A 60,948-nucleotide genomic window follows, 5' to 3' on the forward strand; every position below is an offset into this window, starting at 1 on the left:
CAGCTGCAAACGGCACGGCTGACAGAGGGCTGGCATCGGAAACACGCAAAGAGCCCTTCGAACCCAGCAACGAGAAAATGAACAACCCAGAGTTAAAAATGGCCAAAATACCTGAGCAGACACCTCGCCAAAGAATATATGCAGATAACAAATAAGCCTTTGAAAAGACATAAGCATCAGACGTCATCAGGGAAATGCAAATTAAGGCAATCGTGAGATACCACTGCCCACCTGTTAGAATGGCCAAAACCCAGAACACGGACAGCGCACAATGCTAGTGAGAATGTGGAGCAACAGGAACTTTTATTCATCAGTGGTGGGAATGCAAAATGGCACGCTTTAGAAGACAGTTTGGCAGTTTCCTATAAAACTAAACATACTCTTACCATATGATCCAGCTATCACACTGCTTGGTACTTATCCAAAGGAGTTGAAAACTTATGTCCACACAAAAACCTGCACATGGATGTTTATAGCAGCTTTATTCCTAATTGCCAAAACTGGGAAGCAGTGAGAGTGCCTTTCAGTAGGTGGATGGATAAATAAACTCGGAACATCCAGACAATGGAATATTATTCAGCTCTAAAAAGAAGTGCATTACTAAGGTACAAAAAGACATGGAGGAACCTTAAACGCATGTTACTGAGAAAAAGAAGCCAATCTGAAAAGGCCACATTCTACATTCTGCATGATTCCAATTACAACATTCTGGAGAAAGGCAAAAACTCTGCAGACAGTAAAAGGATCAGTGGTTGCCAAGGTTAGAGGGAGGCAAGGAGGAAGGGGCGACTGGGTGGAGGAGAGAGGATTTTTAGGGGAGTAAAGCTGCTCTGTCTGATACCAGAGAGACGGTTCTATGTGAGTATACATTTGTCCAAACCCAAGGAACATGCAACAGCAAGAGTGAACCCACATGTCAAGTATGGGCCCTAAGTGATGGTGACGTGTCAACGTAGGTCCATCAAAGTAACAAACGTACATTCTGGTGGGGGTGTTGATGGTGAGGGCATTAGCCAGGGTTCTCCAGAGAAGCATGACCAATAGAGATTTATTATAAAGATTTGGTTCACGTAATTATGAAGGCTGTCAAATCCCAGGTCTGCAGTCAGCACTGAGACCCGGAGAGCAGAGGCTATAGTTCCAGGCTAAAGACCAGCGACTTTACACCAGGAAAAGCCAACATTCCTGCTAAAAAGCGATCAGAGAGGAGGGATTCTCTTAAATGGAGAAGGATCAGCCTGTGTCCTACTCAGACCGTCAGCGGATTGGGTGAGCCCCACCCACATTGGGGAGCGCAAACCGCTTTACTCCGATTCTATCAACTCAGATATGAATCCCATTGAAAACACCCTCACAGACATACTCAGAATAATGTTGGATCGAATATCTGGGTGTCTGTGGCCCAGTCAGTGACACCTGAAATGAGCCCTCACAGCAGTGGGGGGGGTCTGTGTGTGTGCCGGGGCAGGGGGCAGGTGGGGACTCTCTGGACCTCTGCTCAACTCTTTGGTGAATCTGAAAGTGCTCTAAAGAATAAAATCTACCTTTAAAAAAAAAGACTAACAGCTCAGAATGCATAGCACACTTCTTGAAGACGTGAACTCCAAGCGTAAGTCCACGGAAGACGAGCGAGCCTCACAGAACGAGGCTGCAGGCGAGTGGAGTGGGCTAGCTGGGACTGCCAAGCAGGTCGCACCTCACACCCTTACTGCATGATCATAAGCACAAATTGACGATTTAAATGTGTATAATGATCCATTCTGTTGGTATTACGGAAGAGATTTCTGGGTGTAGATTAAAGTAGACAGAGAAATCTTCAGTCAAGAGAATTCTGCCACCTTCAGTTTAGACAATGGGGGTGGGCGTGGTCTGAGTGGCCATTCAGCATAGAGTCCACTGGCTGGGGGCACAGGAGGACCCTGAATGCTTCAGTAACAAGGAGAGAAAGTATGTTTTCGTGACTATTACACCAAGCTTGATATTAAATCACAGGTCAATAAAATTAGAGGTTGGAAAACTGTTGCCTAAGACTCTAATATGTCCACCTCATGTTTCCCGAATAAAGTTTTATTGGAACCCAGCTCTGCACACTTGTTTACCCACTCTCTGCGGCTGCTTTTGCATCCCACTGGCAAATGCAACACAAAGCATGTGGATACAAAGGCTAAAATATTTATTATCTGATCCTTTGTAGAGTAACTCTGCCAACTCCTGATAAAGTTCACCAATTGTTATTTTCTAAGGGGGAATTTTTGCTCATTTAATTTTATGAGGGGAAAAAAAAAAAAACCACAGCCTCTTCTAAATGCAATATGGCAGCCTGAATTGGATCCTGGAAGAGAAAAGAACTTCAGTTGAAAAATGGGGACAATGGGTACAGCACAGTGGTAGGACACATGCTTAGCATGCACAGGGTCCTGGGTGCAATCCCCAGCACCTCCTTTAAAAATAATAAGTAAAATGCTTTTTAAAAATCTAAAAAACTTTTAAATGGTGAAATCTGAATAAAGCCTATAGTTAAAAGTGATACAGCAATGTGAATTTCAGAGTCTGACCAAATGCACCGCGGTTACGAAAGATGCTAACATTAGGTAACTTCTCTGTACTGTTCATGCAACTCTTCTGAAAGTCTAAAATTATCCAAGATTTTTTAAAAAGTGTATTTCAAGAAAAATTCTCAGCAAACAAGATCTTTGAAGCAAGCTTTCAGGATGTGCATTAGGTCTGTCTCCAAATGCCATGGTGATGTGTCTGTGGGAGTCATTCATTCGTTTATTCAATAAACATGTGAGAACTAGCAACAACAGGCAAAGAAAATCTCTTTTACAAAAGTGTGGATAAACATTAGCCTGCCTCCCTCGTTTTGGTAATTTCATCCAAGCTAAATGTTAAAACGTGTAAAAATATTCCTGACCCTGAAGACAAGTGTGCGGTGAGCAGGTAGACGGAGGTCTGGATGCAGGGAGCGATTCAGAAGCTGAGCAATAATAAGGTCTTTCACTTTTAACCTTCCTGGAGGAAGGTTAAAAAAAAAAGTATGAAATGAATACTTCCTTAAAGTATTTATGAGAGGAGGAGGTAAAAAAATCTTTGAACATCTGCCCTTTGCACTGGCTTGCACAGGAAGTCTTCCAGATCGGAGCACCATGGAAGCATTAACCTAGAGCAAACCCAGATGACCGAGGCTCGGGCACCAGGCCGGGGCTACGCAGCTCTGTGACAGCAGGTCTGAGGGAAGCTGTTTACACCCCGACAGGCAGATCATGCCACGTCCAGACCGTGTCCTGGGTGACTGGAAGCCAGACACTTCAAAAGGCAAAAGTGAGGACAAAATCACGCACAGGGGCTGACCTAGCAGTGGCGCTCCAGCCGCCTTCGCGCGGGTCAGCCAGCGCCAGGGAGAGGCGCAAGACGGCAAGCGGTTCTCGCACATGGAGATTCTGCGACGGCTGCTGGGTTTATTTTTTATTCTATCAATTGCACAAAGAAGGAAGATTCCTCCACCCTTCTCTCCCCAGTGAAGTCCACCCTGACGGCTCAGGGCGAGGGCATGTCGGGTCAAGAGCCAGGTCAGCTGCCCAGAGGGTAAGGAGGCAGCAGGTGAAATGAACGGTCGTTCAGAAGAGCCTGTTCCCACGCCCTGTTCTTCCGAGGTTCAGGCAGACTGTAGCTCAGGCCGGCAGGCGTGCTGGGAGGGAGCCCTCGGCCTTCTGGGCCTTGGCTCCGTCCCCTGCAAATTGAAGGGATTCAAACAGTAACACTGCTCGCGCCCTTCACTTCTGACACTGACGACACGGTGGCGGGACCACGCGTCCGGCATTCAGGTGCTGCCTGCGACCACCGGGAATGTGCAGAGAAGGTGACGGAGTAGGGAGCTGCAGCCCCTGCTGGGGTCATTCAGGTGAGACAACCCTGATGTTGAAAAGCACACAGCACGCGTCCTGGAGGGCGCAGGCGCTATGAAGGGGCCAGCCTCCAGGCAGCACTGCTGTAAGAGCCCGCTGAGACTCAGCGAAGCCCACCATGGCGATCTCAAGGAGGAAACTGGAGTCTGGGGGGGATAGAATCATATTGTTTGGATTGTATTTCCTGTCATAAAGTTAGAGTCATGGTTTTCGCTCCCAAGCCGGAAACGAATTGTTTCCTTATTGCCAAAGGCCTGAGATAGGGGTTAAAGGTCCCAGCACTGGAAGTAATTCAGTGGCAAGCTGTGTCCGCCAGAACTCGCAGACTGAGTGCCCAACACGTGACAAGCACGGGGCTGAAGCTTGGCATGGATTCCCTGACTGGACTCCCCCATCAGCTCTACAGAGAAGACAGGGTTGTGATTCCAGCGGAAGGAAACTGACTCTCAGGCTCCGTAACCTGCCCAAAGTCAGACAACTAAGGAAGGCCTCAAACTCGGCCAAGTCACAGCCATCAACACCCCACCAGGAGCCCAAAGACTCGGACCGAGTGTGCAGAGTTAGTGTCAGAAAGGGACCCGCCCAGCACAGTGACAGTGCTACCTTCCTTCAGAGAAATAAAATGTGGACTATGGTGGGTCTAAGGGTGATTCACCACATCCTAGACGGCTGAGATCTAGGGTCCCTCTGTCCTGGGAGACCCTGCTGTGTGTCCTGCAGCCGCTGACCCGTCTCCAAGCAACCAGCTCTGAGCTCCCAGGTAACCTGATGTGACCCACTGACTATCTGAAAGCCGGGGTTAAAAATGCAACACAGCTTCCCAGTTACAAGAAAAGCATGAGAGCTGGTAATGGGACAGCATTTACAGTCAAAAGGAATCACCTTCACCTAAGAAAGGCAAAACTACCATTTTTTCCAGAAAATTCTAGTTCTACGCCTCTGCTTTTTCTGTGGTTCTCACGGAATCTATCTCTCTGGGTCCCTGATGACAATATTATATGTAACTTACAAACGCACTTTTCCTGTTCAGGGGTAGACTTTGCCTCGTATGACCACATTGTGGTATTTTATTAATATCTTAAGAATCTGATAAAATTAAATATACTGCTGTTTCACTCAGTGTGACTACCGGCTCACATCAGACCCACACTTGTGTATATTCTATTGAAGCACACGCTTGCTTTGCCATGCGCGATGGCTTGCCGTTAAACGTTGGCTGTCTTTGTTTAGAAAGTTTGGGTGTTTATATATTCTTGCTTTTGAGAATGCCCATAGTTTAATTCACTTGATAGATTTTGAAGTTTTGTGCTTTGTCTTAATCTCAAAAGTCAGCCTCTCCTTATACCTGAAATTCCCAACCAAGCAAGCTTATCTCTAACGATAAGATAGAAAATTGACAACAGGCAGTCACTTGCCCCACAACAGTGGTCACTGCGTGCAGTTTACCAGACACATCTGCGTGAACAAAAGCAGCAAACTTGGCAAACGTTATCTTGAAGCTGCTGAATGCGGAGAGGACTGGAGTTCCACTGTGTGCGTTCACGCCGACGGACTCTCCTACGTGCACCCGCAGATACAAAGATGTACGTTCTGTCAGACTGCCCAGCGTGCTCTCAGCACGAGGAGTTAAAACCGCAGTTCAGTTGTGTGCTCGGTAGGAATTCTGTCGGTCTAAGGAAGCGACCGGGTGACGGCAGTGTTGTAATTCAGTCTGTGGTGAGTTCACTTAAGACACAGTGTTCTGTTCTTGTCAGTTCCTGCTTGTCTGAAAGGAGCTTTTGCGACGAGGGAGCGAATGAAGGCAGAGATCTAAGAAGACAATTTGAAAGAAAAACCAAAGAAGTAAACAATAAGGCTTACAAAGCTTGAGGAAGAAAAATAACGGGCCTTCTTCAAGATGTGTGACCAGATGTTAGAGGGCCCGCGTGTGCGTGAGTGAGTGTGAGCAGGTGTGAACGGGCATGTGTGGAGGTGAGTGTGTGTGCCTGTGTGTGAGTGTGAGGTGGGGTGGCAGTGCGTGTGTGTGTTTCCACGTTCACAGAAGATGAGCCAGACGGTGCCACCAATTCCAGCTGAACTGGCTTGAACTTGGACGCCCTGGAATTGCATCAAAGGCCTCCCCAGAGATTTTGGAGAGGAAATGAACCAAAACCTGTGTTTCCAGTTAGGGTGGAATGAAGTCTATGATTGAGCCTGGCAGAATGACTCTGCAAGCTAGGGATTTTGATGGATGGTGTTTTGTGAGCTCGGCCAGGCTGAAGTTTCAACATGAATAACGCGCTTGCTCCCAGCTGCAGGGGAAGAGTTAAATTCTAAACCAGGGATGTCTTCATTTCCCCTTTTTTTCCTTCTCTTCCTCTTGAATGTAGAAATCACATGCAGTCAAATGACAAGTGAGGGATTTCTCAATGAATCCACCCAAAATAGCGGTGGATACCAGAGCAAACCACGAATCAGTAGACAGGGTGGGGACCAGTCCTGGAGCAGAGCTGCGGTGGGCGACCTGAGGCACCCCCCGTCCCAGGCCCACGGGCTGTCTGCACAGCATCCCTTCTGGCCGCAGCCTAGACGCCCTGGGACGCTGGACCCCCTCGAGGCGCCGTGGCTGAAGGGCTGTCCCGCTTGGGTGGTTATGGCCTCTGAGAGGCGCCCGGGGAATCAGGCCTGTTTTGGGGAACTGACTCCTCACAGCAGGTCGGAAGACCTGTGCACGGGAAACATTCAGGTTAAGATGAAGAGGTCTGGAGTTCAGCGTCTTGGTTGGAATCTTGGCTTTTGACCTGTTCAGGACGTTCCTCTTTATAACAGGGGCACACTCAGAGCAGCTTTTGTGAAAAAAGATACGAATGAATTGAATGACAAGCCTGGCCCTTACGAATAACGAATGGCTTTATATGGACCATGTCACCCACCTGAACCGCTCAGAAAGCATCCAGGACCCAGAAGTCCCATCGGCCGAGGCCTTGTGGGGAGAGGAGCGAGCCGGCCAGCGCCGGACAGAAGAGTTCTGGGGGAAGAGGGCGGGGGGAGGCGCAAAGCCAGGAAGCAAGGAGCAGGGTGACCGGGGTGCCTCCGCCGTCACCTGGGGGGGCCCACGGGGCTTCTCCAAAATCCCGAAGAGGAGAAGTGAGATGGCTGCTTCCCACATGCTCAGATTTCTCATCTGCATTTTCTGTTAAACACTGGGGCCAAAGGGCGTCTGGAGAGGCTTCTGCTAAACCAGACACAGGACGAGAGGTCGGTCAGTCCAGCGGTGACGTGCACAGTGGTAAACCTCCCTTGGCCAGGTGTCCGTCTGCGCTAGTTTTGATCTGAAAAGCCTGCCCCCGTCTCAGCCACAGTGAGGAGGGGCTCCCAGCCTGGACGGTGTCTCTGTGAGATGCGCTGCCACACCCTTGAGGCGCCCCTCCCCCGTCGCCGCTGTGCATGGCCCCTTCGCTCTCCCTCCCGCTACCGCATCTGGTGAGAAACACGTACAAGAGAAAACGACTCTCCGATTTTGCTGGTGACAACCAGAATGAATGAACAAACGCAGCACTTGTCACCAAGTGTGTCCTCGGATGGCTGTGGGGTCCACCGTCTGAGGCTTGGGCCAGTCTCGGGACCATAGCCCAGGCCACACAGTCAGAACCCACACGCTGCCCCTTTGCAGGGCCCTGCATCTCAGGTTTGCAAGGCAGAGCTTTGGCTTGTATTTAAAAAAGAACCAAGCCCTCTGAAAGCGTTTCTGTTCAAGATGCAATGTTTTCATGGGACAGAGGAGAGAGTCTCGGGAGGGTCCAAGAGGAGCGGGCAGAACTTGGCATGTTTTCTTCATTCTCTCTTATCTTAAACCTTGTATCCAAGAGGGGAAACAAAAGCTTTTCATATTCTATTTCTGTGCACTTGTCTAAGTTAGCAATATCAATGTGCTTCGCACGTAATGGTGGATATTTGCTTACCGGGATAGACTGGATTAAAAACTGTTCATCTTTCTGGATGGGTTCTTGCAAGCAACAAATTCAGAAATCCTAAAAGCAAATCTTAGCAGAGCAAACACATTTCCTCTCTACAAGGGCTGGCACGGAAGGGAATGCAGCTCTCTGGGCCTGGTGCCCACACACTCCAGCTATAATTTTAGAACATCACTTTAAAACAAATATGTATGTATAATCTCCAAACTCACTCGCACCAGCTCAGTTTTGCTTTCGGTCATGCCTCGCCAGCAGTAGGAAAATAATTACATGTGTGTCTGGGATTTGTCCCTGATGGACAGCGATGCAGATAAACACATCTGCCTTCGATGACTTGCTCTGGCCAGTTCTCGTCACTGCTTTAAGACAGCGGCGGCGACAGCTCAGGGCCACCCCTCCTGCGTCCTAGGAGAGCCACCACCGAAGCACACTGAGTACCTAATCTTTGCAGCTGGGCATATTCAAAAGATTCAAATTCCAGAGAAGATGGAGGGAAATCTAACAAACAGACGTAACTTTTTTAAGATGATCGGTCCATTTTAGCTGTCAGATAACTTTATTTGTCCCAAAATGGGCAGCACAATTCAGGCTTACTGGCCGCGGTTGTAGTCTGCACGGTATTCAGTGGGTCAGGCAGAGGAGCTGCCCCAGAATTCATCCAGCTCAAGTATGTGATCAAGGTAACTGACGCAAGCGCTGGAAGTGTGCGCAGAGCTGTGTGTTTGCCGTGGCGCTGCGTGCCCGTAACCGGCGGTAGTTCACGGTGCCAGGCCCCTGGGCAGGGCTAACCCGGAGCTTTTCAAAATACAGTCACTGAGTGAGTTAGCAGATTTGTATCACATGTCACAAACACGAAAGTCGAGAGTTACCCAAAGACGTAAAAGGGAGGTCTTACAGAGTTAATTAAAATAGTCTGATACAGTCACGGGAAATTGCTTAAACAAATGAGGGTGTGTTCTGCCGCTGACTGTTACTGAGCCACCAAAACAGCAGAGTTGCTGGATGGCAGAAAAGATGTTCCCCAGCGGTGTGACGTAGGGGGAGAAAATCAGGCCAAGGATGACTGTCTGTTTGTAAAAATCAGCAAAATGTAAACACAGGTTCTGCAATAAAAGCAGCTTTGACTGTGACTGTCTCGGGCAGGGAGTTAGGGGCCTCTCCCTCCTTTTCGGTTGTCTGCAGTGTGTGCTTTGTCTGCACGGACTCTAAGTGGGTCCTTTCCCATGAGAAGAGTGGTCTGGAGTTTTGGAGCCTGGATCCCAGTGCCTTCGGGATGAAAACAGGGCAGAAGACGGCTCGCTCGGGCACCGAGGCTTCAGATTCCCCAGGGGGCCTCTGGAGGCCGGTGGAAGTTGCCAAAGTTAAAGATGTTAAAAACAGGAAAAGCTTTCTCTTCTGAAAGGGTTTCTCGGAAAAGACGCACCGGCACAGAACGGTTTCCCCCCTCCAGGTGGAGCCCCGGCCGCAGACGAGGCTCCCCAACCCCGCCGTCCACGCGTGGGGCAGTGGGGGGGTCCCTGGCGCGCCTGCCCCTCAGGCGGACCGCCGCAGCCCCGGGCAGCCTCCCTTCCCGCTGCCTTTTCAGTGTCAGGAAAGAAAGAAATACTCATCCTAAAACTACCGAGGCCCTACGAGAGTCGTTTGTACCCCAGAGAGTCCTTCAGAATCCATCCAGCTTGTCTCTTTTTCCCATACAGTTTTCTTCTTTTTAAATTAAAAAAAAAAAGAACTTTTAACACCTGTATGATGGTATGATTCCTGTACAGCACACTGCACATACTTCAGACGTAGAAATGGAGCATTTGATATGCATCTTAGAGAAAAATACCTTTCAACAGCCGAAGTGTGTGGGGGGGTGTCAGAGATCAGGGGCAGGGGCATTTGGGACACAGAAGCGTTATGAACGGGGCCCAGAACCGTGAGGCAGCCCACGTGGTTGGCGGACTGCGAGGATATTGCAGCGGAGGGCGGGGGGAGGGCCAGCCGGGAACCGCGCTGGACAGGCCAGATCAGGGAGGAAGAGTCAGCGCCAAACTAAGGAGCTTGGTCTTCATTCTGTAGCCGGTGGGGACCCCCGTCCCCTTAACTTACCAAGGTGATGTATGGGGACAGTTGTTGTCAGAGATCAGAAGGGAAAAGTTCTAGTAAAACTGCTGGAAGTCAGAGAAACTATCAGATCATCTCAATGACTTACGTCAAAGGGACCCGATTTTTACGCATTACCCGTTTCTTTGAAGGATTATCTCTGTCTAAGAGAAACGTACCCGTTCTGCCAGCCTGGCGTGCGTGATGGAAAGTCAACAAATCTTATTGCAAAATTTCCCTTGGGAGGCCCTGGGCAAGGCACTGGATACACAGCTACAAGCAAGAGGGCCCGGCCTTTGCCTCCATGGGGCGGACATCCAGTGAAATCTAGGTTGGAAATCACACACAGCTGGGTGTCAGAAAAGCCGATCCCAGCCTGTCAGCATAGATGGAATTGTGTGGGCACATGTCGGCCAGCTCTGTCCACTGACACCAGCACCTACTCCAGACTCCACGGGCGCATCCCACTGTCCCCTCAGAGGACCCGTGTTCCCCAGAGTCCAGGGCACGGAAGGACCAGGGTGAGCCTACAACCCGCCTTCATGCCAAGACTTATTTAAAGACAGATGGCACGCAGGCCAGCTCGAAGGGGCTCCTGACTCGGATTCTCCCAAACCTGGGCACATTTGCGCATCAGGATAAATGGCGGTAACAACAGACTATAATCCGCTGATGGAAGTGGAAACCGAGAGTTCACACCGATAGAGGCAAAGACAGAAGTGACTCAGTTAAATGCTGGATGAGGAGAAAGTTATGCACATAGTGTTTTGGGGGTTTTGTTTTTAACTTTTTATTGAAGTATAGCTGATTTACAATGTTAGCTGCAGGTGTACAGCGAAGTGATTCAGTTATACATGTACATACATACATATTTTCTTCTTTTCAGTTTCTTTTCTATTATATGTTATTACAAGAAATTGAATTTAGTCCCCTGTGCTCTACGGTAGGTCCTCGTATGCACACAGTTTTGAGGTGGTTGCCTCCTGGTAAGTACCAGCCACAGAGGAGAAGAGGAGTGAAGGTGACACAGACACCACCCCATCAAGGGGCCAGTGAGGGTCCTCACCCCTCCTGAGTCCTTCCAGCCAGACGTGTGGCGGAACCTAGTCGTGAGGAGACGGTCAGGGAGACCCAGATTCTCCAGGACGCCTGTAATTGGCAAGGTCAAGAGAGTCAAAGAAAGATCCAGGAGCTTCTCCGCGGTGGGAAAAAGCCAAGAAACGTGAGGATGACATGCAACACGGGATTCTGAAGTGGATCCTTTTGTTTTAAAGCACTTTAAAAGAAATGTTTTATTGAAGTATAGAGTTGATTCAATATTTGATAATAGCCATAATGATAAAGAATATGAAGCACTTTGTTTTCTTTTTTATTGACGTGTCATCATTTTACCATGTTGTTTTAATCTCTGGGATGCAGCACAGTGTTTCAGTGATACACACACGCCTGTTTCTTTTCTGATTCTTTTTCATAGGCTATTACAAGATACTGAATATGGTTCTCTGTGCTGTGCAGAAAGACCTTGCTCTTTATCTATCTCAGGGCAAATGTGAGTGTGGTCTGAGGGCCCCGGGGTGTTGATGTGACCTCTGAGCCTGGTTTTGCCGGCTCAGTTGCGGTCACATGGCAGCATGTTCACATGTGAAGAGGACACACACTAAAAAGTTCAGGATTCATGGGACGTCACATAGGCAGCTTATCCTCAAAAAGATCAGGAAAAAAGTTATTTGTGCTGTACTTTCAGCTTTTCTGTAAGGGGTTTGTGCTTGTTCTAAAAGGCAGACTGTCTGTGGGGGGTTCTTTGATGCATGGAGGGAGCGCAGGCACTTTGGATAAAAGTAAGGCCCCAGGCCCCTGGCAGCCTGTGCGACCTGGGGTCCTCCCACCCCGCCCCTGGATGACCTGGAGGGCTCCCAGAGCCCATGAGCGTGATCCGTGATGACACAGACGTGCTCCAAGAGGCCAGCACGGCTCACGGTGATGAAACCCTCTGCAGTGTGCCAGCCCTAAATAAAGGACAGCGAGACCCACAGATAGCACCCTGGGCTGCCAACCCAGGAGGGAGGGAGGAGGCTGACTGCCCAGGCGGGTCAGGGGAGTTCTGCTTTTGGAGTCCAGTCAAATGAACGTCCAAGGAGAAGAGATCAGGGAATCTCAGGACCGGGGATAATGGCACCGCTAAAAATAGCCAGGGCTGCCGTTTCTGCTGCGTCCTCCGCTCCACTCTCTCATGTGACCATCCCCACGTCCTGCGGAGTGAGCATGATCAGTGCCCCCGCGGGAGGAGGAACCTGGGGCCCGGCAGGTCACACAGCGCAGCACAGGTGACACGTTTCTGGTGGGGTCACTTTCCAACCCACGCAAATGTGGCATCTTTACGCTGCACACCTGAAGCTAAGAGAATGTTATCTCTGGACTCTATCTCAGCAAAAATTTAAATGTAAACAGACAGACAGCATGGCCACCATCGGTGGGTCACTGTGTTATTTATTTGATCATCACTGGAATCCTACGAAGGGGCCGAGTCCTCTGTGGCTTTCACAGATGGGGACCTGAGGCCGGGATGCCAGGGGCTCGCCCAGGGTTGCAGCCTGTCATCAGGCGTGGGGTGGGGGGCTGGATGTGCCCACTTTCTCACGCAGGACCTGCTCCCCGAGCCCCTCTTCCCAGATTCCCGGGCCGTGTTAGGGGTTGTGTTCCTGACACAGACTCGGTCAGGGCAGGACCGAGCAAAGTCCACCCCAGGCCGAGGGGGCGGGCAGCCTTGCTGGGTCATCATTCACGGCCCCCGCCTTCTGTCCCGTTCTCTCCACTCCTCCGGGAAGCAGACAGGCTCCCCTTCCCTCTGCATCCGCAGCTTCCTTGCAATTCTAGAACAACCCTCAAAATGACCAGGAAGTGGACTGTCTACACAGCACTGAGCCTCGTGGACACGTGATCCTGAGGACCACAGAGCTTGTCAAAGACTGAGCACTTCGGGCTTCTTCAAAGGACGGACTTTTTAAAAAATTCCTTCTTGCTTTGTTTGTTTTCTTTTTTTGAAGAGGGAGATATTAGGTTTATTTGCTTATTCATCCATCTGTCTACCTAACGGAGGCACTGGGGACTGAACCCAGGACCTCGTGCACGCCACGCACGCGCTCTACCACGGAGCTATCCCCTCCCCTTCAAAGGACAAACTTTTGACTTTTCCCAGCTCAGTCAGTTATGGGTGTCTCTGAAAAGACATCACACAGGCCGTTCCATCTCTTGGCCTCATTCCCTGGTGTCGGTCCCTGCCCATCTCAGCCTGGTTGTGAATGCGTCCTGAATAAATGTCACTAAACTTGAATGCAGCCTCACTCTCTCCTCTCCGTCCCTTCTCATAACGCATCTGACTTTAAAAGGGGACTGCAGCTCTCTCATCAGCTCAGGACAAAATTCACTCCCTTGTGATTCTTTTTTTTTTTTAAGTCCCAGAGCAGATAACAGTTTCCAATCAAGGTCTTCAGGGCAAGGTGTCTGGCCAGCGTGGCTCTTACTCTCTGAATTCCGGGACCTCCGTCTCCCCAGCCTGTTTCAAACGCACATCTCTCCCTGCTGTGTGTGCTCAGACTCTGGTGGGAGGCTTGGCACTGACGACCGCTTTGGATTCTCTGTTCTCCAGCGCACGGCAGCCCAAACAGGACCCTCCCGGCGGCTGGAGGCTGTGCGCGGCCTCTGGGCTCCTGTGGGCTCAGCATTGTTCCCGGCTCGGCCGGGCACTTCCGCCGCCGCATCCATTTGGCTCTATTTAGGAACTAAGTACAGGAAGGTAGTCATTGTACGAGATTAGTTTCCTGTCAGCCATAAATTGGCAGTAGCAGAAAAATACAGGATGGATTTATTAGAGCGCAGGGTCAGCTGAAAGGAAGACGAGGCTGGCAAGGGAGCCGGTTTCTTTCCTTAACCCACCTCCCGAGCCCAGCCAGGCTGAAAAAGACCCTTTAACTACTTAATTACTTCTTAATAGTTTTAAACAAATTCAAAAGACTTTGCCGTTGCCAAGTGCCTGGAGATCAGAGCTGCCTGGACTTTGTCAGGAATTCCTGTTTGGACTGGAGTTTCTGAAACCTGATTAGAACCCCCTGCAACCATGGCCTTCGTGGGGGTCGGAGGGGGGCTGTTTTTGTTGGGTTGGGGGTTTTTTGGCCTTAGTTGGTGTTGATTCACTGGGTATTTACTTTTTTTTGAATAAAGATAGATTTATTCAGAGAGAGACACACTCCACAGTGTAAGCTGTTTTAGAGGCAAGAGAAAGGCCAAGAGGCATGGGGGTAGGTGCACACCCCGCAGACCGAGCGCAGGAGGCCTCACTCAGAAGGGAGAGCGGCCTGCGTGTTTACTTTGAACGTAGAATTTTATATTTGGGGGTTTAAAAGCCACTTCTAACAGTCAAAAAAATCAGTCAAGTCAAAATAGAATTGCTTCCAATCTGAGGTCTAAGAACGTGATAAATGCCACTGGAGATACTTGCTTTTGAAAGAACAGGGGCAAGTCGCCTCTTTCCTTCAGTGAACACACAGTTGCAGGGGGGTCGGAAAGGTGGGCTCGCCCCTTACAGAGACACGTCCGCGTCCAGGAGGGCCTTGGCCCCCCTCCCCGAGCCCTCCCCGTGCTGGAAATCTAATCCTTTTTCCCTTTTGATATTTTTCCAAATGGCTTAAAGCTGTCAGGTAAAATGAGGCCCCACCGGCAGGAGATGAAGAACCTGGAGCCGTTCTCAGTGCTTCTGCATGAAAGGGTGTAATTCACACGTGAATTGTGCCGGCGGCCTGCGGTGAGCTACCGACACCCCTCCTCCTCCCCCGCTGAGCCCCGGCCCCACCCCGTCTGCGCCTTCACCCTCCCCCGTGTGCTTCCAGGTGGGCAGCAGGGGTGGAGGAATGAAGGCAGAATGGGGCACTCTGGTCCCCCGTCCTGGCAGACCCCAGCCCTGTAGAATTCCTCTTTCTTAGGGACCTGTGGCACTGTCTGTAACTGAAAGGCAGAGTGACCAACTTGTCTTGCAAAGAAAGGGGCCAATAAACACTTCCTGAATGAGCCTATCGCCTTCCCTGGGGTTTGCTGCCAGCGGTTCCCTGGGGCAGACTCTGCTTGTGGCCCCGCAGCCTCGGGATTTGCTGTCTCAGGCCCTCGGATGGAGAGGGCAGTCCAGAGCTGCATCCAGCTCCACAGCACCCGGGCTGCTGTTCCTGACCGCCCCAGGAAGGTCGGTGCTCTCCGGTGTCCACGTGTCCAGGCCACGCTGCCTTTATTAAAACCTTTGAGAAAATGCCTCCAACCGTCAGGTCCCAAACAGCCGTTCTAGACGTGCTCAGCAGCCCCCTCCCCAGAGCCCAGGTGAGGGGCCACAGAGCAGGAGGGCCAAGCTCGGCTTCAGGGCCACCTGCTCGGCCTGGTGGAGGGGCGGATACTTGGCACTAGTCCTGCCTCTGATGATTCGTGGAAGGTTTGGAGGATAGCAGCTCGGTTATTTTTCCGGAGGAGACAAGGGCCTGGGATGCGTACAAGCCCCAGCTGTACCCGTCCGGCATCAGCTGGATCTGGGGCTCAAGCCAGACTCAACCTCTTGTGACCTTCCCCGAGCCAGTTATCACAAAATACACAACCGAGACTATGAAAGCGAATATATGTATGTATATACATGACTGAGACATTGTGCTGTACACTGGAACGCGACACAGTGTAACTGAGGGTACTTCAATTAAAGAAGAAAAACCATCCCGAAATTGAGGGGGACGTGGACATCCTCAACTGTACCAGCGGGAGCCTTTGCAAGGCCACCCGGGGCCAAACACTGGCTGGCAGCTTCCTTCCTGACTCCTGGGCGAGTCTCCATGCAGCCAAGATCCACAGTCCCCAAAACAAGGACAGATTTCCCTCCCTGGGTTGTTTTGAAGGCGGCTTCAGCCAACCTTGCAAACCTCGATCCCACAAATATTGAGACCCCATAACAACCCCAGGCCCAGCTGTCTTGTCTGTTCCCCACTCCTACAGACAGTGGCGAGAAGACAAGCCCACACCGGGGCACCTGGATTTCTTTGTTCAGGCCTCTTCAGAGATGTGCTTAGTTACTAATTCGGTTTCTATACAAAACGAGAAATAGGGAAACAGCATAGCTGTGACAGGAGGGGAAGTTCCGACCAGAGCCAGAAGCCTTCGTGGTGTAGGCTGGTGCAGGGCCGGCGGGCTGGGCGAAGGATGGCAGGGAAGAAAAGGCGCGAGCCTGCGGTGGGGCGCGCGCCCGCCCTCCCCCAGCTCCGGGCTGCGCCCGTGAGGCCCGCGGAGCATCGCGCCGGGGTGGAGGGCGGAGGGATGTCTGCTCCTCTGTAAACCCACGCAGGACCCTCACTTCGGTCTGCAGTGACACTTCCTCCGACTGGTGGTGACGTGACCTACAGAACCAGCTGGAGCGCACGCTGTGGCTCTGGCTGGACTCTGTCTTCTTAACCAACACGACCCCTCCCCCAGCTCCACGTGTCTTACCAGCCCCGCTGCCCACTGCTCTGTTGCATCCATTCGGTCCCGTCACATCCCCAGTCACATCCAGGCAAGAGCCCCTCCACCTTACCCTGTTTATTCAAGGTGTGACCCCACCAGGTACTCAGCCTCAGATCGTCGCATGACTGTGAATTTGTGAGGCTTGGAGATGGAAGCAGAAGTTTTAGGACCACCACGTGCCTTTGGAGACTGCTCCACGGCTTAAAAGATGATCGGAAACAAAAGACTGATTCTTTTCACCCACCCACCCCACCCCACCCCCACCCCACCCCGTGGCTGGCTCTCCGCTTTCTGCAAAGTGTGTGCTGCCTGCATCCTGAAGCTGGAAAATGCTGTTCTCCCTGGTGAGTCCAGAAGACCCTGTGCTTCCCCAGTGCAGAGAGTGCATCACAGGGAAAACCTGAAAACAGCAACTACAGGGCGTGATAAGAGCCACTGTCAAGCCTGCAGAACAGCCAGGACGCGGGCAGGATGAGCACACAGCAAAGTAACGCCCCTGGGTAAGTGAGCAAATTGCCAAAGCGACACAAGAGCCTTGTGGGGGCGGGGGGGGGGCACGAAGACCTGGGCGTTACTGCGTTAGGATCAACACGTTCGGAAGAAACGCCACATTGCATTGGTAATTCAAAATACAATCTCCTTATTAAGAAAACCAAGGAACAAAACGTGGTCTATTGTACAATGGAGTATTACCCAGTCGTAAAGAATGAGGCACCGATCCACACGGGTAAACCTCTGAACACGATTCTAAGCGAAAGGAGGCAGACACAAAAGACCACGTGGTGTAGGACTCCATTTGTTGGAAATACCCAGAATGTCCAATTTGGTAGAGACAGGAAGTAGACCGGGGGTTGCCAGGAGCTGGGGGTACCGAGGGGCAGGGAGTGTCTGCAGACGGGTCAGGGCTTCTCTGGGGGTTGATGTAAATATTCTCAAATGAGACAGTGGTGATGGTTGCATGACTTTGTGACTATGCTAAAGACAGTTGACTTGTACACTCTAAAAGGGTGGATGTTATATCTGAATCAAATCTCAAATGAAATAAATGAGGGACGATGGCAGATGGGAACAGAAACGACTTCCCTTATCCGTGCCGCCTTCGCACAGGCCTGAACGTTGCTCCACATTTGTGCAATCGTCTCTTTGGAGGCGAAGGTCACTGGGCCTTGGACAGGTACCCAATGTTACAATCAAACTTTCTAGAGGCCCTGGTTTTACTCGGTTTCCTGGCAAGTGCACGTGTCCCTTTTGAGTTTGAGCTGCAGGAGAGCTACCAGGCACCCAGGAGGAGCCCCCAGCTCAGCCAAGACCTTAGGTGTTTGAATAACTTGGGCCTGGAAGCCACCACATTCGTCTGTTTCATAGCAAGTTCCCCAGTTCAGTGGACCGCGTTGCAGCTAGGTCCCATCGGGGACTCGCACTGCGCCGTCTGTAGGAGGGGGCGGCATGGCCAGTGCGAGCTGGGTTCGCAGGCAGGCCGATTTCTCAGCCTGGGCGTGCAAGCTCTGTGTCCCATCGCACACGTTTCCCCTGCCTGATGGCTCAGAGCCCCGGTTTCCACACCAGTAAGTGTTGAGTAAGAATTTTATTTCTTAATCGCTTTGACACCAAGGACAGACAGACAGGAGAAATGGCATGGCGTCCCTGTCACCACGGACCTTGAAGACATAAGTGGACCTAAAGGAACAAGAATATGAGTTGACAAGACAGACCTCCATTCTGTCTGTCCTCAGGCACCCCAATGGCTCGCCCTTTCTCAGGAACCCCACTCTACTGTGGCAGAAAAAGAGGAAAAAGCACAGATCCGAGGGCCACAGCTCTGTTAGGACCACCAGTCCCCAGTCTTCACTGCTGTCCCCACGGATATCTGCCCCGTCTCGCCCTCCAGCTCCATCCACAGGCTCCTCGGTGCTTCGTGACCCCTTCCCCCGCCTTCTCTGACAGCAGCTCACCCCAAGCGTCATCTCCTCGACTCTTAGCTTGCTCTTGGAGAGGCTGCTCCTCAACGCTCCCAGCACCAAAGGAAATAAAATGAATCCTTTCCACATCCTGCCTACATGGGGGAGGCTCCGCAGCTGACAGCACCGGGGCGGAGCTGCCGGGGAGGGCCGCCGGGAAGCTCTGCTTGTCCCTTGGTCGGTTGGTTGGTCTCTGTCTCAGCAGTCTCTCGCTGGTCCATCCCTCCCCTAGATTCCAAGACCTAGAGAAAAAACGCCCGCCACACAGTAAGAATGTCACATACGTGGGCTGAACAAACGAATGAGGGTTAACAGCATTTGGTAGCTCAAATCTGAGACTTACACACAATGAAGTTGTAGATCCCAGAGCTCCTTAAATGCTAAGAATTATAGTTTCTGATCCCAATCCTTGCACCAGACTGGGGTGCCCAGGGCCGGGAGTCGGGGGCCCAGGGCTTGAATCCAGGCTGCCACTGATGGTCTGCTGGCCTCAGCAGGGATGTGACCTGTGCAAAGCTGAGGTGCCAGTCTCTGAGGCACGGGGCAGGAGGGAGGTGGTGGCCACAGGAGGCGGAGGCAGAGAGCCCTGGGATTCCAGTGCGCAAAGGTGACATGCAGACGAAAGGACAGCGGGGTGACAGGGGAGCTGATGTGAAGGTGAGACTGACGTGTTCTGAGTGGTTCACGTCAAAGGTAAAAGCAGGTGCTCAGGTCAAGGGGGCTGCCTTGCAGTGGACAGGGAGGGGCTGGCGTTCCACAGTCAGAGGGACTGGACCACAAATGTGGGCATCATTTGCCTAGAAATGAAGGCTGAGCCCCTTAGGAAGGGGTGTGATGTCTCTGGGAGGGACCAGACTGAGAGACAGGATCAAGGAAGGACCCCAGGAGAACCATCACATCTCGGGGGCTGGGGGAGGTGGAGTCGGGGCGAGGAGATGGTCAGGAACAGGCCGTGGGTCTGTGGTTCCTGAACTACAGTGCTTCTCAAGTGTGGCCAGCAGACCAGCCGCAGCAGCAGGACCCGGCAGCCTGCGGGAAACGCAGAGTACCAGGCCCCGCCCCGGACCCGCTGCGGCTGGTGACTTGCGTGCAAGTGTCTGTGTGTGATGTGCATGTATATGAGCGTGTGTGGCTGCATCTGGGCGGGGGCGCGATGCGTATGCCCGTGTGGTGTGTGTGCGAGTGAGTGTGAGACAGGGTGGGAGAGGGGCGTCTTTCTGTCGGAAAACATTCTTTGCGGAAACACAAAACGAAGAGCTACCGTGAAGTCAGTAATGCCCGAACAAGGTCTGAGTAAGTCTGTTGGTCATGACAGCGCCTACAGGTATTTGTACAAGGGTGCATTTGTGTCCTGTACAGAGCAGCGCAAACAAAGTCGCAGAAATCTGAACACTGCTGGCGGGTCGAGCCGACGCCCGCCTCCGGGCTGTGACGCTGCTCTACGGGTTTGCAACGCGCGCCCTTGGAGAAACCTCGGCAAAGGATACACAGGGCTTTCTCTGTGTTGTTTCTTACAATCGCATTGAGTCTACAATTATCTGAATAAAACCTTCAATGAAAAACAGTGATCTTGGGGCATGGTTTTGCAAATTTTTTAATTTAATTGTCTTGAAAACCAACTTTTTATCCTTTGAACTGCAGAGCGGCGGTGGCACACGCTCCACGGAGCACAAATGCTGTTTCCTACGACTCCTGCCACCGCGCAGACGGAGAGCAGGGAGAGGGCGAGTCAGAGAGCAACGCGGGGAGGTCAGAACAGGGAAGCAGCACCCAGACGGACCAGGTCACGGGGAGAGAGGTGACGGCAAAGGGAGGATCCATTCAGATACACACACCAGACAAACACGAGATACTCACATCCTTGCTTGGAAATTAAGATAGATTCCAAGCCTTTTATTGTAGGATTTATAAATCTCCCACTTATAATAAAACCTCTACTACACTGCTTGGTTCAGCTCTTTGTTGTCGCCAGAAGAGTTATCATGTAAGGTTAAAGAAAATAAATACAACTAAATTATGTTCAAAATCCATATAACCTTATTTGTAAATTGTGTTCCAAATAGAATTCTTTCCTGCTAAGCTCCCTGTCTCTCTGAGCTGTCAGAGTGTCTCAGTGAGCCTCACCTGCCGCCCGATTCACTGTCACAGACCCCCTGCCCCCGTGTGTCCCCTACCGCTCTCCTGGCTTGCTTTTGTCTGGTTTCTGTAGCTTTCAGTCATACCCTTACACACTACATTGTGACATATTTATTATGTCTACAGCTATTATCTGCTTCCCTTCTAGAAAATAAGCATTATGAAGGCAGGGATTTGCGGAGGGTGGGTTGGGGGGAGAGGGGGACGTACACTGATGTACCAACAACATAGTCAGAGCACAGTAAATATTTGTTTATTGAATGAATGAATTTTAAGCATTCAATGGTCTAAGTTTTCTTCAAAGTTTTGGAGTAGAGGCTGAAAAAAACTAAAGCTTTGTGTGTGGTTGTGGCTGGTCCCCGTTGGCTGTTACACAGACAGATGTGGTGAGAGCGTCGGAGGCCAGGTGGGAGCAGGCACGCCAACCTCGCACGCCTGCGGCGGTGGTGCTGACCACCTGCCAGGGCAGAATATTGTGATGAGTGCAGAAAGGTACTAAAGTGCCATCAAGACGTGACCATGTCCAGAAGGGGTGAAGAAACACATCCGTGGACGAGGACTGGAGAGCCATCTGAGGCAGAGGCTAAAGCCACGTGACTCAGGAACGGAGAGATCTGACTTCCGGGGGACGGACTCGAAGCCGCAGCAGGACCTCCACGCAGGAGATGGGCCCCTGTGTCCGGGAGGACGCCGTGAGCAAAGGCACGAAGCCGCAGCTGGGAGGATGTACAGGGCACTTTGCTGGAGGCAGACAGGGTGCAGAGAGAAGGGCAGACATAATCGTGGGGCCGGGCAGCAGGGCGTTGCAGGTCAAGTGCAGACCTGTTATGGTGGAGGTCTGAGATGGGGCACTGTTAGCTAGAAAGCACGGATTGGCAAGCAAAGAGGTTAAACTGTGGGAGCGTGTGCTCCCAGGTCTGCAAGCAGAGCTGCCAGGATCGGCATAGAGGGGGGCCGTGGTACCAGAGAGGCCGTCTCCAAGGAGCACTGTCTCCAAGGATGTTGCAGCTCTTCCTCCAGCCCCACGGGACCTCAAGCCACATCCGGGGGCCTCCCACGGTCTACGTCCTGGAGACCCCAAACACTCCCTAGACGTCTCCCTTGGGGGCGGGGGACCCAGGGATGGAAAGGCATGTTCTTCCCGGAACTCCACGTTTCTTTACCCCTGGCTGCTCCCAGTGCCTGTGCACCACACACACGCCCCGCCACACACATGCTGGCCTGGGGAGTTCTGAAAACCTAGTTCCAAAGTACTCTTTTTTCTTCCAAAGCAGTTATTTCCAGCAACAGGTTCTTCAGGACTAGAATTGTGCCTTCCGGTCAGTGCTTGACTCAGATCCATTCTATTTCCTACTGGAATACTTTGGAAAACACCAGAAAGGACAGAAACACAGCACAGAGGACTGGGGCGGCCGTCCGCCCACTGCCGGCATCTGGGCGACACGCCAGGTCAGGCCCAGGACAATGGGGGAGTTGAGAAACAGCCGCGGGCCCTGCCAGCCGGGCCCTGGGACCAGAACCCGGGCAGCTGGACAGCGGGGCTCACCGCAGCCCTCCGGCCCTCTGCCCTCACACAGGCTCCTCGGGGCGGGAAAACCCGCTGCCCCTCCCTCCCCAGCAGAGCGGCTGTTTTTGAGGAAAGTAGGTTGATAAATCACACAAAATCAATTGTTTGCTCAGTAACCCTGTCCCAAGACCAAGAACGTGGCAGATGCCTCCCCTCCCTGTCCCTGTGCCGGCGTCCCCTCTCCAACCCCAAGGCCACGTGACCCCGAGGTCTCCTCTCCAATCACGCCATCACCGCCAATGGTCGGCACCCACTGGTCCGCGCTGGAGCCACCAGGAAGGTCTCCCTCTTCCAGTCTGGCCCCGTCTCAACAAACTCAGCACCGCCATCAACAGGGTCTTCATAAATGCCAACTGGAACACCCCCTCTGGACGGCTGCCAGAGCCGCAAGCTAAGGACTGGAGCTCACCTTGGTAACCTCCCCTCCCCCACTCCACGCCGGCTCCACCTTGTTCTCCAAAACCAGGACTCGCGCCTGCCAGAACCTCCCTGAGTACAGCAGGCTTGTTCTCACCCCCTCATCGCTCAGTTTTCTTCTCTGCCTAGAATGTTCCCATCCCGTCTTCCCCCTGCACCTAGCCCATTCCTTTTCATCCTTTAAGACACAGCTCAAGGACCACTTCCCCACCCGCAGTCAGGCGCGCTCTCTGCCACAGCACACGCCGCAGACCTCCGTCAGGCCAGCTCACCACGGCGAAGTGCTGTGACCCCTCCCCCCACCTCCTGCGCTGCAGAAAACTTGGGTCATTCATTCAAAAGCGACTCATTCAGCCCTGCTACATACCAGGCCTCCACCAGGCACACTCATTGCACACACAGCAGAGAAGCTGTAAGTTCCGGAATCTGGATGCTTAGAAATAAACCATCATATAAATCAGCGACATGACCTCTGAGACTGTCGGGTGCGTGGTGGCCATACCTTTCTCTTTTGTACCCTCTGAGACCCAACCTGGCTTTTGACCTACGGGACGTAGCCGATAAATGTGCTGAGTGCGCGAGAGGCCGTCAGCATCGGCGTGATGGAGATAAGGAAGTGCTGAGTGCAGAGAGGCGCGCTAGAGAACGTGTGACCAACAGCAAAAACAGGGAAGAGCGAGGAAACAGGTGGCGGCTGGCGGGAGAGCCAACCTTGAAGGTATAGTCCCTGTTGTTTTAAGGTAGCGGGGGGGGGGGAGAGAAGAGACAAGAGGAGGGAGATGATGGATTCGCTGATGAGAAAAAAGGCAGGAGTGAGCACTTCCTGGCAGAGTCACAGGGTGTCTCAGTCAGCTCGCGCCGCAGTGACGAACACCGCAGCCCGGCGGCTGGAACACCGGGAACTGCATCCTCAGGGCTCTGCAGGCTGCAGGGCAGGCCCTGCTGTCCGGGGTCTGGTGCGCAGCCGTTCCTGCCTCCTCGCTGTGTCCTCCTGTGGTGGACAGAGATCGGGCGCTGGCGCCTCCCCTCTCCTTACAACGACACCAACCCGCCCTTGGCCTAACCTAACTCCCGCCACCTCCCAGCTCCTAGTGCCCGCGCACGGCGGTGGCTTCAGCGCTGAAACGGGGCGGGTGGGGGTGTGAACGTTCAGTCCAGAACCGAGGCAGAGCCTCCCCTGACATGAGCTCGCAGGGGACGTGTGAACAGATGGAGGTAGTTGGGTCATAGTAGGGTGGTGGGTCACAGCCTGAGGGACCTGCCAGCACTGGACTTGTCCCCCATCCCCAAGAGCCAGGACAACCCATCTGCGTAATGGGGCCGCTGCAGGATGTACCGGTAACTGCACCGCATGCAGAGCCCTTGGGGGGCAGATCGGTGTCCCTGGAGCACATGGGGGCCTCGGCAAATTTAAGCCAGACAACCTGCCTGCAAAAGGGAACATGTGGTCGGATAGAGGACCATCACATTTTTAAAATGTGACACATGAGAAATGACCTTCCCTCGCATGAAATTTCACTTAATCAAAATAAATGTCACGCAGGTGTCTGCAGCCCAGAGGAGAAAAAGCCTGGGCATTGTCCCCACCGGCCTCAGTTCCCATCCCCTCGGACTGCCCCGTGTGAGGCGGAGACACTGCTCCCCAGCGAGGGAAAGGAACTTGGCCCACTGTCAAGTCCAAGTGTGGGATGTAAGCAGGGAGGGGTGGCTCTGTGTTCTGCACACCAGCAGGTTGAGTGGAGAAAAGGTGATGTTTACTGCAAGGCTTGGGGAGCGTGAGTTTTCTGCAGGCGGAGAATTGGGCAGAGACACTCGGAAGGGCCCGCCCAGCCAGCCCTGCACAATTGGGCCAAAGGGGAAAGTTGGGCAATATCCGAAAAAATAGAAGATTAAGATCTGGAGCCTCAGAGCCTGTGTCAACAAGTGAAAATGAAGGGAAGGGTCAAGAAAGTGGACTGGGCAGCCCCCAGTCCCTCGTGGAGAAGCCCATGCGGCAGGACTGCCCAGTGCAGGTGAAACCAGATGCGGTCCGCCCGGGATGAGCCCCCAGGGTGGAACCCAGAGCCCCGGTGGCGGGCGGGTGGGAGGCCGTGGGGACGGAGACAGATCCACCTGCTGGGGTAGGGTACGGGGGGGCCTCCTGCTCCTGCAGTCACTTGTTTCTGCTCCTGAAAGTTACCATGTGCTGACTGATTGCAATTCATTACAAATCTCTTTGAGTAAATACAGCCTTTTGAGGTCAAATATAAAAGATGTTAGCCCAAAGGCTTAGGGGCAAATCTGGACTTCCGTATTGAAACGGTCATGTTGTGGGTGACATTTTAAGGTGTAACAGACTGGCTGGCATCAACTGAAGTGCTGAACAATTATGAGGGGCAATTTGGGGAAAGAGCTAATCTTTATCACGCCGGAAAAAAAAAAAGAGAACAGAAAAAATTTTATACACGGAAAAAGAAAAGTGAAAAGAAAAAAGAACAATATCAAGTAAATTTGCGCCCTTCCTCCCTTATTTTCAATAACACATTTCTGAGCAGAAATTGTCTTGGGAAAAAGCCTCAGTTCACATTTTTGATTATTCAGTGAGCTGTTATGCTTAAACAGGGGCGCTTACAGTTAGGGAGTGCGCCACCAGAACGTGACGAGTCCGAATGAAATACTGATGTTTCAACTCCGCTTTCAGCACTGGGGTTTCTTCTGGGTGCCTGAAAGAAAGGCAGCCCACGGGAAGCAAGCACGCGGGCTCGCAGCTGAGAGGACGGCTGTCCAGAGCGCCGGCGGCCAAGGACGCCCGTCAGCTGTGCGCGCGCGAAGCCGCCTGCGCAGGGCTTTTCGCGCTTTTCCTCATCGGTTTAAGTGCTTTCAGGCAGATAAGCCACAGATTGCGCCAAAGATTTAAGGGAAAGTGGCCGGCGAACTTTTTAAGTTGAGAAAAGTGAATCCATTGTCTCAGCCTCGTGTGTGCTGTGAAAAAAGCTCTGTTTCATCTGAATGGCGGAAGCCGTGGTTCAGCGCCCGGAGCCCGCACTTCCCGCAAGAACGCGGCTGGAGACGCCTCGCCGCAGCTGCCTTCGCCGTCCTGCGTCTGTCTGAGAGCGACCAGTGCGCGGGCTCTGTCTGCGAGACCGCAGCGCCCGCCTGGTTCGTTTGGCTCTGATCTCGTTACCCACTATTGTCTCATTCCCTGCACATTTTTGCCAGGTGCTATACATCCCTTTCAAAAGAGATAAAAAAAAGTTATTTGGATACAGCACAAACAAGAACAATGACTTCCCTGAAAACGAACTTTGGAATCTGGGGCTTCAGAGTTTTCAAAGTTCATGTGGTCATTTACTGAGCCCTTCGCTCAGCGAGTAATTACTGGGAGCTTATTCTCTGCACCAGACACCATTCCAGGGCTGGAAATACAGCAGATGAAACATGCCAAGTCCCTGTCCCCATGGAACTGACATTCTGGAAGGGGTAAACAGGAGACAAACAATTCAGTCACATGTAGTAACACAACGTGGCAGGTGGTGGCGAGGGTTATGATGGAAAACAAGCAGGATGAACGGGATGGAGAGGGAAGTTTTACTCGCGGTGCCCAGGGACGGCCCCTCAGATAAGGTGACATTTAAACAGGAAACCGAAAGAAAAATTCAGGGCAAGGCACGAGGCTCTCTGAGACCAGGGCCTTCCAGGAAGAGGGCTGGCAGGTGTCCGGCCCTGGGATGGATTTGCCCTTTAACTCTTCTGGGACCAATATGTCCACAAACCCTCGGTAGCTTTCCACATTTAAACAGCTTCCAAATGGCTCCTTTGATGAGAGGCACAGAAAGTCAAAGTCGTTAGAACTGAACTTCTCTGTCTTTCAGAATTCCCATAGTCCCTCCACCAGGCACTCCTGCATCCTCACCCAGGCCACAGTCTCATTTCACAGCTAAAGGAACTGAGTCTGAGGGATGCTAGTTGGCTTGTTTCAGAGAAAATGGTTAGTTCATGGTGAGTCTGCCACTGGCAACCAAAATGCCAAGATGGTGGTGTGAAATAGTTGGATTTTTTAACAAGTCTTCCATTAAAAAAAAATATATATATATATATATGCATATATTTAGTCAACAGATTTCACCACCCATTTTCCCTACATCCACTTCTATCCCCAAACCCCTTCTATCCCAAGACAAATAAGCCAGGGCCAGCATGACTGATTCCGTTTTTCAAGCAAATAGTTGCCAACCTTAATAAGAAAAAACAAACAACCCAATCCAAAAATGGGCAGAAGACCTAAACAAGCAATTCTCCAAGGAAGACATACAAATGATCAATAGGCACATGAAAAAATGCTCAACATCACTGATTATCAGAGAAATGCAAATCAAAACTACGATAAGGTATCACCTCACAACAGTCAGAATGGCCGTCATTCAAAAATCCACAAACAACAAATGCTGGAGAGGCTGTGGAGAAAGGGGAACCCTCCTTCACTGCTGGTGGGAATGCAGTTTGGTGCAGCCACTGTGGGAAACAGTATGGAGATTCCTCAGAAGACTAGCAATAGACTTACCATATGACCCAGGAATCCTGCTCCTGGGCATATATCCAGAAGGAACCCTACTTCAGGATGACACCTGCACCCCAATGTTCATAGCAGCACTATTTACAATAGCCAAGACATGGAGACAACCTAAATGTCCATCAACGGATGACTGGATAAAGAAGATGTGGTATATTTATACAACGGAATACTACTCAGCCATAAAACCCGACAACATAATGCCATTTGCAGCAACATGGATGCTCCTGGAGAATGTCATTCTAAGTGAAGTAAGCCAGAAAGAGAAAGAAAAATACCATAAGAGATTGCTCATATGCAGAATCGAAAAAAAAAACATAAATACAAAACAGAAACAGACTCATAGACACAGAATACAAATTTGTGATTGCCAAGGGGGTGGGGGGTGGGAAGGGATAGACTAGGAGCTCAAAATTTGTAGATACTGACATGCGTATGTAGAATAGATAAACAAGATTATACTGTGCAGCACAGGGACATACATACAGGATCTTGCGGTAGCTCACAGTGAAAAAAAAAGTGACAATGAATATATGTATGCTTATGTATGACTGAAAACTTGTGCTGTACACTGGAATTTGACACAACATTGTAAAATGACTAACTCAATTTAAAAAAAAAATAGTTGCCAACCGACCTGGACACTTTCTCCTCTCCCCAGCTAGGGGAACACAAAATCACTTTTGAACCAGCCGTGAAACCCCCAAATCTGGCTCCCGGACGGGCTCTCCAGACATCATGATGGGAATTACTGTGTTTTTGCCCCAGACTTGATGCTTCCATTTTCTTTCCCAAAACACTGGCCGCTTGCCGCCGGCCTGGAGTGTGGGGACACGCTGCAGACGACAGGATTCCCTGCAGCCTGGGCTAACTCATCCGGGCCTTCCGAGAGCTGAAACTCTGACACATGACTTTAAAAACCGTACCCATGTTTCAAAACCTTATAACAAATCCGTGTGCACCTGAAATTATTCTCCCCAGAAGAGTTAAATTGCCACGCGTCTCAGATTTCCAGCTCCCTCGGTTCCTCCCAGGCGAATCTCAGTAAATGAAAAAAACAAGGACTGCCAACTTCCCAGCTTGTCCATTGATTTCTAGATTTCTGAAGAACTGTATGTTGCTTAGCAAACTTGGAAGAAAGAAGAACATTGCCTCCCAAAGTGTAGCAAAAGGATAACTAAATTATGGAGGAAAAAAACCCTAAATGTATGTGGCTAAAGGATAACTAAACCAGAGCTGAAGGTACAGACGTTCACTGAGCACGACGCCACTCCACTCCTCCTTGCCACGGGCAGGCGAAGCCACAGACGAGGGGTGCAGAGAACCCAGGCCCAGCAAGTTTGGAAGCTGGAGTCACAGCTCCCAGCAGAGGTGGCGTCTGAGCAGGACACCCAGGCGGAAACAGGGTCTGCAGGCACAGAGGGGAGCTCGTTCCGGGAAGAGAAGGGGGTGGACTGTGAAGACGCGAGTTGTGTTCGGGAAAGTTCAGTGGATGGGGTTTGTAAATGAGGCTCCCCGGGCAGCTGCAGCCACACTTGGGAAAGGCTTTGCATCACGTTGCCAGGAATGTGGACTTTTCTCGACAGGTCTGGAGAGTTTCCGAGGCTCTAGAGGAGCGAGCTGACCCTCCCTGTGCTTGTGGAGAGGGGTTCTGACAGCCGCGTCTTGGAGAGGGACGTGGTTGGTGCGGTCATCACGACAGGCACCGCTGAAAGACAATGCCCCGAGCTAGAACACGGGCGGAGGATGCAGAGAGGATGGAGCAGAGGATGCAGGGGTATTTCAGAGATGCTCCCAGGCCTGGGGTGGTGTGAAGGCATCAGAGGCGGGCCAGGGGAGGAGGGAGAGAGGGACATAGACTCAGGCCACCAGCTCCCGGGGGGCGGGGAGAGGAAGGTAGGGCAGGTAGGACGCTGAGCATGTGGACATGCTCAGAAAGCCCTTCGCAGTCCAGATCCAGGTGTTAATGGAAAGACATCAAGATAGAGGCGTGTTACAGGAAATCCCCAGGAGGCAGGTTTGAAATGATCAGAATACAGATTTCCCCGGAACATTCACTCCTAAAGATTTCGCAGTGGACGAGGAACCCAGAATCCACGAAGGAGGGGTCTGTGCGGTGGGGAGAGACTGCCTTCTGATGGCTCGTTGTGACGCCCATAAACAGGGCTGCAGGCCGTTTTACTTGTCACCACGCCTAGTACAATTGCCAAGCGCCCCCGCGGAGCTCAGAGACTCTCCTAGCATCTTCCTTCTGTGAAACACGGGAGTGAGGAGATGCGACAACACGCCAGCCCGTGGTGAAGGCCTTCTGTCTCGAAAGGCCCTTGTGGGGTGAAGTCCGGACCCGTCACAGGTCCGTGAGCACCCCGCTGCGGGCTGCCCGCAAAGCCCCGCGTGAGCCTGCCCGGCCTCCTTTCCCTCCGCTCCCGCTGCAGCCACTTCAGGGGCGTCCAGTTGTTCCTTCAGTGCCTCTCACCTTTTCCAAAAAGGATGCGTGGGGTTTTTACTCTGCAAGGTCATCTAACTCTGGTCCGGCCTTGGCTGGTGAATGGAACAGCTTTTTGGACAAACGAGGGAGGGGTTCAGCCGCTCGGAAGCTGGGGTTCTTGATGTTTTGTTTGGGGGCGTTCACTTCCCGTCTGTAGACTGAGCTTATCTTAGAGGAAATCTGCCTTCTCCTCCCCCCGAAAAGGGCAGATTTCCAGCACCCGCCCTCACTGACTCTTGAACACGTTATGCTGTTGACTACCCAGTTTTGAGCCTCAAAAACCTCACCTTAGAAATGCAAAAACTGTGGAGATTATATATTTTTATGATGTAAGATTTAAGTCAGGCTGAATAATAACCGTGGGGAACAATATGGAGAATGGGAAGGTTCAGTATGACTCAGAACCCACTGTTCCCACTTGAAATTTTAAGAATTGAAACTGTCCCCGCCCCCATCAGAATCCCAAGAGACTTCAACGCCGCCAGCTGAGCCAAAGTCTTGATTTTGTCTCTTTTCCAAGTTTCCATTTTTCAAAGAAGGATAGATACACATACGTAAATAAAAAGTTAACAGTATTGGGAGAGAAGCGGGAGCAGCAGTGGACCAGGAGTGACGAGAACTTCCCAGGGCTCCACGCTCAGAGTCACGAACGCCGAGCTGGCCCCGTGCCAAGCATCAGGGCAGATTTAGAGCCGAGGGTGAGGGTGACAGTCAGTGCCCCATCACTGGCCCCAAAGCAGTCACTCGAAATGACCGTCAGAGGAAACTTTCCTCCGAAGATAAAGCTCAAACGCTGTTTTCTAAAGAAAATAAATTTCCCGGGGAGGTTTCTGACAAGAAGCAGCAGCAGATCGGGGCTGAAGGGACCCTGGACCCTCACACCAATGCGGGCGAAGAGGCAGCAAGGCAGCAGGAAGGAAAATTTCCAAACTGCGACCCCAGGGGGCCCTAGGACGCCATGCAATCTCACAGGGTCACTGTGGGATTTTTAATTTTCCGGGGAAACAGCCCCCCTGGGCAGCTACATGGGCAGCTCACGGCCGCAGCCCGCACTGCATTCCTTTCCCGGACGTCATGACTTTGAGGAGCTAGGTTTCCAGCGGCTGCTGATACGATGCAAACGAGAAAATCAAGGCGGCTCAGAAAATGTGGGCAGAGGTATCCGATCTGTTCCCAGGGCTGACGTCTTTCCATTCCCGACAGAAACAGCCCTCCCGCCGCTAAGGATGGGGGTTCTTGTAGTACGGCAGAGAAATACTGCTTTCTCTGTTAATTTACACGTACTCATCTGGTAAACGGTGACTGAGTTGTCAGGACATTCATAGTTAATCAGTTGGACCCGCCTGCTCATGAAGAGGACATCTAAGATGTGCTTTTGGCTTCAGGATGATGTGAAAAATGACTGAGGTACCCGGAACGGAGGAAGCTGGGAAACCTCTGAGCTCTGCCATCAATGCCCCGGTTTGGCACTTGGCCCAGGAGGGGCGTGGGGAAGGGGGAGGGAGAGGCCCCAGGACGCCCGCCTGTTTTCCCCACTGTTGGGGCCTCACCCTCTTACACGGGGCCTGCAGTTAACCATTCACAGAGGAGGCGGCTCAGGAAACAGATGTGCCGGCGGCAGAGGAAACCCACAGTCACCGCCCGCGTGAGCCCGCCCGGGCCCCCATTCATAAAAACACAGCCAGACCCACCAAGGGCCACCGAGACAGCAGGAGGAGACCGGCACGTAAGACAGCGACCGCCATGGACAAACACAGCAGCTCGCCGGGGAGAAAACAGAAATAAGAACAATAATAAAGTTCCAGTTTGATCCCGAAAAATGAGAGAGGAAATTGCACTCATAAAATTAGGATTGGCTGCAGTTTGAAGAAGGAAGGGGGAGAGGAAGGAGGAGAGAGAAGGGAAAGGGAGCAGCACCCGTGGAAGGGGAAGGAGGGCCGGCAAATAAAGGTAGATGGAGACGCTGAGCAGTTTCTCTCCCCCCGCGTCCTCTTCCAGCCTGGGAGCCAGACAGCCGGCAGACAGGTCCAAAGCAGTCCCCCAGGTCTAGAAGCAAAAATAAACCAACAAGTGAACAAACGAAAACAGTCTTGCAAAATGGATCCAGGATCAAACTGTCTAACAGAGATTTAGAGCAGAAACATTAGAAGGAAGGAAACAGTGAGAGAAATGACTGGAGCATCATTTCCAGGGCTGAAGCTCCCTGTCCACCGAGGACAGGACAGGGTGAAGAAGAAATGTGTTCATCCAGCCAGATACAGCCTGATAAAATGTAAGGAACTGGATGAACTCCATCTTATTGTCACTTATCCCCCAACTATGAGTTAGAGGGACAGGCCATGGCGTGCGACTTCCCGCACTTGTATGTGTGCTTTTCTGACGGTCAGAGGTTAGCACGCCGGCAGCCTCCCGCGGACGCCGCCCCACCTCTACAGTGGGCAGGTCCGCAGCCTCTGCAAAGGCCTGTCCAGCTGAGTCACACGCTCTGAGCAAAGACCTTAGCCGGTTCCGGGGAGGGCTGGCAGCCCCTAAAATCTTACCTTGGCGTGTAGACCAGGATCTCACCAGAGAAGAAGTCAGTATCAGTGTGAGGCAAAAGCTCTTTTCCAAAATTTAATCAAAGCGCAACAGCAGGAGAAACAGCGATAAAAAGGGGGAAAAAGTAAAATTCAGTCATACTGTTTCCTCGGTTAAGCAAAACAACACATTTTTGGGCATATAAATTTTTATTTCAAACATCTTGGAAACACCAAGAATGTCTTCCCACAGTAAGTGACTTTTTTCCTTTTTCTTTTCTTTTCTTTCTTTTCTTTTCTTTTTTCTTGTTTTGCTTTGTTGTTGTTGTTTTAGCAAATCAGGATAATCAATATGCTGTTAGTTCTGGAGTGAAGGTTTCCACAAGATGCCCCTCTGCTGTTGATGGCATTTCAATCGTCTGTCCTTGGAAAAGCATGAACAAAACCAAGTGGAGGACTGAATCCTGAATGTTACTGTACAAGCAAAACGTTTGCAGCCTCAGAAAACACTTAGGATCCAAGGGCATGTTTGTAACGCCCAGGGGGAGAAAACACGACGTAGGCGGGGGGTGAGAAGGATGACTGCACGAAGCCGAGGCAGACGTTCGCCCTTCGAAGGCTCCCCCCAAGTCTGTTGCTGGGAGCACCCGGGTCCCGGGGGAGAACGCTTTGTTTTCTTCCACGTTCCGACAACATCTGATGCAACCTGATGCAAAGCGATACGCATCTTGTCACAGGAGAAATAGAGAGAGGCGGGAGTAAGTCTCAGAGAGCCCCGACGGGGGGGGGGGGGCGCAGCCGGGGGAAGGCTGCGGCTGAGGCAGGCTGGCTGCCCCCCCGGGGGAGTTCCCGGGGAACTGGGTGGGTCCAGAGAGAAAGCAGAATCTGGTAATTAAAGAAAAGAGTAGGGATGATGGCAGGCAGGGGGCCATGACACAGCCTTTGGATGGAAGTGGAAGCTTATTTCAGAACGTTTGTTCCACAGATGCTCCATGCGTGGGGAGGAGGGGCTGGCATCCAGCATCCACAGAAACAACATTCCCTAAGCAAGGAGATAGCAAGAGTGGTGCCAGCAGTGGTCTTCAGTGCCCCTTTTCCGGCGGGGGCCTTGGGGCGGGATGGAGAGCATCTTCTGGCTTCCCTGCTTCCCAGGGGGCAAGGCCAGCCTGGTGGATGTCACAGCAGGTGCGGGCTGGCCAGGCCAGCCAGGGTCTGTGTGAAGAGGATGAATGCTCCCTGAATGTGTCCTCCGGCGCTGGGGCCCCCGGGGGATGGCACGGTGAGAAGGGTCCGACGGCCGCCTGCAGCCACGGGCCCAGGTGGGGAGACTTGCTCTCTGGTCTTACATAAACACAGGACCCCCATCCAGCAAGCTGCTTCTCACGTAATACACGCGCAAGTAACGTGTATGGGTACATGAATGTTATTGAAAGGGCTATTATTAAGAGAGTTTGTTTTATCTATGGATAAGTGAAGGAACTGGACAAGGAAAATGCAGAGGCAAGATGCTGCATGAAGGGACGACCTTGGCGTCTGACGCGTTTGTGTAATACAAAGCGAGCACAGAGAGCGGATCGCGTGCCAGGGCTGGTGTAAGAGCTTCCTGGACTCTGGATACTGGACACAGACGGGGAGGCCCAGGGCCCAGAAGTGAGGCAGCGGACCAGAGCGCTGGCCGGCAGGTGGGACTTGACTCCAGGGAGTCGGGGACCGGTCACGGCCCTGGACCCTTCAGCCGCTCTGATGCTCAGCCTGCAGGCAAAGTCACAGCTTTAAGAATCCCTGTCTTTTCTTGTCATATTGGCTTTTCACATCATTTCGTTCAGACTGTGTACATTCCAGATGTCTTTCAAACTTCCAGGTTATGTGGCCAACAGGTTGGCCGACGTGAACCGGACGGAGGCTTCTTTACTGTGCTCTATGCAGTGCTGCAAAGATGAGTGTTAAACCTAGTTCCTCGTTGCTAGGTGTGAAAGAAGACTTAGGCCTGGAGACCTCCTTCCCCACTGTTTATTTGAAGGCTCAAACAAAACGGGACCCATCAAAGTGCTTCAGATGCCTTTCAGGGGCTCTGAATCCAGGATTACCATCATTCGGGGGTTTTAAGATTTTCTTGTAGTTGAAGCAGAGTTAGAAAAGAAAATAATTTAGGGGCGTTTTTGAGAATCTTTTCTCTAATGAGACTGTGAAAACATCATTAAACAAATTTTATGCACTTGCTAAGGAGAGCCAAGTGTTTCCAAATATCTAAGCGTTTGGAATTGTATGTAATTAAGAATTGTCGTCGAACACCTTTACTGGGATTTACAAAATCTTCAGCAGTGGATCAAAGTTAATTTTAAAAAACCATTCCTTCCTGATGGGAGGGCATAGCTCGGTGGCAGAGCGTATGCTTGGCGTACGTGAATTCCGGAGTTCGATCCCCAGCACCGCCATTAAAAATAATAATAGTAGATGGGTAAGCCAAATAGCCTCCCCCCAAAGCAAAACCAACAAAACAAAACATTACTATCTCTTGAGAAAGACCTGAAAATGCAACTGGGTCATAAGCTGGAAGAGAAACCCTGTTACTTGAAGGGTCTTCTGTGTAAGTCACACCTTGGGAGCCACAAAGGAATGGAAAGCTTGTAGCGTCCTTCCCCACGTGCACGCTCGGGGAAGAGGACAACACGAAACAGGAAACGAGGCGGGCTTTTCCACCTTCAGTCATCTATTGAACATGCACCCTGGGCCACGCACCTGGGATTCAGAGATGAGTGGGCAAACTTCCTGTTCACAAATGACAGACTTATTTCCTGTCCACAAACTGAGTCTTGTCCACAAACTTACTTCCTGTCCACGCACTTCCTGGTGGGAAAGGGAGCTGAGAAGGATGATGGCGGCTGTTGCTATGCGAACCCAGAGCCGGGACCGGGTCAGGGATGGTGTCCATCTGTCCTGAAGGGGAAGGAAGCTGCGGTTGTGCAGGAATGGCTGGGCGGGGTCTACAGAGATGGTGAGAACTGGGCCGGCTCTTGAAAACGGGTGGAGACTGGATGTTCAGGGGGAAGCAGTGAGGGCCCAGGAAGCAGAGGGGGACTCCTCGCTGAGCCAATGTCCGGGTGACAATAAGAACAGAAATCACTGTAACAGCGGAGTGAGACTTTCAGTAAGGGTGATGGAGAAATGCAAGTTAGAAAGGCAGATTTAGGTCAGAGCGTGTCACTCGCAAGTATTGGACTTGAAAGCATGAGCCCGTAGGTAACGGGGGACAATGAGTGCTTTGGGAAGAAATATGAACATAAAATAAACCCCGAAAAACATACTGTCAGAGTTGGACACGACCTTAGAGGCCAGCCAGCCGCTGCTCCCAGCCCCTCTCGAGGGGCCCCGTGTCTGGAAGGGTGTGTACTTCCCCCGGGCTTCGCACAGCGCCTGCAGAGAGTACCCACTGGAAATTTAAATACAAATTTAAATTACAAACGGAAGAGGCAGGAATGCGCGGCCCACAGGCTGATTAGTGGCTTGCCTCAGGTCGCGCGCGGGGCGCGGAGCCCGGCTCCCGCTCGTCCGTGACCAGGGCCCACTCCCGCCTCACGGGCTGCCGGACGCCGACCGCGCGTCCTGGCCGCGCAAGCACCGCCGTCTGCACGCGCGCACTTTCAGAAAGCGGGCTGTCGGCTCGCTGACGGCTTTCAGATGCACGCCTGAAGTCACTAAGTTGAAGATTAAAATGGAAACCTGAAACTTCCGGAGCCGGGCTTCCCATACTAAGGGGACAAGGGTCCGCAGGCCATGCCACACGTAAAACACCTGTAGGAGGAAGAACTAATAAAGCCCTGATCCTACGAATCTCTCCGCCACCCCCGCGGCACACAGAGGTACACACACACAACTGCTCGCCCCGAGCATCAGTTCACTGACTCTCCCCTCTTGCAAGCGTTTCATGTTTCTGCTCTAGCTCTGGAAGGAGGGAAGCATGAAGCAAGACGAGTCGTGAGCTTGTCGTTGCTGAAACGAGGTGGTAAATATACGGTGACTCCTCAGACCTTGGTCTCTAGTTTTGCAAATTTTAAAAATTTCTCATTAGAAAATGTTTTTTTCAAATAAGGGTGGAAAGCGTTCATTAACAAATAAATGTGTTATTCACAATTGGCTTATTGAGCAACATTCTGAAGAAAACAATGAAAACCCGGTAAACAGGACAGTGTTGGAGTGGCTCCCTGGCAGGTGGCCCCAGGGCTCTGGGCGCAGGACTCTAGGCAAGTGCCCCCATGACCTGGGGGGCTACCACCCTAGGCGGGGGAGAAGGCTCTGCGGTACTTTCCATCCTCCCGCCCACCTGTCCTCTGAGCAGAGGACGGCTGTGTTGTTTCAGGGTGTGGGCCATTTTTCACCCCCAAACTTAAAAACAGTATTATTATTCAGAAATGATTGAAAGAGTTTCTAGCAATGTTAAGTGTCTGAAAACTAAAATGTTAGGGAGCATTCACCGACTTTCACACATCGAGACTCCTGATTTTATTCCTGCTCATGTGCCTAAAGAGATCTTTAGACGTGGACAGACATCACGGGGCCGCGGCAGCCAGCGGCCGGGGACACCCTCCCTCCTGCTGCCGGCGGCGAGGCGCCCGCGGCGTCCGAAGCCCGCGGGACGTGCGCGCGCGAACGGCAACCGGACAGCACTGAGCCACGCTGGGGCGGCTCGCTCTCGTCCTGGCGGCTGCAGGCCTCGACCAATTCAAACAAAACATAGACAGTTGAAACCCTAGCGGCTTTTTCTTTTCTTTTTTAAATTTTAAATGTGTTTTTATCTCACTGGGTGAATTAATTACTCACTTCTTCACCCCCGTGCCCATCCGGGTCTCGGGCGTTTTGGTTGGTACCACGTGTAGATGCTATCGGAATTAACCTTCCTTTGAGTGTATTTTTCTCAATACTTTTTGATTCTTTTTCTTTTCTTTTTTGCTTTTTAACATGTTTTATGTCACTTTTAGAGAAGTTGTAAACTTTCTATACAGTCGTTGTTGCCTGTCTTTTGCTTTCAGAAAGAGCTTTTTCTTTAAACCTAAAACTGAGCATAACTTTCTGAACTGTGTGCGTGGTTATCCTTCTTTTGTCATTTGCCATTTTTGAAGGAGAAAAATGGAGAAGGGCTGAAATGTGGTAAGAGAAGCCATCACCACCAAGAGTTCTCTGTACGCATTCCTGCTGTATGTCTAGTGCTGGCTGACCACAGAAAGAACTCCAGAAATGTTTGCTCTTAAACGTAGAAATCATTGTCACTGTAACTCCCACTACATCAGAATACGTTGACACTACTGCCCATTCTATACACATATTAACGCACATGGTATATATAACATATGTATTGTTCATGCAGACGTGGGCAGAGAAAACCGTAGTGAGTAACCTGGTCCAGCGGGTGCTTGATATTTAAGTATGTTCAAATATCTGGGAAAGGAGGGAATCAAATCTGTGACTGCACTTTAAAAGTAAGCTGTACCCCTGTATCTGCAAAGAGTGAGTAGCCGAAGCGGGGACGGGGCCCTGGAGACACCAGCTCCTTCCTGAAGGCGGGGAAGACGGCCTTCAGCAATCGGATGCTTTTAATGTTTCTACCCGGGATGAAATCAGCCACATTCAGCCACAACCCGTAGGGAAGACACAGGCGAGTGAATCCGATTTCGGGCTGAAATGACTGTGATGTGAGGCCTGCAAGGCAGGCGGTGCCTCTCAGAGTCCTTGGCTCTTGGCTCAGAGGGAATTCCACGCGGGAGGGAGCAGGGAGGGGCTCCAGCTGAGGGCGGAGTTAGCTGGCCTGGAACTCAACTTACAAGTAAGTGAAAAAATAACAAGTTTCCTCCCCTCTCCAGATCCTTTAATTGAAGCAGTTTCTAGCTTGGAGACCTCATTTGAAATGCAGTACTCCTGGGAGCGGTCACACCTCAAATTATCAGCTAATGCTTTGGGAGAGATTAGCAGACAGCCCACAGAGAGAAAGAATGGATTTAGGCGAAGTGCCTGGAGGTGGAGGGAAGGCTCGGCCTGGCCCGCAGGAGAAACGTTAGCCAATCCACACGTGCGCTGATTTGTTGATAAACAGACAAATTCTCCAACTCCAGAACTTTCTGGTCTAAGATCCTTGGACCAAAAAGATAAACGATGGTGTGTGTGTTGCTAGATGAGTAATTTCAGCACGATTTCCCTGATTATCTTGGAAGCAATTTGGGGGGTGGGAGGGGGCAAACAAAATAAACCCTAAATACAATAGAAAATTATTGACTTTTTACTTCAAACATCTTTAAACCATCCCTTAGGGGCATCTGTGCACTTGAGATCAGATTTTAGAAAGTTATAAATGCATTTTAAGGTAAAGGCATAGTCAACGGACAAGCAAGAGCTGATAGGTCTACACACCGATGACTCAGATTCTTCCAGAGCGGCAGCTCAGACCCTCTGCCGGAGCCGCGCTGCTGCAGGTTAGAGACGTGCATTTCTCTTCTGGTTCAGGAGTCTTTTTTTTTTTTTTAACATAGTTACAAAAAAATTTTTTTTTCTCATGATGGAGGACTTTTAAGATTTACTCTGTAAGCAACTTTCAAATATGGAATATAGTATCATTAACTCTAGTTACCATGCTTCGCATTACGTCCCATGTCTAAAAAAAGCTACTTTTAATTTTTCTTAGCACTCTGGCTCTAGTATTTAAATCTTACCTTCAAATATCTGCCTTTATCGATCAACTCACAGCAGGAGCCTCTCGCAATGCTTTTTTGGAACCAGACCACACGGAGAAAATAATGTGATGAGATTTTTTTTTCCATACTTATTTCTATGGCCTTCCTAGAAGCAATAGACCTGAACCGCTTTTCCAGGTTTAATTGAGAACCTTGGGCCCACAGCTGCACCGGCAGGCCCGGACGGCCTCAGGTACCCCCCTAAGTTGCTGAGTAGGGATTCTGTAAATGTATTTTGTTCATATTGGCTCTGCTTCTCCACATGCGATCATGGGGGGCATGAACAGCACAGAGAGAAGACGTCAGAAGTACCCTCCCAGCTCCGTTTTCCCTTTCATGGGTGTCCCTGTGGCCGTGGGACCTGCCACTCAGAGCAAGCAGCGAGCAGGCATAGACGCGCTCCTTCCTCTCGGCCTCAGGCCATCACAGTCACAAGCCCCGGCAGGTCAGAGCCGTCCACGCTCTCAGACCCGTATGAAAGCTGTCTGAAAGGGGTCGTTGGGAGGAAATGTGTGTGCTCTTCACGCTGTGATTTGGCGGGTGGGGGTGAGCCCCTCTTGTGCGCCGGGCACTGGGCACAAAATGTCAGTGGAGCGGGTCCGGCCATTGCCTTTCATGACGGCATCTTGTGACAGCTTGCACAACTGGGTCAGATTTAGAAGCAACTCGCGACGTTGGAGTTGACTGGAAAAGCCAGCTGACGGTCAGGGAGCTTGGCTCGTCCCTTACGTCTGTCTCCACTGATGAGGTGTGTGGCCTTGGACAAGTCACAGGGTCTCTTTCACTGGTTTTTCCCCATAAAATTTGACATTTGGCCACAGTGGACAGTTCTGTTCTGATCCAGAGTTGTCTGATTCCCCGGCAAGAGTCAAGTCCATTGAGGGAGAAACCGGGTTCGTGGCTAGAGCATCAGTCGCTGGTCAGGTTGGTGACATCCCCCTCAGTCCCAGCTGTATCCTCTCTCTCCAGAAAGACCTCAGTTTATGATCTTGAAGACTGAAAAAATTATTGTTTAATAATTAGTAATAAATTAATATTGTGTAGACTAATTTGTGAAACCAGCCATATTTTAGGAAAAATGGCTTATTACGTAAAACATTCAACATAGGACACCCAGGGAGGGAGGTGCCTGATAAGGACCAGCACGGCCCTGACGCACCGCGCCCTCGGCCTGGTTAGGCCGGGAAGCCCAGGACACCGGCGGGAGCAGCGACCCCGCGGATCTGACCTGCCGGAGGCGGCCACCAGTGAGCGGTCGTCCCTGGCGGTTACAGTTTGAACTTTGAAGAACTGTAGGGGACAGTTCTGTTAGTCAGCCGTACAACACTGTGAACCTGCTCTGATCTCCCTGAGTCTTTGTCTGAAAATCTTTGTGTGTAAGGTGATGGATTTGCGAGAACGTGAGGACCCCGGGCCCCTCGGGCGCCCTGGCAGCCCAGGAGCCGCCAGGGCGCATCCCAGCGAGGGGCGCAGCTCCCTCCTCCCCGAGCGGCTGCCACCCCGTCAGGCACGAGTGTCCGCGGCCTCTGCAGAGGGGGGCGCGGACTCGGAGGAGGCAGGCCTGTTTGGAGCCAGGTGGCGTGGGCACCAGGCTTCCGGCACCAGGACCACAGAGGCTTCACGGAAGAGAAGGGACTCGATGGACTGCTGGCAATACTTAGGGGATTTTTTTTTTGGCTCATTTCGTTTGATTTTTTTAAAAATATGTTTCTGGTGTACAGCATAGTGATTCATTTATATAAGTTCTTTTTATGTTCTTTTTCATGATAGGCCATTATTTGAATTTTTTAATACAAAAGAAAATCTGCTTTCCCTAAGAAGTCAACATATTATACTACACACCTATTAGCCAACTACAGTTGAATTGTAACTGAAGAATGAGAAACAAGAGTGTCCTTTTTAAAAATCAGTGGGACACACATACAAAATCCAATTCAAAATTCCTCATTCAATGTGCTGCCTGTAAATGTGATTGCAAGTAGCCTGTGGTTACTTCTCTTTCCGACAAAAAATGCCTTTCTTTCTCTCTTTCTCTAAGGAGCTGGGCTGCAGCTCGCGCAGGGAAACAGCTTGCTCACACAGGGGCTCCGACGGACAATGTGGAAGGTTCCAGGCGGAAGAGCTTCGGAAAAAGAGGAAATGAAAGTGGCCAGGGTCCTCAAGGCGACACCAGTCCCAGTAATTTGGCAAAAGAGCCTCAGCGGTGCCTGGAACCTTGTTCGCACCTGACGGTGAATTACAGAGAGGGCGAAGAGATGAAATTCCTTAAAGTGTAATTCCTTAGGGTACGCGAGGGAGTCAGAGACCTTGCGGAGGTGATCACAATTATTGCTTTTTTCCCAAGGAACTCTGAAGCAACAGCCTAAATATCTCAATGCATTTTTGTGAGAAAAATGTTCTCTTGAGATGATAAGGTATGTATTTTGCAAAAAAAATAGAGAGCATACCCAAAGGGCCGAAATATATGTGTAAGGCGTGTGTGTGTGCGTGTGCGTGTACACATGCACACCTATGCATGTACCTACTTCTGTAATACACAGACATCTCTATATACGCACATGTACTCTGCACCACATGCACACTCTGTCGACATACACACATTAATAATGACTGTTTATACCCAGTCTATTTCTTAACACGGTGCCCCACCCTCCCAGGCACTACTTAATGGAGAAGTACGATCACTGTGCTAACCACCAGGGGAAAACACCGTGATTCACGTAAAGCTCAGCTTTGCACTTAGAATTCACAGCTAGTCTCTCACACACAGTGGGAATTGAGTGTTCAGCAGTTCTCAGAACTTCACAGGAACTGATACAAGAGAACGCTTACTGCTTTTGCAGAAAAAGCAAATTAGTGCTTTGTAGAACATTTATAAAAATGTTGATGGAATCCAAAACAAGAATCCGCTTTCAGGAAGAGCAGCTGAATTGGCAATATGTATGCTAACAGAGGGTTGTTATTCTATCTGAGGACTTTGATAAAGGACCAAGTCGGTGGTGGGGGGCGGTGAAGGTCCAGTGATCTCATCAGGAAACATTCAACTTCCGCTGCGATGCTGACCCCACGGACCGTGGGTCCTCTTCAGGAGAGCTCGGAACTTGCGAGGACTCGGAAGGGCTGCAGGAGGTTCCAACCTGAGAAAATGCACAGCATCGCACCGCCTCCCAGACGCCGTCAGTCCCGGCCCCTGGACGCACACAGCCCACAGCAGGGGCCAGGTCCTCTGCGAACTGGCAGCAGGCATGGCTGCGGAGTGACTCTGCAGACAGCCCGCTTACCCTCGGCTGGTCAGCTAAAGGATCCATCGTTACTACCTGTTAGAGGTGGTGTCTCATGTTTATTCCAAATACCCGAGGCCACTTTTAAAGCCCAAGTGCAGTCACCTGGCCACCCGTCAGTCATTCGTGATCGACTCAGCTTGCAATGGGGGCTGTGGAGGAAAGAAACAGACACAGAGTACCCCCCTGCCACTGCTTTCAGTGTAGCCGGTGTGACAGGAAAGATACACAAAACTGAAGAAAGTCACTGAAAGCCCTCTGGGTTTTGTTATCTCATTTTTCAAATTTGAACTCTAAATAGAGCCTCTCTTGTCCCCCAAGTTATCAGGTAAAGAGAAAGAGCTGTACGAAGGGACAAGGTGACAGCCCTGGTGGCTCGACCTTGTGGATTTCAGGGGCTGGAAAGGATTGGGGGAGGGGGGTCCCTGAGGAGGAGAGGTCCCCGCAGGGTTTGAAGGAGAAGTGGGGTCCATGCAGTCAGAGCCAGAAGGGCGGTCTTTCAGAACATCCCCCTTAAATCTTTAAATGAGTCTTTTCCATTTTCTCATCAGTGTTTGTCAGCATCATTTACCCTTAAAATTCTGTGCAAATGAAACACATTAAGAGCAGTTCAGTAATTAAAGGTAATTATTTCAGTGGAAGGGACTTTTCTCCCCCTAATCTCCTCTTTATCTGCAGAGAGCCAGCTCCTGGTTACATCTACCACCTACAGCCTTGGCTCTGTTTGCGTTAAAGAATAAGCCGCTGTTTGATTTGGTCTCTTGCTTTCAATATGTAAACCTTGGTCTTTCATGTCTCCATTACAGGAAGGAAAAATAAAAGAACAAGGCTTTTTAAATATCAGAGCGATGGCTACTTACAGATCCACACAGCCTCAGTGTGTTACACAACAGTCACTTAGGAAAATGCGTAAGAGTCTCCCGGCCGCAGCCTCGATTTGGCAAGTGTACCCCCATGGAGCCAATCCCTTTTTATTTGGCTGTCAGTTCGTTTGGTTTTCCTGGCTGCATTGCACCAGAGCGTGTATTTATTTCAAAAGGTCATTCACCTATTCCATGGTTCAAAGGGACCATTCTGTTCACTTGAAGGGTCATCGTAATGATACAGGAAGACATAGCTAAGGAAGAAGAGTTAGAATTGTGAGCAAAACTAATAGGAAAATCTAGGGGTTTATACCACAAAACACAAAAAAGAAAAATAAAACAGAAACATCATTCTTTGACTACAAAAAACAAGTGGCATAAACAAAAACAACTAAAACATCTCTAGAGCAAACCAAGCTCTGAGCTTTACTCTATCCTAAAATTAATAATTGCAGCTGCTGTAAATACTTCATTTATTTATTTTATTCGTATTCTGCATTGGCAGCATATTCTAGTTGCCGCCTCAATTTAACTAATCCAGAGCAAATGAAAAGACAGACTGATATGAAGTTCACTTTGTACCCAGATTGTAACGGCAGCCCTAACTGAACTTTAGCGTCACGTGACTGGATGAAGTGACATGTGTCTTACCCACCTCCGTGGGCGCCAGGTGAAGCGGGCCTGATGAAACAGTCAGCCTGTCCAAGCTCATACTGCTTGCCACACGACAGGCCAACAAATCAGGAGACGTTGGGGCAAGGAACAATGACTTTCTTCGGAAAGATGGTGGACTAGTGTCCCATAGAAGCGCTTCCCTGAGTTAGGATTCAAGTTGCTTTTATACTAAAAGGAGAGGGGGTAAAGTCCTGGTTCCAGCCACACTCCTGGCGGGAGGTGCTCATTTCTTCCTTCCTGGTCACTCACAGGTGGGTCTGGTCAGGATGCTCCCTGTGAGCCACACAAAGGTATTTTAGCCTGACGCTCATGCCCTGGGAGGCGGGGTTATTATGTGGAATGCAAGCTTACAGCAACTTCCCTTAGTGGTGAGCTTGTACTAGAACCCAGGGGCTCTTCCCTGTTGTGTGAACAGCCCCCCCAGTCCCACGGGTTAGCCCCCTTCTGGGGAAGAAAAACCAGCCCATGGCTCCTTCACCTGCCTTTTTATACAGGAAAAAAAGCCATTCCTGTAGCAAGGGTGAGGACAAGTGCTTCCCAAAAACCACACGCTTGCTAACTAGGATCCTGGCTGACGAAACACTGCTTGGCCAGTCACAGGCTGTGTTCACATGACAAGGGTGGCTGTCACTTGAGTGGACTGTATTAAAACACTTGGTTTCCATGAGATTTTTATAATCACGCTATGTGGTGTTCACGGATGTCTGGCCCATAAAAACCCTGTATTTATGGCAGCTACAAGATGAAGCTGAACCACTTGGGAGCCAAAAAGCATCTGAGTGAACTCCGTCACTTATTGTCACAGGACTTTCAAATCCGAGTCCTTTCTGAGGTGGAGCTTCCTCAAACGTGAATGTGCAGGCACGTGACCTACGGCAGAGCTGGGGTAACTGCTCAGTTCACGTGGATGGAGGCTGAGCACCCTGCCCAGGAGGAGAGGAGCATTTGGACGAGATTCTTCAGCACCCGCACCCTGAAACCTCCACGTGGCCCTAACGGCTAACACAAGCTGAGACAGGGGTGGGCCTGAACCTTCAGCGGGTGTGCGGGGCTGGAGCGAGGTCAGGCGTCTGGACGCCTGTGCTGACCCCCGAGCTGACACCTTCCCTGTCTCTCGTTAGGCTCGCCCAGAAAACCTCAGTTGAGACGCCCACCCTCCCCTCTAGGCAGATGCAGTCCCGGACGCGAGTGCAGGAGTGACGGGGCCACCACGCCCGTGCTGCCAGTCTCGCTTCTGCTGATATTTACGAGCTCGATGAAGCGGGCCCTGTTCACGACCACGGCATCACCTACACCAGACGGAACCTCCAACACAGACCAGGGCAAACGTGCCGGGCCCCGCCCAAGTGGAGCCAAACTCAAAGCTTTTATTTTTGGAACTCCAAGTGGAGAACCGCAGTTTCGAAAACACCAAGGCAAAGAGTCCGAGGCGGGAAGCTGTCTGAGAGCCACTTCCGCATGAAGGTGCTCCACGTTTCCTATTCTGCTTCCTGCAATGGTGAATTTGTTATTAAAGCAGAAACCTAAATAATCAGACTGCCCCTACGTGGAGCCTCGCTTTATCTACCTTAAGATCTCGCCGTCAAATGGAGATACGACCGGTGTTACCAATTTAGGGTTTTCTGTGGCATCTACTCTGACATGTCAGGTCTATTTCTCTGGGTGAAAAGTGCATTCATTTTTTTTTCATGGCGGGATTTTATTTTTTCAGCTCCGAGGACAGCTGAGGGCTGCAAAACCAAGCTGATGGCCCCATAGGAGAATCCGATCGGTTGATAAGACAGTTTATAAGAAAAATCACTGCACTGCACATCCAGAATAACTGTCAAGTGAGGTCACAAACTCTGTTTGATTGGACCATACCAAAATATTTAACGTAGCGAATTTTCCAGAGTTCACGAGAACTATCTTGCCCAAGACCCGGGCTTAAGCTCAGATGTTCGTTGTCAACCCTTCGTCCACGGCCTGTGGCCATGTCTGTGGACCCAGCTGCTGCTGTGCGGACCCACAGAGGTCTCTGTAACCGCACCGGAGCGGCAAGCGATCATTCTAAAACACCGAGTGCTGGCTGGTCGTTGCCTGAAGCCAAGCCCTGCACCTGATTTTGCCTGAGTAATTCTGTAAATCCTCAGAAAAGGGAAGTGAAGTGTTTAGCAGAGGAAACAGATTCTTCTTACAAAAGAAAGAACACTTTCTTGATCTGAGAAAACAGCAGAACGTCTCCTTGCCACAAAGATGCGCAGGCTCCACTTTGAAGAGCAAACTTGTAGGTGAACGAAGATGCGAGAATAAAGCACACGCTCCTTCCTCCAGGCGTGACGCTGTGTTCATATAAAAGCTGTGCGAGCCTGATTTACGTGGACTTCTATTAGTCAGCAAAATCCAATCCCAAGGTTTCCACCTGTCACCTCTAGGCTTCCTTAAATTCAACACTCGGCAAATGTGATGGGTGTCTCCCGTCCTCAGCTGCTACTTCCCAAAAAGAAGAAGAAAAAACACGGGAAATGGAAAGACAAGCACCTTAAACAGGTGGCCAGACGAAATGGTTTGAGCTCCAGGAACAGTCATGTCTTGTCTCCCCATGAGGGTTAATAAAACCTCGCAGACATGGCCGTCATCTACCTGAGCCCGGGCAGGTCCAGGTAGACCTGCCCTGCCTCCCCCGGGCTCAGAGAACAGCACTAGTTACCGCAGAGCCGTCATAACTCTTCTCAGGCAGGTGACACGCGGTGCCGGGTGTCCCAAGACGTGTGATGACTGCTGTGCTAGGGGAGAACAGCCCTGAATCCACACTGCTCCTGTTTCTTGTCCTTTAACCCTTGTAACCTATTTGCTTTTGCTACAAGGTAATCACTAAAGGGATGTTGCTTATAAGCTTAAATGATACACATGGCCCGTCTCTGGGCGCCCCGCCTCCCGAGAAATGAGCGTTAAGCTGAATCACCTTTGTGTCGCTCACAGGGAACAGCCTGACCACGCCCACCTGCGAGTGACCGCTGGAAGGCAGAAGTTGACACTGCCCCTCTGGAGACCAGGGAATGTTTGGCTTTACTTTCTCTCCTTTTAGTATCAAAGAAGCCTGACTCCTAACTCAGGGAAGGTGGCTCTTTGGGACACTAGTCCACCATCTTCTCCACCTGCTGGCTTTCTGAATAAAGCTGTCTCTCCTTGTCCCAACACCTCATCTGCCTGTTTATAGGTCTGTCGTGCGGCGAGCAGCACAAGCTTGGACCCAGCAACATTCTGTCCATAAACTGTGAGTGCTTTTCAACTAGTCCCAAACTTTTAAGAAGTTCTGATTGGCCCTAAATATTGAATTGCATGTTCATCATCATTTTCTTCTCAAATGTTTGATTTCATTAGGTTTGGATCATTCATTCATTCACCCGGTTCAGAGCCTTATACCGGACAGCAGCAGAATTGCAGGGAAGGTATAAAACTATGAATTGGCACATGGTAACTGACTATACTTCAACAGATTAAAAAAACCTTTTTAAGAAAGTTATAAAACCATGCAGGGCCCCTGAATTGTGATTATTTTTAACTTTTCTAAACCATTAAAATGCAGCTCAAGTACGTAAAGATATCTGCCAAGAAAGGAAGCAGGGGGCGCTGAGCTTTCCGATAGATGAGGGTAGGGCCGTGGGACTCCTTGGGACTTCAGGCTCTTCTAAGTCACGCGACCACGCCAATGACACAGGAGCAGGACCCTCGACCCACCTGAAAGGCTCCCATCCGTGAAAGCAGAGCTGGGGTGAGGGAGGGCCAAGAGCGGGCCGCCCACCCCACAAGCTCCCTGCTGGCGGCCACTCCCAAAGAAACCAGAAGGCTCGACCTTTCCTTATGCACCGTCTGAAATTAATTTGGGGCTGAGAATCAGAGGCAGATCAAAGGGTGGATTACCTGAGGCTGCCTCTGTACTAACAAAGGCCTCTTCAGCTGGTGAATCGGTGCGGGGGCCCCGGCCCCGGGCAGCGATTTGAGAAAATCACCCACGGCAACAACTAGGCCAGGAGTCCTCAGTGGCTGCCAGCAATCCCGCTGAATGTTGGAGGGAGAGAGAATTCATACGTAATCCAAGTTAGAGCAACAACAACTGAATGCTCCCAGTCCTGCTCGGGAGAACCCGGCCCAGGCCTGCAGGGAAGCCCAGGGCATCACCAGCCGGGGAGGGCGGTCTCCCCAGCCCTGCCTCCCGCGCGGCGCCGCTGGTCTTCGGGGAAACACTGCTTCCGTAAAGCCTTGATTTCCTCGTCAGTAAAATTGAATATCAGCAAATAACAGCTACTATTACTGTGGTCCTCCGGGTGGCTGTGAGAGATGGGAGGCCACACAGAGGAGCAGAGGACCTGGAGGTAGTTGACTCTCCTCCCAAAAAAGGTACCCTAATTCCCCTAATAGAAGCCCCACAGAGATGCTCTCCACATTGGAGCTCAGAGGGGAGGCCTGAAGAGAGAGCTGCGGAGCTGAGGTTGTCAGCCCCATCAGGAGGGAGGCTGTAACCTGTGAACATCCCGAGTCTGGGGGAAAGCGTCGTCAGCAAGGAGGAAACAGCGAGAGCCACACAGAAAAGAACGCAAGCAGCGAGGGGAGCCCCTCCGGGCCTCAGCACCTCTGACCAGAGGGAGGCAGTCCTGACAGGTGTGAATTAGATGAGTGCTGCTTACACAGATGCCTCATTTTCCAACAAAGAACCTCAGCCCACACGTGAATGGACGGAGAAGTTGTGGTCACTGGTCAAGGAGCAAGAGATGGGTGAGGACAAAGGACAGGGTGAGCAACCTCAAAGGGGCTGCACTCTGTCTGCTGCCAGACACCTAAGGAGCCACCCCTGCCTGGAGAGGCAGGGGCCCAGGATGAAGCAGTCCGCCCATTACATCCAGCTCTCTTCTATTCCACGTATGCTGCGTGGCAGGCAACGTGCTGGCTGCTCAGAGGGTGCTATTTCTCATCCACAATGATCCTGAAGGGTAGTATCACTGAAACCGCGTACTTGCCCCGGGTACACTGATACGTACAGCGCTCCACCACTCGACGTTCCCCCTTTCAGTAAGAGTCTCACTGCAGGTGGGCTGGGGAGCCGCCACTCGGGGCAGCCGCCTGAACCGGGCTGCAGCTGGGCCGCCCCTCAGGGTCCCCAGGTGACTGGTCCGGGAGTGAGCCTGGCACCACATGGGGTCAGTCATTTTGAGGGAAATTTGTGTGGATACTGGGAAAATCTCTTTCTGAAATTGCTAACTCTGAAGGGAATGTGGGCCGAAAAGTTTTGAGTTATTTTCATTAAAAAGTAAACTTAAAGTCTTTCTGTAAATTGCAAGGAAACAATTATTTCATACTGACAAACTTTTCAATACAGAAATTCCTCAGGGGCTGTTTTAGTTTTGTTTTGTGTCTGCTTGTGTCTCTTTGAGGCCTGCAAGAGAGAGGCGATGGACGCCCCGCAGACGCAAGCCCCCTCTGACATCATGAGCGCGAAGCAGTGGCAAGGGCTGCTGGGCACATGGCGTCTGAGCGGCCCATCCTTCGCACCGGAAGCAGTTAGCAATGCGAGTCTGGGCCACAGAGAAGTCAGGGGTGTGGATCTGGCCATTGGATAACACCATAATAAAAAGAGCACAAAACTCTAGTAAAGGAGGGAAAAGTGATAGAAGATGAAGTCTTAGAAGGAAAATTTGAAACATTGGAAATGAAACGCATCCTTACTTCTGCTAAATGCATTGAGAAAGAATGGCCCAGAAAGACATCACAGGAGACCAGAGAAGCAGAGTGTGGCCAGTGGTTTGAAACACCTCCCAGAGGCCCAAGGCTGTCGGCTTACAAGGGGCCTCCGGATCTGCCAGAAGGGAAGGTTGTTGCGCTGTTTCCCAGCTTAGCTGGAAAGTGAGGCAGGAGACGCCACTGAGCAGTTGTCCTGGGGGTGAGGCGGCCGCCCTGGGGTGCAGGGTGGGGATGGCCGGAGGATGCAGACGTGGAGCTGGAGGCGGGGCGGGCCGGGCCGGGCCGGGGGGAGGGGCCTGCCGCCCGCTTGCGAACCAAGTGGACGAATGAGTGCAAAGCAACGGAAAAGGGATGCGATGTGGAATCTCCTACGAGGCAACATCCTTGAAAAAGTGGGGAGGCTCATGGGTGCAGGTGTGGGGCAGAGAGGCATCACACTCCCCGGGCGGAGGAGGGCGGGGACCCCTGACATCTGCCCGCTGGGCTCTGCGCCTTCCACCCACAGGTCTGCGCTGGGTCCCTGAGAGAGGACACGAGGCAGCTCACTGACCCCGACTGATCAGCAAGGGCAAGAAAGTGCCAGGCTGTTAAAGAAAAAAAGCAAAATAGGTGGTTTCTCCTGTTGCCCAGCTGGCACCTTGGTTCCGAGGACACAGCCGCACAACAGGACATTCTGTGTCCTGCAACTGCTGCCTCAGTCCCAGGCACGTCCCCTCTGCCTCCTTCTTTCGTTCTCTTTCCCGCCAAAGTGTCTGCTTCAGGGCTGAGTTCCACGGGAGGAAAGAGCCCGTGACCGCGGACGACCGGCCCCACCGGCATGAGGGTGACGCGGCGGGAGGCCTCCAATAGAGGACCCCGCGGCCAATCTGGGGCAGGAGCTGTCACCCACCGGCCACCTGGTGGACAGCTCCCCGCCCAAGCGTTTTCCCTTTTTTTTTTTTTTTCTTTATTCCGCCTTTTCTTTCTCTCTGGGCAATAAAACAGCCTTTTTTTTTCTTTTCCACTTGGCGCCTCTACTGAAAAGTCCTTCTCAATCGGCAGGCAAGGACCCACACGTTTGTAGGGGAGGCCTGCTCACCCGTCTGGTGGGCTTTCCAATTTGAGGTCCCTCTAACTGCTGACATCTCCAGGGCCACCTGTCTATTCATCCAACAAATGCTCAGTGAACACCTCCCCAGGCTAGGCAGTGTGGCCGTGCACTGGGACGTGCAGCTCCCAGCCAGGGGGGTGGGACTTGCACAGTGGGGACTGGGGGTCTCACTCCCAGCCTGTGTCTTTTCCAACACTTCAAGCCACTCCAAATATATATATATATTGGATATAAGTTAGAACATGGCACTTGCTATGAAATTCAGCTTCATACTCAGCCCCTCCTGGGGCACCACGTCCCGGCAGTCCTCCCTGTAGAAACCAGGGGCTGCCCCTGCCCGGGAGGTCTAGGGATGAGGACACAGGACAGAAAGGGAGATCGCAGACACCCAAAGTCACGCGAAGGAGGCAGACACTCAGCCAGCAGGGAGAACGCTGTCGGGAGGGCGGGAGGTCCTGGGGGCTCCAGTGTATTCTTGGGAGGCACCCGATTCCATCAGAGCAAGGAACTGCCAGAGGGGATGAGAAGGGCCTGAGCAGTGGACAAGTAAGGGCTATCCAGCCAGAGGAGAGCGGGCTTATGAAGGAGGCACAGGTGAACTGGGAGAAGCAGGAGGGCAGAATGAGCAAGTTCAGGGGCACCCACGCCCAAGGTGTCTGGCGCGCCCGGGGCCAGAGAGGAGCCCCACGGGACCCGAGTCCGAGCGAGTGCTTGGCCTTTCTTCTAAAGGGCATGGGGAGCCCTGGGGCACGCAAGACACCTGCTAATTCTCAAAGAAGTATGTCCGTATCCAGTTTGAAGATGCTTGGGGTCCAGTGGCGCGGACTGGGTGTCTCGCTAGGTAATGAGGGGCTGGAGGAGTAGCACAGGAGTCAAGCTTCTGGCTTCTCCTCTCCAGGGAGCCTAAGAGCCAGGCAGCCCGCATCACCCCACTGAGACGGCAGAGCCGGAGGGCACAGGCATCCAGGGGTCGGCAGGTCTCAGCTGCTCGTGGTCTTTAATGGGGTTCATTCGTCCCAGCACCGAATGAAGCTGTTTCAGTTCAGTCCTGGGAGGACTTGCCAGCCCTGCTTCTTCACACACCTCGCCCTGGAGGAGCCACTTCTCAGCCAGAGGCCGATGCTCAGCACAGGGACGATGTCAGACACTGCACAGGTGAGGCTTCGGGAGCTTGACCCAGGAAAGGAGCCAGTCTCAACCCCAGGCAAGCACAGAACGGCTTCCCGAGCCGAGAACGAGGACTTGCTTCACACATTCCAAAGGCAGCCGGCAGCTGGGACAAAGGAAGCGCACGCGCATACACACACACACGCGTGCGCGCTCACACACATATACACACCCGGCCGCGCTTTCAGGCTGGTCCCAAACAATTGTCCGCAGCTGCTGGGAGGCCCTCGGTGGCTTCACCAAGTGGAGGGTGCATTGCAAATGAAAACAACAGTCTGCCAGTCAAAGGCGATGTTGTTAAGCACAGGAAGAGGAATGCCACTGGTGGGGGGGCGGATAAAAGGGCTCGGAGCATCTCCAGAGCAGTTCACACACAAAAGCACCTCTGTGCCTTTAACAGTAGCTCCTGCCAGGGTCCCCGGTTTCATAACCTGAATGCTGCCCGTAGTGATGTGGTTTGGAAATTAACCTGGCTTTTCTTCCCACTGCTGTTTTACATATTAATTAAAGTGTTTTCCTCAGATCAGGAATGCCTGCAGGCTGGCTGCGCTCTGCAAAGGCATCCTGTCGCCACGCCCTGCCGGGCCCCAGCCGAGGGCCTGCCATTCGAGGAGTCTGCCCCGACCCTGTCCCCTCCCTGGCATCCTGAGACAGACCACACACTAGTATGGCCTTTAAACAGTCATCCATCGCTTCCCTCCCCAAAAGATGACTGCAGAGCACAACTCAGGGGAGGCGAGTTGTGGGAGAAATTGCTGGAGAGGCGTCTGTGTCTCTCCTCAGCACCCGCCGCCTCCCTCCCCACCCCACTTCTTTCTTTTTCTTGTTTCCTGTTCCAGCGGTGCTTGGAAAACATGTGCAAACAACTCACATTTTAAGAGTAAGTTGACTTGTTATTGGTTATTACAAGCTATTTACACCAGAAACTAACACAACATTATCAATCAACTATGCTTCAAGTTAAAAAAGAGTTAAGTTTTAAATCATCTGATTTTAGGGAATCACGGTGGCTTAAACTTTAAAGACCACGGAGTTCCTGAATCCCCAACATGCAAAACGGATCAGCCCCTCAGGATCCAACACCCGCCCTGCGGTCAGCCTCCATATCCCGCTTTGCATCTCGAAGTATCTTTCTTTACAAGTTGAAGAATCATAGCGGTGCTTCAGTTACACAGTAATGCCAGGAGTAATTTTCTAGTTCGGCACATGTGGCTCATACATCTGCTACCCAGGGTAATGCAATCAAGTCACAGTTACTGCCTTGGGTTCAGGATACTTTAGCCCAATACATCCTTTTCAATTTTGAATTATATTTTGGACTGAATCCATGAACTTCTTGCATTATGTTAAATAAATATACTTCTTTGTGATTTTAGAAAACTTTGTTCCCCATAAAGTCAAGGGTGAAATGATTTAGACTCAAAAATGCAAAATGCAGGGCTAACTGATCACCTGTAATGAAGGTAATTCAGTTTATACACCAAAGAGCAGATTATTCCAAAATTTATGTCATGGATTTTTACACATGGATGTAGGCATCAGTATAAATAAGGAAATCCAGCTGATTTATCGAAAACAAAATAAAGCTACTCTAGTTCCCTACTTGGCGTTTATTTAGAAAATTCAAAAAAGGTGAATGAAGGTCAGATTCAACGCAATGAGCATCTGGGGGCACCGTGGAGAGGTGACCTCCATGCCAAAGGTCAGCTGCAGAGGACAGAGGCCATCACTTCCTTGGAAAGATGTCTACAGTGTATCTCCCTGCAAAGCGCGCCTGTGCCAGCTCCAGTGACAGAACTCCTGTCTCAAACCAGTTCATTAATTAGGAAGTGTAATGGCTCCTCTGGCTGTGAGTCCAGAGGCAGGGCCAGCCTCAGGGCCGCAGGGGCCAGGAGCCCCAGCCATCAGCCTCGGGTATCTCCATCCTCCCCTTCCTTCATCCCGCACGAGCCCCGCCCCCAGGGGGCCACCTCTCGGGTCCTGGGCTGATTGCCTGAGAACTTACCTACATTCACGGAGCTATTCACTTCCAGAAGCTTCTCAGTCGTGCTGGGGAAACCCTTCCAAGAGCCCTAAACTTCCCTCACAAGCCATCCAGCACCCAGAACCGCCCAGCAGCAAGAAGACAGGTGGCTGGGCTGCCCCGGAGGTGCAGGAATCCGCCTGGAAATCAGCCTTCTCTTAGGAATGCTTGTGGAATGGAGCAGGGTGCTCTAGCAGGGGACAGGCTGCACACAGTTGCACGTCCCCGTCACAAGAATAACTCGAGGAGAGAGAAACGACTGCTTACCTGTCGGGAAGGTCATCCCGGGATTTCTGCCCCGAGAAACAGGGCTCAAGCCCACTAGGGCCTCTTCCGACTCCGAGACCCTGTAAGGTGACCCCTGCTTGGAAAGAAATGCCCCACTTTGTCACCAGAAAAGATTCTCAGAGGATTCATTGAATGACTGCTCTAGGCAGGGCGCTCTTCCAGGGTCTGGATAGCAGGAGTGACGAAAGAGACATCACTGCCCCGGGTCACTTACGTTCTGGGAGGAAAAATGGACAATACACAAGATGCATAAATAAAACACGCAGGACCGCAAAGGGGGGTGGGGCGAGCACGAGAAAGCAACAGACAGGAAAGACACGCGTGAAGTGTGGAGGCGACGGCCGGAGCCTTCATTTTAAATAAGTAGCCAAGGAAGTACTGACTGAGAGAACAGCCATCATAATTGCACCCCGCCCCCCACAAAAGGTCCCTGCAGCACGGATTAGGGTTCAAGTCCATCTGGAAGGCAACCCCAGGACGCCTGGAGGTGAGCAAGGGGGCGTGGAGAGACAGCTGGCCCTGGGGCAGCGGCGGCTGGGGAGGCTGAGGAGGGAGCACGGCCCAGGACGTCCCGCCGACGGGGACCCGGAGCTGCCCCGCGTGGGTGCCTTCGGGACACGCGGCCATGGGGTGTGCTGGGGAAGCCAGCAGGCAGGGGAATGGCAGCTTCGAGGAGAACCGTTCAAAGATGGAGCCGGGAAGCGAACCAGAAAGGTTTTCGGGACACAGTGAGACTTTTACTGCAAGCGAAGAGGGGACACATCTGACCTGCTTTCTTCACAGGGTCACCGTGCTTCTTAATGAAGAATCCACCGAAAGGGGGACAAGAGCGAAGCCAGGAGGCCAGTCCAGGAGGGAGGAAGCCGGAGGCCGGGCAGGAGGAGTGGGTGGTCCCGAGAGCCACGTGGAGAGGTCAGGAGAGAAGGGTCAGGGGTCCCAGGTCGGATCTACAGGATCCCAACGTCCGCCTGCAGCGAGGGCGCTGGAGACGGGGGTGAGGGAGGGGTGGGGGGGATGGAGAGGGAGGAAGAGAGAGGGAGAGACGCGTGAGCAGAAACACAGGTCTTTTGTCCCCGTGTGTGTGTGTGTATGTGTGTGTGTGTGTGTGTTTGTCTCTGTGACACCCAGTCAGGGTTTCCAGTCTTCAATGCAGCATAAGAACGTGAAACATCCAACTTACAAGAGTGGGGGTTTATTTGTATTTGCTGCTGACGGGGTAAGAAGTGCGGGTCTGGGGGACAGTCCTCTTCCATGAAGATATCTTGGCCTCGGGTGGCGGGGGAAGCTGGACCCTGCGGCCCCTGACCCAAACTCTTATTTTATTCCTCATTATGTTTCCGCATCTTAAAAAAAATTAATGTGTATATTATGGAGTTTAACTGAATTTTCAGTGAATGAGGAAATCCAGGTAGAGGGTTTCACAAAATACCAGTATCAATGGTTAGATCTTCCATACAAACATCTAGGATTCTTCTTATGAACAGCTTTCTTAAATCCAAGAGGCTAAACCCTACGCTGCACACTTAGGATGCATTTGCCCGAGTTACACGTGACCCTGCCCCTCAAGGACAGACCCACCGGGAGAGACACAGCGGGGAAGCCCGGTTAGCCAAACCGGCCACCGAAGTCATTTCTCGAAATCCAAGGGCAGTTCCCTACACAGCTGTCTTTTCATAGTGACCCACGACTCCACAGCAAACGATCCTGAAGACCTAAACACCCACCTTCTCCGAGAGACTCAGCAGTGCCGTGCGGACACCTGACCAGCGCGAGGCCGGCCCCTCGCTGGGTGTGAGCCCCCGTCCGGTGGCTCGCCCCTGGGCAGCCACGGGGTGAGCCTCTCCGGGCCGCTCTTCTCGCCAGGAGCGCTTTCGCGTTTCTAGAAGGATTATCCCTGAGCTGTAAAAACTGCAGTTACCACCATGCTCTTATCGTAACTTTTTATTTTGAGTCAATTTTCTGAACATTTACATCCATGAGAGTCGAGGTTCATGTTCGACCAGAGAGTCATCCATCCTTACCCTCAAAGACCAGGGACCTCAATTCAGGGGCAACCAGGAGACCCCCTAAAGTGTTATGCGTTAGTCATGTGTGCGAGGCGGTCAGGGAAGTCCATGGAGGAGGTAGCAGTGGATAAAGGCCTTCAGGGATGGGAAAGCTTTTACTGGGCAGAGTTAGGCGGCAAGAGGAAGCAGTACCCACGAAGACAGGGCAGGCAAAGGTGCAGGGGGCCCCTGATTCCTTCCCGCGCCTGGGTCACACAGCACAGGTGTTCAGAGATGAGCCGCTGGAGATCCAGGCCTGGAGCTCCAACAGGGAGCGTTTGGACTCTGTTCGGTGACAAGAGGGATCTGTTGAGGTTTTGTGCTCAGGGTAGTGATGTAACCTGAGCTGAGCTGGACAGGAGATAAGCTGGAACCGGGAGTCCAGCGGAGCAGGTGAAGTAAGCAGCGTGTTGTCAACGGAGCGGCCAGGACGGGACGGATTCGAGGACATCCCAGACACAGACCTGACTGGGTATGGAGGAGGTGGGGCAGGGGGCTGTCAGAAGTAACTTTTAGCCTCAGTGATTCAGAGAAAATGGTCAGGAGGTGGAACTGGTTTCAGGGAAGACAATGATCCATTTCTGGACATGTTGAATTTAAGACACCATTAGAAAAGCCAAACTAAGCCATCGTGCAGGCAACTGCCAATGAGAGATCGTGGCTTCTGAGATTTGGCTGCAGAGAGATGGGCACAGAAGCCAGGAAGGAGGTCACAGAGGAAGGAAAGGCAGACGCAGGAGGTGACGGAAAGCTAGTCGGGAGCCAAGGGTGCGGGAAGGGTACAGCGAGGAGAACAGCAGAGAATGGGGCCCGGGGAGGGCAGGCACTGCGCGCAGCTGTGGAATCAGACAGACACCGTGTGAGCCCTGATCCTGCTCCTCCAGAAGCAGGGCCAAGTGCTCTCCGTCAGCATCCCCTGCAGAAGAGATGCTGTGACTGCATGACACAGATGCGGAGGTGGAGGCAGCCGCTCAGGAGGACCTGTGACCTATTGTTCTGGTGACTCGGAGGCTGTCAGGGCAAACGTGTCACCGGCTGGGGGTGGCCGAAGCCACTGCAGGTCTCCCTTCACTCCCTGCAAAATTCTTCCTGCCTCCTTCCAAGCTGTAGTGGACAGTTTCTCTCTCAAAAGCGCTCCTTAACTCTTCAAAACAGAGCTCGTGGCTCCAGCCTCCGGTCTTTTTCTTTACTTGAGGCCCAAGGACGCGGTCACTGTCTCACCCGCGAGCGCTGCGCGGCCCGCCCACCCCGACGGGGCTGGGAGGGACTCAACCAGGAAAGATGTCCTTGTCCTGGAACAGCTCAGATCAAGTACTGGTTGAACGGCTAGTGGACGGCAGGGGCGGCAGAAGGAAGGGAGGGCGGGGCGGGGGGTGGAGACGAGGGAGACTTTGGGGGAGAAGGACGGAGAGGCAGCTCTTCTCGGGGAGCAGGACTGTGTGGAAACTAGGGCGCATGCTGGGTGGCAGGACGGGCAGGGCTGGTGGGAAAACCCAGGGCTTGAGCATCCTGGGGACTCAATAACAGAGGAGTAATAAAGCACCAGAGACCCAAACTGAGATGAGAAAGTACAGATTTGACTGGGGTGTCACCTGTAAGCGAGCTCAGGAATGTGGATCCCCGGGTCACCTGGGGCCAGGAGTATGCAGCCTGTCCTGAGCCTTCCTAGGCTGATTGCTTGACTCTACCGATGTTTGCACATCTGCTTCGGGAGAAATGTGGATGGAAAGGCATATGAAGCCACGGAGGCACAGCCCTTCCCCGCTGCCCTGAAGGGCTAGCTCTGTGCGTCAGCTGGGTGACTTCTCATCTGGACCGGGCTCTCGGGCGTGTTTGGGACAACCGGCCAGACGGGTGTCTGCTCTGTGCGGCCTCCCATCAGCCAACAGACGAGACTGGGCTTGTACCAGGGCAAGAGCAGGACTCTAGGAGAGCAAGCAGAAGTTGCCAGGCTGCAGGAGGACCAGGGGTGGGACGGGTACCCATCCCTCCCTCCACAGTCTACCGGCCACAGCAAGTCACAGCTGGGCCAGACCCAGGAGTGGAGAAACAGACTCTGCTTCATGGAGAGAGAAGCCTCCAAGTCACGTCTCAGGGGCTGGGTCTGGGGCAGGGCTGGAGAGGGAGGCATGCGGGATCATTTTTGCAAAGAATCTACCCCAGGAGGCTTGAGAAAGAGGAAGCGGACAAAGAAAAATGGTGCAACGCTAGTGTCATCAGGCAGGGAACTTTGGAGTTGGAGATTTTGGCGATGGATCATTTTCAACGCCTGGTAAGACCGAATGCTTTGATAAATAAACCTAGTTACCTCCCTGCACCAAAAAAAAAAAACAAAAAAACAAACAAAAAAAAAAACCGAATGCCTTGCTGGTTGATACTATCATCTGTCAGGAAGAACGTCGTTTAGTGAATTGGGTGATGGGTCTTTGGTGTTTCTTATGTGACTTATTCTCATGCTTGTCACTTTATTAGAACATTCATGACCTTTAGGAAAGACCTGTGCCTGAAGCAAGGTGGGCGATTGGTACAGATATTTGCTGAATGAATCTAATTCAATCCCTTGTGAGATAATTCATGTATTAGGAAGGTAAGGCTCAGAGAGGTAAAAGAGTCGGCTCAGTGTCACACAGTAGAGTCTTTTCTCCTGAATCCTAGTCAATCCCATCTTCTTTTCATTCTTTATTAATTGACTTTTTTGCAAGTGATAAGAGAAGAAAAAATGACCGAAGACACTAACATTAAGTCACATAATATGCTTTATCATTTTAAATTTGTCTACCCTAGCTCCACCAAAAGCAGTGTGGCCATGATGCTGTATCACCTGGTATGAAATAGACTAGCCTGTAGTACAAGGAACCAGATTCTGCGCCAACCACCTAACGCCACGGCTTGGCAAATCAAACCCAAGGATGCTGTTCAATTATTTTATCAAACTGTGTCTACTTTAGCCTCAGAATTTCCCAGGACAGCTCATTTCATATTTACTCCAGATCATCTCTTTAGGTCTGGAGAAGTCATTTCTTGAATAACTCAAGAATGACTTCACTGCAAGATCTTTGGCTTTTTATTCTTAACCTGCTGGTCAGTGTTTCCCTTTGTCAAAAGCAAGCAGGGATTCCAGCCTCAGACTGCATGATGTTCCTCAGCGAAGAGTAGCCCCAGGCTCCAGAGGAATGACACTGCAGAAGACAGCCGGGACAAGAGGAAGTCACGCGCGGATGAGGTTCCAGAACAAGCATGTGCCAGGGAAGGAACTGGCAGGCAAGCGGCTGGGCCCGGAAACGTCCGCAGCAGCAAGCGGAAGGGCTCAGCAAGCGAGAGCTGGGGTGCGGGGGCGCGTTTGCCGGCATCACATTATAGAGGAAATCACTGCGTCCTGTTTATCCTATGGAGGATCCTATTTTTTTTTAGTTGAAGTACAGCTGATTGACAACGTTTTGTTAACTTCTGGTGTACTGCACAGTGACTCAGTTGTACATATGTATCTTCCTTTTTACGTTCTTTTTCATTATAGGCTATTACAAGGTATTGAATACAGTTCCCTGCGCTGCACAGCAGGTCTTTGTTCTTTACCTGTTTTATATACAGTAGTGTGTACCTGCTAATCCCAAACTTAAAGGATTCTATTCTTATCCATTGATTATATAAATACATACATTGATCATATCTAAAATATCATGTCTGTGTGAACATTCAGATATGTATCTACGTACATATGTATTTTAAATTCAAGTGAATGGGTAAATACTAAATTTAACAGTAACCAGATAATTATTTTTTCCCTTCCCAGTTTCAATTGCTCCCATAGCACCAAAACATTTAAAGGTAAATTAATACATTGATATCTAGACCTGTACTGGTATAGACGAGTGTCACAAATGGTCAGTCACTTGTCAGCCATGGAAAGAAGTTGGGGCTCCACTTCAAGAGTGCTGGAAAGCCCCTGGGGAGCGGTCTGATCTGATGCACGTAGCCTAGCCTCACACAGCTGTGTAGAGAATGGGGTGGAATGGATGGGGCGGAAAGAAATGGAACTGAGTGAGAGGAAGCTTGTAAGTGGGGAGACCACCTAGGAGGCTGCTGTGTAGCCCAAGCAAAAGATGACGGTGACCTGAACTATGAAGAGAGGCGGTGAGAAGGGGTTAGGTCACTGGCGGCCATACCTTTATGGAGAGGCCACCAGGATTTGCTGAAGAATGGGATGGCGGATGTGAGATGGAAAGAAGAACCCAAGATGGCGCCCAGCTTCTTGTTCGGCGTGTTTGGTGGATGGTGGCGCTGTGCATTGAAGTGGGGAAGACCGGTGGGTTGGGTGGGCTGTGTTAAATAAAGAGGTCTTTTTTGATTGTGGTGATTTTGAGGCATATTAGACACCCAGGTGGAGCTGTCAGGTAGATGTGAGTCATTGGCACATAGATGGTATTTGGTGCCCTATGATTCTGTGAGATCACCATTCCCGATTCCAGGCTTTAGAGGGAGGCAGATGGAGAAAGTGCTTGGCAAGAAGAGCTGAATGGAGGATACAGGAGGAATGGCAGGTCCAGGCAAGAGCATGATTTGCTTTTTTGATATGTTGAGCAGGAGCGGCCGGTGAGACATACTTGCAAGTTGTCAAGTCAGGAGTTGTTCATGTGAGGTTGAGACTCACGGAAGACAGAGGTGAGGACGCAGCTTGGGGAGTTGAAGTAATGAGGGTGCATGAGGGCATCCGGGGAAGGGTGTCAAGTTGACGAGCAGTGGGACAGGTAGGAACGCTGATTTCCAGGCCAGGGAGAGCAAAATGCACCAACTAAAGAGGCCGCGTCGCACAAATGCCGACCAGGAGAGAGCAGCGCCCGCACACCCGGGTCAGCACTGCTGCGCTTCCTTACCAAGCGTGGGAACCCTGGGGGCCAAGCAGTGCAAAAAGAAGAAAAGGGGGTTTGATTTAGTGATCACTCCTAAAGCTCCTTCAGGCAAATCTGCAGAAAGGGAGGGGGAAAT

The 60,948-nt window shown here is 51.5% G+C and overlaps 1 long non-coding RNA gene across 1 annotated transcript; it reads right to left on the reverse strand.

Moving 5' to 3' along the window:
* Nucleotides 1-45,760: 45,760 nt before the first annotated feature.
* LOC140685575 (uncharacterized) lies at nt 45,761-51,850 on the reverse strand. Its single transcript, XR_012058846.1, has 3 exons — nt 51,782-51,850; nt 47,538-47,675; nt 45,761-46,103 (listed from the first exon to the last, which is right to left on the reverse strand). It is a non-coding gene; the product is annotated as an uncharacterized lncRNA (long non-coding RNA).
* Between the last annotated feature and the right edge of the window lie 9,098 nt (nt 51,851-60,948).

Source organism: Vicugna pacos, chromosome 14 (genome assembly GCF_048564905.1).
Source record: "Vicugna pacos chromosome 14, VicPac4, whole genome shotgun sequence".
NCBI lineage: Eukaryota > Metazoa > Chordata > Mammalia > Artiodactyla > Camelidae > Vicugna > Vicugna pacos.